Source organism: Homo sapiens, unplaced genomic scaffold (assembly GCF_000001405.40).
Source record: "Homo sapiens unplaced genomic scaffold, GRCh38.p14 Primary Assembly HSCHRUN_RANDOM_CTG11".
Taxonomy (NCBI): Eukaryota; Metazoa; Chordata; class Mammalia; order Primates; family Hominidae; genus Homo; species Homo sapiens.
Window position 1 is genome coordinate 16,235 of NT_167214.1, and position 72,089 is coordinate 88,323.

General features: G+C 40.2%; 1 pseudogene; it reads right to left on the reverse strand.

Annotated features, from left to right (window-relative positions):
- VN1R112P (vomeronasal 1 receptor 112 pseudogene) lies at positions 42,474-42,626 on the reverse strand (annotated as a pseudogene).

Here is a 72,089-nt window from a genome sequence, read left to right on the forward strand (position 1 = left end):
ACCTTTTTCACCATAAACACCCATGTCCTCCACATGCCCAAGTCTCTGAAGGATGGAGATTTCCTCATCCAAGCTCCACATTCCAAGCCTCTGGTGTTTCATGGTCTTGCCATGAAAAGTCTTGTCCCCTCCCCAAGAGGAAATGAGTCTATTCTTAACCTAGAGGTGTGAATGATGCCAATGCGCCAAACCAGGCACAACGGAGAAGCTGACGAAGTCCCTGACAGCAGCCTTCCAGGGTCAAACTCTCTTCTTTTTATCATTTTTCTCAAGTTTTACCAGGACTTCCTCACCACTCTGTAGTTCCTGGACCAGCTGTCTAGTAGTTGAGCATATGTCTTCTCCAAGGCACAGTGGTGACTCTGCCAGCTACTAACTGTGTCTTAGCATACCAGTGCATCTTTATCAGCCTCAATTTGCATCTTTATAGAGAATTGTAAAATGAACCTCTGTTCTGTACGAGAGACATGCAAGGGGAGAAGAAAACACACCCAAAAAAACCTTTAAGGGTAAACAAGCTTTATCTGACGTAAATGGCAGTGCAGCTATAATAAGCAAATTGCAATGGGAAGGGGAGAAGGGAAACATATATACATATTTACGCCCACCAGACAGCGGAGGATTCATTACCAGACCGGGAAGCAACAGCCTCGACTCCAGAGTAGGTCACCCATCCCTGCACAGACAAGAAGAGGTCTTAGGAAGTTTCAGCGTGGCCTAGAGCCCTAGTTCTTTTTGTAATGAGTTGTTTGGCATGAGGCCCAGTCACGAGGGCTCTTCACAACTGGGCTCAAGGAACTGGAAAAGGTTATCTTGTTTTTGCAATTGTCTGTGGTTTTTCAATAACTAACACATAGGAATAGATTGAAATAGATATTTCTTCAAAACAGTGCCAGATGAATGCTTCAAGCGGCTCATGCAACCTGTCTGAGACTTAATGACCATTGCTTTTGTCCATGTTCAATTGAATTCAAATTTAATATTTAACTTTCCCCCACAACCTTATATGTTTTTTGTGAGAAATGAATGGCATACAATATGAAAAGTGGTTTCCTAATGCTCGGCTTTGTGGAAAGCCTGCTGGGGCATGCTCTGATTGTTCGTATTTATTACTTTTTTCTCTTCTTTCACCCCAGAAGGTCTTTCATGTCACAGTGACTCATGTCCCTCTATAATTGGACAATCATATAGAAAACAAACATGTTCTTACATTTGTAAAGGGCACTTGAGCTTCCTGTTAGCTGGACTTTGTCCTTGAAACAGAGAGATCCTGTAGGAAAGAGTCCCCAGGCACACTCAGACATAGCTAAAAAGGTTGTAGTTAGGGCTTATTTATTCATCACATATATATAACGCAGTTTTCCAGACACTTGGCCTAATTCAGTGAAGACAACAGATGACAGTTCCTGGGCCACAATTTACTTCAGGGAGTCAGACACTCAGAGTGGACATTATAAGCAGGTCATGATCACAGAATGTGAGAACTGATGTTCTCATGCTCTCCTCTAGGAATGGATGCACCTGTCAGCTTCTGATCAGAACGACAGACCCAGGATCAAGCATAACATTTAAATAGACGAATAAAACTTTTTTCCAAAAAGGAACATCGCTTTATGATAAAAACTCTCAACAAATTAGGTGTAAAGTAAATTCACTTCAAAGCATTAAAGGCCATGTATTACAAATGAATAGCTGGGCGGGCAGATCTGCCATAAGGCAAGGGCATCCGCTTCCCTAGATACATATCCAGGGGCACAGAGAATGAGCAGTTCCAGGGTTGTGTCTCACATGGGGTCCTCTCCAGGTCGGTTTCAAGAGGACAGGACTGGGGTTCTGTATCCACTTCTGTGGAGAGCTGGAAGTAAAATGAGCTATGCTCCACCTCAGCCTAATGTAGACAATGGCTACAGAGAAGACTGTTTTCTTCCTCATAAATAGGGGTGCTCGAAGTGGGTAACCTTGATTGTTTCACATACTCATAAGTGTCTGCCAGCCTTGATTCTTCATTGGTGAACTAAGACTCTTTGCTCTGAAACTCTGCAGAAATGCTTCTACTCCCTGGAGGCCCTTCAAATCAGAGAGAGGCATGGCCACTCCAGAGGCATTTTGGGTAGATAAAGATGGGATAGAGCTAAACGTGTCAGAACACTGGACCCTGAGTCTGAAGTCATGGGAAAATGCCAGTTCCTGTTGGGTTTTTGAGCTCCTCATTTGAAAGTCGTATTAAATAATTTCCCTGGATAAGGGGAGGGTGCCTCATGAGTAAATGGCACACTCCAAATGGTGGAGGCAAAGAGAGGGCAATGGAGGATTCCAAGGTCACTCAGTGTACTTGGAGCCTTCAGATTCTGCTCCTTTGTCCTCTGGAACTCCAAAGAGTCAGTGTCTTGAGGACACAAAACAATGGTACCTGATTTGTTCCATAATGTTCCTGCATGGGGCTGCAGTGTTAGTGATGGCCTGGAGGTGGTTACAGCCTGCTGTGTTTCTGGTGCCTATTGAGCTTTGCTGGAGCAGCTGGAGCAAGTAAGAGTCACACACCTCATGTTATTATCAACAATTTCCACATTGCCCACTTAGCCAATCTTTTTTCCCTTGCACTCACCCTTTGCCAGCTACCCTGGTGGGTCCAACATGTGGCACAGAAAATGATTACATCATGCCTGCATACCCCTCCAAGGACAGAACAGTCTGAAGTCAGCTCGACAAAAGCACTAAAGCAAGTATATATAAAAGAAAAGAGCAAGGACTATTATATAAAGTAGAATGTTGAGAAGAAGAGCTGCAAAGTCATTGAATGGGGGGACCCAAAGTCCTCACTGAGGTGATCTTTAATCCATGATGAGAATGATAACAGGGAGGCATCTCTGCACAAGAATGTGTCAGTGAGAAGCCACCCTTGGTGAAGAGTCTTACAGGTGTGAGTTTGGCAGAGATTAGAAAGGGACCAATTTGGTACAGACAGCCTGAGGAAGAGATAAGCAGAGGCATGGAGAATCCTGGGGCTTGGGAGATGAGGCTAGATATCTGCTCCTTTCTGACAACATTGCCCTAAAACTTAGCACCTTTCAATAGTATATAGTATCTCACAATTTGTGTGGACCAGAATCTGGACACAGTTTAGTTAGCTGCCTCTGCCTTCCGGTCTCTTATGAGATTGGGGCTGTGGTCTCAACTGAATGTGGACCGGAAAAGCATCAACCTTTAAGCTCATGCTTGTGAAAATTGGCAGGGTTCAGAGTAGACTGAGAGCATGACTTTACTTCTGTCTACTGCCTGAGCACTCCCTCCGTTCTTTGTTATGTGCGTCTGTACATAGAGCATCTCATAGCATTGGAGCTTGCTTCCTCTGTTTGAGGAATACAATTGAGAGACAGAATTAGGCAAACAGTTTCACACAAAGAGACATAAAGAAATGGAAAGACTGAGGAAGCAAATAGGAAAAACCCAGTAGGAGGAATAATGACAGCTTTAAAAAAACTTGAGAGTTACAATAATTTGTATTAAAATTGTAACCCCCAGTGTAATGCTATAAGGAGATAGGTTGTAATTAACTCCTGAGGTTGAGGCCATCATGATTGAGATTACTGGCTTTATACAGGAAACCCCAGAGGGATGTCTGTCTCCTTCTACCAAATGAGAATAAAATTTGATGTGTGCAGTCTGAAATTCAGAAGAGTCATCACCAGAGCTCAACCATGCTGATACCCTGATCTCAAATTTCCAACCTCTAGGAGTGTGAGAAATTAAATCCTGTTGTCTATAAGCTGTCTAGTTCATGGTTCTTTGGTATAGCAGCCTGAACTAATACAAAAGTCATACACTATTCTGTATTCCATTTGACAGAAGCTGAATTTGTGCCTTCAAACTGTTAAAAAAAAAAGACTTAAAAATTGGATATTCAGAATGAAAGATAAGAAACAGCTTGTTGAAACACTTAAATCTCCTCTGCTTATAAGATTTTAAAAAATTGGCTGAAATATGTTGGAAGCAATATGGCCAACTGAAGTCCATGGAGAATGAGTTTGCTGATGTTAGAGCCCAAATTTCCGTTGCATGTTTCATATTAACTCTCCCTGAATATTCATGTGACCTGTGAGGAAACAAGAGGAGATGACTGTGCATGTCTCATGACTTTCCATATTACTACTTTCCTTCCAGCAATCCCCTCCTAATCCAGAGCCCACTTCTTAAGCATTTTTTAATCAACACCTTAAAGCCTATATAAGGAAACTGATTTCAGCTGGACTCCTGTCTCCTGTTGGCCAACCTACAACAAGATGCCATTTTTCTCAAAACCCAAGTGCCATACTACTGGCATCGAGCAGTAGGTCATTTTGTTCAATAACAAACTGAGTCACTAACCACCTAGTGCTGGGAGACTTTGTGAAGGCTTTCCCCAACTTAGGTGAGATAAGGCACATGGATATAATTCTATATATAATAAGAAGTCACTAGAAAGTTTAATAGTTGTATTAGTCCATTTTTATACCGCAATGATGGAATACCTGGGACTGGGTAATTTATAAAGAAAAGAGGTTTAATTGACTCACAGTTCCACAAGATTGGGTGGGGGAGGCTCAGAAACCTTCCAATTATGGTGGCCAACAAGTGAAGTGAGTGAGAGCAGGGGATACACCAGAAGCTTATGAAACCATCAGATCTCTTGAGAACTCACTCACTATCACAAGAACAGCATAAGAAAAACCCGTCCCCATAATCCAATCAACTCCCCTCAGGTTTCTCCCTTAACACCTGGAGGTTATAATACAAAATGAGGTTTGGGTGGGGACACACAGCTAAACCACATCAGTGCCAGAGGATGATATCTACATTTAATTTCAACCTCGTACTGCAGCAGAATGAAACTGAAGCCCAGTGGGGAAGTGACTTTCCCAAGATTACACTGCTGGACCCCAGGCCTACCTGAGTTGTGGCCCATGCTACCTCCCACCTATTCTCCTAATGCTTCCATCTCTAAGTGTGTGCATTATTTACATGTGAAACTACACCACGATTTTTACATTTTATCTTATATACATCTGATACATTCCCTAGGAAGTAGATAACATTATCCCCACTGTGCACGCTAGGAGGCTGGGGAAGCCTCAAATACACAGTGACTTTTATTAGGTCCCAGAGATGGTAAGAAAAACAAGGTTATTTTCCAGCTGTCTCTTATATCCTGGAACCCAGGATGCATTTAGGTCTTTCCAGGGAATTAAGGGGAAGTTGTGTTTGCATAATTGTGTACAAATAAAGAGTTGACATGGAAGAGGAGACTGAGCAATCAATAGCATAGTGGGGCCTTTGGGTAGGTCTTATAGAAATAAGGGGCCCAGTAGATGGAACCTTGAAGAGTTTAACACACTTTCCTGGTGACAGAACCCCACAGCAGTTAAGAAACCAGGAACCCACATTCTTGAGACAGCTCTGTATCCACCTCTGTTGGTGACAGATGCTCAAGAGAGTGAGATGTCCTTTCATTGTGCCTTGATATTTCTGAGTTCTAGCCTTACAAAGCCTCAATGTAAAAGCCTTCTCTGATAACACAGATATCAACTCAGCCCTCATTCCTGATACCCCTGGCCATTGGCCAAGTGCACCTACAGATAACACAGAGCAGCCCAGGACATGTCCATCGAGGCCAGGCCTCTCTCATCATCTCATCTGGGCAGCCCCACGCCACTTCTTTGTACCATGAGTTGCAGGATGGACAAAAGAGAGGGCACTCTTCTTGGGCAGAAGCCGATTGTCAGGTGTTGGAACTCTTGTGTGTCTGTTATGTTCATATTCAGGTCAGAGCTGGCAGAATAAAAATAAGAGAGTTGGGGACTGAGTCTGTATACTCAGATGTGAATAGCAAGACTCTAACCTGATCTCTGGTTTCCTTCCTTGCTGGAGATTTATTTATGTATTTATACTTTAAATTCTGGGATACATGTGCAGAATGTGCAGACTTGTTACATAGTTTTATATTTGCCATGGTGGTTTGCTGCATCTATCAAACTGTCAGCTAGGTTTTAAGCCCCACATATATTAGATATTTGTCCTAATGCTCTCCTTCACTTTGCCCCCTGACAAGCCCTGATGTGTGATGTTCCCCTCCCTGTGTCCATGTGTTTTCATTGTTCAAATTTCACTTATGAGTGAGAACATGTGGTGTTTGGTTTTCCGTTCCTGTTAGTTTGCTGAGAATGATGGCTTCCAGCTTCCTCCATATCCCTGCAATCTGAGGTCTCTGTTCTGTTCCATCGGTCTATATATCTGTTTTGGTACCAGTGTGACTTCCTCTCTTCCTATTTGCATACCCTTTATTTCTTTCACTTGCCTGATTACCCTGGCCAGAACTTCCAATACTATCTTGAATAGGAGTGCTGAGGGAGGACATCCTAGTCTTGTGCTGGTTTTCAAAGGGAATGCTTCCGGCACTTGCCTATTAAGTATGATATTGGCTAGGGGTTTGTCATAAACAGCTCTGATTATTTCGAGACTTTTTCCGTCAATACGTAGTTTATTTAGAGGTTTTAACATGAAGCGATATTAAATTTAATCAAAGGCCTTTTGTGCATCTATTGAGAAAATCCTGTGGTTTCTGTCATTGGTTCTGTTTATGTGATGGATTACATTTATTAATTTGCATACGTTGAACCAGCCTTGAATCCCAGGGATGAAGCTGATGTGATCATGGTGGATAACATTTTCGATGTGCTGCTGGTTTCAGTTTGCCAGTATTTTATTGAGGATTTTTACATCGATGTTCATCAGGGATATTGGCCTGAAATTTTTGTTGCGGTTGTGTCTTTGCGAGATTTTGGTATCAGAATGATGCTGACCTCATAAAATGAATTAGGGAGGAGTCCCTCCTTTTCAATTGTTTGGAATAGTTTAAGAAGAAATGTTACCAGCTGCTCTTTACGCTTCTGGTAAAATTCGGCTGTGAATCCATCTGGTTCTGAGCGTTTTTTTATTGGTAGGCTATTAATTACTGCCTCAATTTCAGAACTTGTTATTGGTCTACTCAGGGGTTCAACTTCTTCCTGGCTTAGTCTTGGGAAAGTGTATGTGTCCAGAAATGTATCCATTTCTTCTATATTTTCTAGTTTATTTGTGTGGAGATGTCTATAGTATTCTCTCATGGTAGTTTTTATTTCTGTGGAATCAGTGGTGATATCCTGTTTATCATTTTTTAATGTGTCTATTTGATTCTTCTCTCTTTTCTTCTTTATTAATCTAGCTAGTGGTCCATCTCTTTTGTTAATCTTTTCAAAAAACCAGCTAGTGGAGTCATTGATTTTGAACAGTTTTTCTTGTCTCTATCTCCTTCAGTTCTGCTCTGATCTTAGTTGTTTCTTTCCTTCAGCTAGTTTTTGAATTTGTTTCCTCTTGATTCTCTAGTTGTTTTAATTGTGATGTTAGGGTGTCGATTTCAGATCATTCCAGCTTTCTGTTGTGGGCATTTAGTGCTAGCATATCCCCTCTTAAAACTGCTTTAGCTGTGTCCAAGAGATTCTGGTACATTGTCTCTTTGTTCTCATTTGTTTCAAAAAAACTTAATTTCTCTCTTAATTTTGTCATTTACTCAGTAGTCGTTCAGGAGCAGGTTGCTCAATTTCCATGTATTTATGTGGTTTTTGGTGAGTTTCTTAATCCTGAGTTCTGATTTGGTTGCACTGTGGTCTGAGAGACAGTTTGTTATGGTTGCCATTCTTTTCCATTTGTTGAGGAGTGTTTTGCTTCCAATTATGTGGTCAATTTTAGAATATGTGCTACGTGGCATGGAGAAGAATGTATATTCTGTTCGTCTGGCATGGAGAGTTCTGTAGTTGTCTATTAGGTCCGCTTAGTCCAGAGCTGATTTCAAACCCTGAATATCCTTGTTAATTTTCTGTCTCATTGATCTGTCTAATATTGGCAGTGGGGTGTTAAAACTTCCCAGTGTTATTGTGTGGGAGTCTACGTCTCTTTATAGGTCTCTAAGAACTTGTTTTATGAATCTCAGTGCTCCTCTGTTGGGTAGGTATATATATAGGATAGTTAGCTCTTCTTGTTGCATTGATCCCTTAACCTTTATGTAGTGCCCTTCTTTGTCTTTTTTCATCTTGGTTTAAAGTCTGTTTTACAAGAAACTAGGATTGAAACCTTGCTTTTTTTGTTGTTGTTGTTGCTTTTTTTGCTTTCCATTTGCCATTTCTCCTTCCCTTTATTTTGAGCCTATGTGTGTCTTTGCATGTGAGATGTGTCTCCTGAATACAGCACACCAAAGAGTCTTGACTGTTTAACCAATTTGCCAGGCTCTGTCTCTTAATTGAGGTATTTAGCCCATTTATATTTATGGTTAATATTGTTGTGTGTGAATTTGATCCTGTTATCATGATGCTAGCTGGTTATTTTGCACATTCGTTGATGCAGTTTTTTCATAGTATCGATTGGTCTTTATATTTTGGTGTGGTTTTGCAGTGGTGAACCATATTTTCCTTTCCATATTTAGTGTTTCCTTCAGGAGCTTTTGTAAGGCATGCCTGGTGGTGACATAATCCCTCAGCATTTGCTTGTCTGTGAAGGACTTTATTTCCCCTTTGCTTTTGAAGATTAGTTTGGCTGGATATGAAATTCTGAGTTGAAAATTATTTTATTTAAAAATGTTGAATATTGGCCCCCACTCTCTTCTGGCTTGTAGAGTTTCTGCAAAGAGATCTGCTGTTAGTCTGATGGGCCTCCATTTGTAGGTAACCTGACTTCTCTCTCTGTCTGCCCTTAACATTATTTCCTTCATTTCAACCTTGGAGACTCTGGCGATTATGTGTCTTGGAGTTGCTCTTCTCGAGGAGCATCTTAGTGATGTTCTCTGTATTTTCTGAATTTGAATGTTGGCCTGTCTTGCTAGGTTGAGGAAGTTCTCCTGGATAATATCCTAAAGTTTGTTTTCTAGCTTGGATCCATTCTTCCTGTCACTTTGAGGTGTACCAATCAATCGTAGGTTTGGTCTTTTCAAATAGTCCCATATAACTTAAAGGCATTGTTTAGCTCCATCAGGCCATTTATGTTTCTCTCTAAGCTGGTTATTCTAGTTAGCAGTTCCCATAACCTTTTATCAAGATACTTAGCTTCTTCGCATTGGGTTAGAACATGCTTCTTTAGCTCAGAGGAGTTTATTATTACCCACCTTCTGAAGCCTACTTCTGTCAATTCTTCAATCTCATTCTCCATCCAGTTTTGTGTCATTACTGGAGAGGTGTTGTGATCATTGGAGGAGAAAAGGCATTCTTGTTTCTGGAATTTTTGGCATTTTTGTGCCGGTTTTTCCTCATCTTCATGGATTTATCTACTTTCAATCTTTGGGGCTGATGACATTTGGATGGGGTTTTTTTTGGGGGGGTCCTTTCTGTTGATGTTGATGTTGTTGCTTTCTGCTTGTTAGTTTTTCTTCTAACAGCAAGGTTCTTCTGCAGGTCCAGTGCAGTTTGCTGGAGTTCCAATCCAGACCCTGTTCACCTGGGTGTCACCAGTAAAGGCTGCAGAACAGCAAAGATTGCTGCCTTCTCCTTCTTCTGGAAACTTCATCCCAGGAGGATACCCGCCCAATGCCAAATGGAGCCCTTTTGTATGAGGTGTCTGTCAACCCCTGTTAGGAGGTTTCTCCCAGTCAGGAGTCACGGGGAACCCACTTGAGGAGACAGTCTCTTAGCAGAGCTGGTGCACTATGCTGGCAGAATCCCTCTAGTCAAAATCAGCTGCTCTCTTCAGAGCCGGCAGGTAGGAATGATGAAATCCACTGAAGCTGCACCCACAGCCTCCCCTTCCCCCATGTGCTCTGTCCCAGGGAGATGGAGGTTTTCTGTGTAAGCCTCTGACTAGGGCTGTTACCTTTCCTTCAAATATGCCCTGCCCAATGAGGAGGACTCTAAAGAAGCAGTCTGCCACAGCCACTTTGCTGCACCCAACCCGGACCTTCCAGCCTCCTTGGCACTGTCAGGGGAAAACTGTCTACTAAAGCCTCAGTAATGGTGGACTCCACTCCCCCCAACTGAGCTCAGTTGGCCCAGGTCAACTTCAGACTGCTGTGCTGGCAGCGAGAATTTCAGGATGAGGAACACATTAGCTGTTTGTGATTTTCATGTCTGTTGCAGGGATTTGACCCATTGTTAGTGCTAGATTTGGAGTCTTAAAAAACAGATTTATCTTACTGAACTCAAAGTACAACTTGAAGATGTACTCAGCTGTTTACTTAAATTGCAGCAGGAGAAAATGTATCTTTGCAGATCTATTTTTATGTCATTTGCTTTTAGAGACGAGATTGTCTCTGGCACAGTAATTCAACTTAGTCTATGTCAAAAACATAGCCTGAAAATGCTCAAAAAAAATTATGAATAGCGGATTGTATTCTATGTGTTTTCAAATTTCTTCTATGATGTAAAATATATAACATAATGTTTTACCTTGGATTTCTAACCTCAGCCCTCAGCCATTTTCCCAATTTTTTTTTTTTGTTGTTGTTTTGAGATGGAGTCTTGCTCTGTCTCTCAGGCTGGAGTGCAGTGGAGCTATCTCGGCTCACTGCAAGCTCCACCTCCCGTGTTCATGCCATTCTCTTGCCTCAGCCTCCCAAGTAGCTGGGACTACAGGCACCTGCCACCACGCCCGACTACTTTTTTGTATTTTTAGTAGAGACATGGTTTCACCGTATTATCCAGGATGGTCTGGATCTCCTGACCTCATGATTCACCCATCTCAGCCTCCCAAAGTGCTGGGATTACAGGCATGAGCCACCTTGCCATGCCCCACTTTCCCAAACTATTAAAAGACCTTCCAAGGTGGGTCAAAAGCATTTTTCAGAGGAGATTATTCCTAACAGTAAAGGATAATAACAGATGGATAAAAATCTCAAATAAATTATGCCTCTATTTGCAGAAGTGTCACTCTCCAGAGTCTCCAAGATCCAGAGAATTTCCATGAGGTAGAGTAGTTTGTGGACATTTAGCAAAGTTGGTCCTGACTGCTGTCTCAGCCTCTTAATAGATGTGCAGCTATAGACAATTTACTGGACTTACAACAGTTATATAAACCTGGGCTGCAAGAAAACGCATAACACTGATTGCAAGAATGGCAATCACTTCTCATTCCTCTCTGATCTGGGCCCTCTGCAATGTACACTTGAGGATGCTTCCATGGAGGGAAAGATTTTCTTTTCCCAAATCTTGGATCGGGCTGGCCTTATTTGCTCTGCCTCATTCATACTTTTTGTTCTAATAAAATAATTAAGATGTTTAGTGTCTCATCCCAGCCTTTATCTTGTTAAAACTATATCTTATAATATGTCATCTCTCTTTACTATATTTGGTTATATTCATTCTATTCAATACTCAGGTAATTTTTTATCTCTGTTTAATTTAGTGTTTCACCTATACCTTGTCCTAATTTTTTTATTCTTTACATTCTACCGAGCTGTGATTCAAATATGATATTTGAATATGGAAAATGATGGCCTAGTTTTTCTTCAGAAATTTATTTTTATTTACTTGTGTTCTTTAGTTTTTAACTTGGTTCCAATATTTGGGAAATATCACATTTGAGATGTCTGTAGTCATGTTATTTCTGTGCTTATTCCATTTTCCCTTGGAGGAAGGTGGACAGCATACAGACTTGACATCCTTGTGATCTATCAGTATCTGAAGGGACCACTTTTTTTCAGTTTGATTACTTCTCTGGCTTATTCTCTTGATTTACTTTAGCTTTCATCAAGTGCTTATATATTTTTAAACTGTATTCATTATTTTCATAGTTCTTGTAGCTTCTTGAGAACTTTTACTTGTCTACACTAAAATATTTAAAAATATGTAGCCTTTTCTTCTGAAAGCACAAATATGCAGTGTACACATGAGTAGAATATTTCATAGGCATTGGGCAGCATACAACCACATATTATGAGATATTCCGTTTCTTCATTCAAAACATCTCTCTCAAATATGTAGTAATAGTCACTTGTAAGGGGTAGTTCTTTTGATACTTAAAATTTTCTTTTATGTGCCTTTATGAAAATATATACTTAACTACAGAGAACAGAACTCTGTGCTTCCTTTTAGTATGTCCTTGGCCTCACAAAAATAATTCATGGAATCTTATATTTATTTTATAAATTAATTTAATGAAACAAAATTTGTGCATGGCTAAATATTACTTGTTGAGTACAATTTAGAATTTCTACTGTCATTTTAGTGTCCTAAAAGATATGACCTGTTGAATTTCTGCTCTCATGAAATGAATGATATTGTTAGGCCTAAACTCTTGCCATTTATTTTCCCCCTCTGTCATACAGTGTGTATCTTTGGTTCACTGCTGAAAAATTTTATTAATTTTTCTCTCTTGCTAGTAGTCATACTTTCTAATAAAGTTATTTATCATTACTTGTGTTTATTTAGTTACTGTATGTTAAACATTTGATTTCTGATGGTCTTAATGTCATTTAATATAATTGTAAATATTTCAATTTGTCATTATTAACAAATTTCTGTATTATATATTTTAGAGTCAGCTATTAAGTATATGTGGGTAAATGACTTAGAATAATTTCTAAAACATTGTAGGGGCTACTAAGTACTAATAACCCTGATTCATTAAATTTTTATTCCTTATAATATTCTTTATTTACTAAATTATTTTGTAATCTTATTTAAATTTATTCTTTTCTTTTCTAAATATTTGTGAAAAAGGGGTTAGGCTAATGTGTCATTTTGATAAAACTTCATGTCAAATGATATGTTTCACTGGTTTCTTTTAGATGTAATAGCTTTTTTGACTCAGGCAATACATGCAAGTATGAAGTATAAAAATTATAGTCTCAATCCTTAAGCTGAGGAAAAACTTGGCTATTTATTGATTTTAACAAAGCTACATTATCCCACGTAATACATAAAACTTTCACAAAGCTACATTATCCCACATAACAGGCATACCAGCTGCTTAGATCTGGAAACATGGATTGTTACAAATTAGAAGTAAATAACTTGATAGGCCCAATTTAACAAATGAAGCTCAAGAAGTGGAAGATATGAGACCTATAATGAAAGATTAAATTATTTTAAAAATCTTACCACAAAGAAAAATGAGAGTCAAATACTTTAACTGTTAAATTATACAAAATATTTCATAAAAATACCAATCCTTTACAAATACACACCATACATAGATAAGAGATAAACAACCCCTAACTACTTTATGAGGCCAATATTACTATACCAAAGCCAGACAAACCCATCATGTGTTAGGATTAATATGGGTACATACGGCTGATAAATAAAGACACATAATTCTCAAAAAGTACTAATAAGTTAAATACAGAAACACGTAAAAGTAATTATACACCATGGCCAAGTACAATCTTTTTACAAATGAAGTGGCTTAATATCTAAAAACCAATAATTTAATACACAACATTGATAAAGTGAAGAACATAAAATGATCCTTTTAATAGACACAGAAAAGCTTGTGATACAAACAACACTGATTCATTATAAAATCCTTAACATACTAGGAAGGAAAAACTTACTGGAACTACTAAAAAAGATTCATGAAAATTTCCCACTAATATTACACTTGCTGATGAAAGACTAGGCTCTTTGCCTCACAGTTGTGGGAAACAGATAAGCATGGCTACTTTCGCTACTCTACTAAATTGAACTAAAGGTGTTAGGCAGAGAAATTATATAATAAAAACAAATAAAACTTCTAAATTTATAAAATAAACTTTTATTGTAAATGGCATCAACTTATATTCAAGAATTTTTAAAGAGTTTACAAAAATCAACTGGAACTAATAAATGAGTTCAGCAGGTCACAAGATACAAGATAAATGCACAATATTAAATTGCACTTTTATACAGTAACTGGGGGCAATCAGTAAATAAAATTAGAAAAAATAATTCTACTCATTAGCTCAATGTGTAGTGGCTTAAAATTCCAAATATGCATTATGTCTTATTTTCTGTTGGCTACAAATACTGACACAGCTTAGTTGAATGGGTCTACCACAATGTCCTCATGTGTCCGGAATTGGTGGGTTCTTGGTCTCACTGACTTCAAGAATGAAGCCGCGGACCCTCACGGTGAGTGTTACAGTTCTTAAAGGCAGCGTGCCTGGAGTTTTTCCCTTCTAATGTCAGCATGTGTTTGGAGTTTCTTTCTTCTGGTGGGTTCGTGGTCTTTCTGGCTCAGGAGTGAAGCTGCAGACCTTTGTGGTGAGTGTTACAGCTCATAAAGGCAGTGTGGACCCAAAGAGTGAGCAGCAGCAGGATTTATTGCAAAGAGCAAAAGAACAAAGCTTCCACAGTGTGGATGGGGACCCGAGAGGGTTGCCACTGCTGGATCAGGCAGCTGCTTTTATTCTCTTATCTGGCCCCACCCACATCCTGCTGATTGGTCCATTTTACAGAGAGCCAATTGGTCTGTTTTACAGAGAGCTGATTGGTCCCTTTTCACAGGGTGCTGATTGATGCATTTACAATCCTTGAGCTAGACACAAAAGTTCACCACGTCTCTACTAGATTAGCTAGATACAGAGTGTTGATTGGTGTATGTACAAACCCTGAGCTAGACACAGGGTGCTGATTTGTGTGTTTATAAACCTTGAGCTAGATACAAAGTGTCGATTGGTGTATTTACAATCCCTTATCTAGACATAAATTTTCTCCAAGTCCCCACCAGACTCAGGAGCCCAGCTGGCTTCACCCAGTGGATCCCACACCAGGGCCGCAGGTGGAGCTGCCTGCCTGCCAGTCACACGCTGTGCTCCCGAACTCCTCAGCCCTTGGGTTGTTGATGGGACTGGGTGCCATGGAACAGGGGGTGGAGCTCGTTGGGGAGGCTCGGGCCGCACAGGAGCCCTTGGCCGGAGTGGGGGAGAGGCTCAGGCAAGGCGGGCTGCAGTTCCCGAGCCCTGCCCCGTGGGGAGGCAGCTAAGGCCTGGCGAGAAGTCGAGCACAGCAGCTGCTGGCCCAGGTGCTAAGCCCCTCACTGCCTGGGGCTGGCAGGGCCAGCTGGCCGCTCCAAGTGCGGGGCCACCAAGCCCACGCCCACCCGGAACTCGCGTTGGCCCGGAAGCACCGCGGGCAGCCTCGGTTCCTGCCCACTCCCCGCAAGATAAGGGAGCCGGCTCCGGCATTGGCCTGCTGAGAAAGGGGCTCCCACAGTGCAGCGGTGAGCTGAAGGGCTCCTCAAGCGCGGCCAGAGTGGGCCCCAAGGCTGAGGAGGCACCAAGAGTGAGCGAGGGCTGTGAGGGCTGCCAGCATGCTGTCACCTCTCACTCATGAGACTGAAGCTGTGTCTCAACTGAAGCTTGACTGGGAAGGATGCACTTCTGAGCTCAATCTGGTTAGTTGTGCATTATTGTTTTGACTCAGTTCTTAGTTTCTTTCTGTCTTTGGTCAGGGCACTCTCTCCATTCTCTGTCACACAAGCCTGTAAAAATGAAAGCTTAAAACACTGAAGCTCGCTTCTCCAGAGCAAAGTATGCGACAGACAGAGAGAAAGACAGGAAAAAAGGAAGTAAACAATATCACAAGAGAGAGAAAGTAAGAAGCAAGTGACAATCTTTTCATAATCAAATATTGGAAGTGACATTCCCTATTTTCCAATGTATTCTACTGCCATGAAGTGAGTCACTAACCACTTACTGTTTACATTTGGGTGTGTATAGTTGGAAATAAAAATTATTATGAGCCATCATGAAGGCTGTGCACTATGTATGCCAAGGTGAGACAAATGGGCCTGATTCTAAATATAACGAGAAGGTACTACAATGTGTGTTGTTGTTATTGTTGTTGTTCTGGCCAAAGAATAACAACATCTAAATTTTATTCAATTTCAATGTTTTCATGGTGGAGTTTGAAAAATAAATTCAAGAGGGGACATGACTTTCTCAAGATTCAAGTTATAAAACCCAGGCATGTTTGAGAGATATTCAAGCAATGTCCCATCCCTTGTAGTTTCTTTCTCTAAGTTTATGCAGTAGCTGTGTTTAATATCAAACCCAACAGTCATGCGTATCATTTTATACATATCTCATGAGATCCCTTGCAGCTGGATGCCACCATAATCCCCACTGTGCAGGCTGTGAGACTATGGAGCCCCTGAGAGGCACAATGACATACTTGGCATCACAGAATTAATACATTAAACATAAAGACTTTAACTCAGCTTGTATCCTCAAACTTGCGGCTCTGGCTGCATTCCATTTCCTCCGGGACTGGTGCAGGAGGTGCTGTATTTGCATAATTGTGCACAAGTAATCAGATGACTTGGGAGAGAATGGTGAGCAGTCAGCAGTGCAGAAAAGCCTTTGAGTAGGTCTTATTGAAGGAAGATAGGTCTTATTGAAAGAAGAATAATACCTTCAAGAAGTGACCTCATTTCTTTGGTGAAAGGCCCTAACAGTACTAAGTATTCTGGTAACCAAAAACTCACATTCTAAAGACAGTCGACCATACAGCACTGTTGGCCAGAATCTCTCAAGAGAGAAAGATGTTCTGCTGTATAACAACTTTCTGAGGCTCTTTCTTTGAGGTTCTGTTCCTCACAAGTAGCACCTTCTAGCTATGTCTTCACACGACAGAAGGGGCATGAATATTCCTTTCAACCTCCGTCACACGGGCACTATTATTTTCTCGTTAACATGCAGCCCTCCTGACTTAATAACTTTCTCAAAGTTCCAATAACTAATAGTATCACACTGAATCCACGTGTGGATTAAGTTTTTAAATATGAATGTGGAGAGTGAGGAACACAAATATCCAGACCATAGCAAAAAGTTAATAAGCAATAACAATTGCAGTGGACAGTATTATTAATGCTTGGGATATGGGAATTTGATGTTTCTATCACAAAGGTTAAACAATGGTTTATCCTTGGCCGGGCATGATGGCTCAAGCCTGTAATCCAAGCACTTTGGGATGTCAAGGCAGGCGGATCACAAGGTCAGGAGATCGAGACCATCCTGGCTAATACGGTGAAACCCCGTCTCTAGTAAAAGTCCAAAAACATTGCTGGGTGTGGTGGCGGGCGCCTGTAGTCCCCGCTACTAGGGAAGCTGAGGCAGGAAAAAGGTGTGAACCCAGGAGGTGGAGCTTTCAGTGAGCTGAGATCACACCAGTGCACTACAGCCTCGGAGACACAGCAAGACTCCATCAAAAAAATAAAATTAAATTAAAACATATAACAAAATTAAGGTCCAATTAAAGGTAAATATATATAGCAAAAAAAAAATTCAAGCTCTGATAAGGTTAATTGTAACAGATTGTGCCAGAATTTTGAGATTTCTGGGGATGGACAGAGCCCAAGAGTTTCCTTCTATAACAATTTCTGTGAAGTTTCTTACACTCTTATTCAATTTGAACGTGGATAAATGGGTTTTCTCTGTTTTGTTATTTAAGAGATTCATGATAAGGAAGGCCTATTTATGCATGATTCTTAAACAATTATTGAGTCAGTGGTGTCTGCTGAGGAAGGGCACAGAATCTCATGCCCACAGAAGCATGATGTTCTGTCAGATAGGAGACTTCTCCCAGAGCCAGAACTTCATCTTTCAAATGGAATTAGAGATTTTCACAGGCATACATTGCTCTGAAGCCCTATCAGAGGCTTAGCACTGAGAATATGACCAAAGAAGGTGACTAATAAACATATGACCTAGTACTCTGATCTACAGTGATTCTACCCTCTCAAATAGCTCTTCCCTGGCTCTGGAATCTTTTCTGGATTCATCTACCAGAAACAGATACACTGAAAGATTGAGAAGAAGCTTTTATTCTCACTGTGAGTCTTGCCCTGTCTCACCATCTTCTCTAGAAGTGCAATGTTCTAACTATTCCTGAGAGACTTCATCTCAGGTAGCTCTCTCTGACAACATAATTGAGAAGAGAAACGAGCAAGACTCAGATTATTTTGAAGGCTTGTCTAGGGTTCTTACATGATTTATGTCTCCAATTTATGTCAATATTGACAAATATAGATTCATCTCTAGATGGTAGAAAAACAGAAGGAGGAGCCTCTGCTCACAGAGAAAATAAAAGATGAATTCAATGTTTTGTAGAGCCAGCTTATTTTAAACCATGGGGCATTTAATCTTTTTAGAAAAAAACAAAAGCAATAGGGTTTTTTGTTTTTGTTTTTGCTTTTGCTTTTGTGTTTTCGTTTTGGTTTTTTTTTTTTGTTTGTTTTTTCCCTGAAGCAACTCAACTGTGGCCTCAGACAACTGGGCACTGAGAACGCATGCTCCTCACTAGAATTTCATTACTACATTGCAGAGAAATGGGATAATTACAAAGGATTTTTTTTTTTTTGAGATGGAGTCTTCCTCTGTCATCCAAGATGGAGTGCAGTGGCATCATCTCAGCTCACAGCAACCTTGGTCTCTCAGGTTGAAGCAATTCTCCTGCCTCAGCCTCCCAAATAGCTGGGACTACAGGCATGTGCCACCTTGCCTGGGTAATTTTTATATTTTTAGTACAGACTGGGTTCCACCATGTTGGCCAGATGGTCTCGATTTCCTGACCTCGTTATCCACCCTCCTTGGTCACCTAAAGTGCTGGGTGTGAGCTGCTGTGCCCAGCCCAAAGGATTCTTAAGGGTGATATGGGGGATGGAATGGAAAAAATAAACTTAGTCTTTGCACTTCCACCTGGTCTAACTAACCCTACTCTCATCCTATCCCAAAATTATTGCCAGACTTTTCTGGAGTGTGCCAGGGGCAATTCAGAAGGAAAAGAGGTTATTCATGCCTATCCATTTCCCATAGCTCCTGAGATCTAAGTCGTTCACTCCCCTGGTTTCAGGTTGTTGCTCCCCTTCTATATCCTCAGAATTAATGTGATCCATTCCAATACTTATAATTGTACCTTTATCTGATCCCCTCCTATTTTGCTGTAGACATTTTATGTAGTAGATCCAGTTGTAATAGAGACAAGAATGTTTATATACACCATAATCAGAACTAAATTGGAGTTCCATAACCCCTTTTTTGACTGGGCTGCTACTCAGAAATCATACAAACCAGGCTGCCTGGAGGTTGCAGTTAGGAGAAATCACATCTTGCCCAGGAATGTCAGTGTGGAAACTCAGATTTGGAAAATAGATTCCTATAGCCCCAATCATTTTGCAACACTTCTGCAGAGTTAAAAGAAAGCCAGTATCTAACAGAAAATCTTGAGCTTGCAGAATAACAGAAAAGAAAAAAAAAACAAAAACACAACTTGCCAAAACACTGAAACTCCCTCTACTTATGAAATAAACAAACTGGCTTAAATTGGTGGAATCATTATGGCCAAATGGTGTTTTGGCAGAATCACCTTGCTGAGGTCACCGTCTGAATTTTCACTGCCTGTTTCATCACAACTCCCCTTCAGTTTGCCTATGACATCCATGAGGAGGCAATGAGCTTGAGAGTAACGTTTCAGTATAAAATTGCTTTCTCTTAAAAACCTGATGTCATAGTATTGGCTTCTAGCACTTCAAGAAGTGAGCTCCTTTTACTCAATAACAATGTTATCTATATCTTAGAGACAGTCAACAGGAGATAATCTCTTCTGGGACCAAAGAAGGTGACTAATAAACCATTTAATCAACACATTACCTAACCAAAAGCTGTGGACCCTGATGAGGAAAATAAGTTAAAATGAGACTATTGGCTCATTTTAATAGATATGGTGATAAAAGCAAAAAAAAAAAAAAAGAGAGAGAATTTAAGCGGTCTCAAATACCTAAAAGATGACATGGATTAGCTTCAAGTAACACATAATGTGGCTGGAGTCAGCTGATCTTTATGCTGAAAGTGTCAACAGTAGTGACAAATACTTCAAGTAACGGGTCAAAAGTCTAAGACAGTCATTCTGCCAGAAATGGTCTGGGACTTCCCCATACATGGGACACGTAGATCAACTTTCTCCAAGAACCACCAACCTGGCATGCAGTGATGACCTCTGCAGTAGACAGGGATTTAGGCTTGATTGTTGTTCATCTCTTTGGAGACATAACCCTAATTGTGAACTTCTAAATTAATGGCCTGACAATTAGATCAGCAGCTAAGATAAATTTCAGTTTGCAGCCCCAAAGAAGATGTTCTTAATTAGACAGTTAATCATTTTCAATATGGAAGCCTAAACACGTAGAATGTGGCAATAACCCGGAACTCTCAGTTCTGACAATTGAGTGAAGTAATCACCCCAGATTCAGGTTCTTCATTGGCTGACAATGAGATCAAACACCCACACCAGCCCAGTGAACACCATGAGGTGTCATCTTCCCTGGCCCATTAGTGAACCAGGAACAGATATTTAGAAAATATTCAGTAAATTGGGGAGTCCCACAGAGTCAGAAAGTTTGCTTGAGATAGTGGAGGGTGGCATAAAATTTCTACCGAATATGAATTTTAATTTTTACTTTAGTGCCGTTTCTATTTTAGTCTAATTTCCTTCTAGAATATGTTATTTCTATTTACCAAGTGGCCTCCTGTGGTCTTTTTCATAGAGTTCAAATCGACCCATCTAAAAACAGAAAGATCAAGCTAACGACCTCCCTCAGGGGTCAGAATTCAGTTTCACAGCTCTGTAGCAAGCTCATTGTTGACTTACAAATTAGTGTAACCAATAGTAACGTCATGGTGACCATAACTCCAACATCCCAAAAAGTACCTCAAGTTAGAGGCTGACTTCATTTATCAGAGGATTCAAATGGCAAAATCAAGCTTTACTAGATCACTGGATTACTGGAAGAAGTGAGCAATGCGAATCTGCAATATAGTTTCACTAAACTTTAATAGGACAGCAAGACTGTAGATATTTTAGCCCTCTCAAAATATGAATCTTCTGATCCTTTCATCTAGAATCTCTATGTGTGCCATAAAGTCCTAACTCTGCTTGTGCCTATACTTTCTGTTCATGCAGAGATTAAAAGACAAACAGGTGGGAGCTTAGTGTTTTAGCGTTTTTCCTGAGAATCTGTCTAGCCTAGAGCATCCCCATTTTTTTCTAGATTCCAAGGAGTACTATCACTATCCTAATTCTCAGTGTCTTGTTTCCAAGTATTTCCTCCTACGATTGTCAGCGTGACTACCTTTTTACCCCACTGATAGTGTTTGCTCCAGGTGAACTGGGTAGTTCATTTTTATTTAAATGCTTCCATAAGCGTTAAGCTATTAATTTAAGATTTCTTTGTTTTTTATAAAGTAATTCTGCTGTTTCCCTCAGAGCTCAACTTTCACTAAGTCTCATAAATTTTATTATGTTTTGTCTAAATGTCTATTTATGTTAAAATATTCTCTGACACTATTTGTACATTTTTTATTCATTAATTATTTAAGATTGTGTCATTTAATGCACACATGTTTGCATTTCCCAAATTTCTTGCTTTTTTGGTCTCTAATTTTCTCTTTTGTGATTAGAAAACATTCATTTTATTATTTCAATCTTTCAATTTTATTGATTTTTTTTATGATGCAGCATATTCTCCATTCTAGAGAATGTTCTATGTGCATTTGGGAAGAATATATATTCTGATTTGGGGTGAAGAGTTCTCCATATATCTCTAGTTTTATTTGGTTTATGTTATTCATGTCTTCTATTTCCTTGTTTCTCTTATGTCTAGTTCTTCTACCCAATAGTGTAAGTGGGGAAGTGAAGCTTGCAATTTTTATTGTTGAAACTATCGTTGCAACTATTTCTGCCTTTATTTCTATCAGTTTTGCTTTATGTACTTCTGTGAACTTTTGTCACATTCATATATGTTAATTTATTTTCCTCATGAATTTATCCTTCTAATTATAATCTATCTTCATCTCTAGTAATAGTATTTGTTGTCTTAAAGTATATCCTAATTTTTTGATTTTTGGTTTTTCTGGGTGCATAGTAGGTGTATACCTTTATGAAGTATATAGAATATTTTGATACCGTCATACAATGTGTAATAATTACATCAGAGTCAATGGGGTATTCATCACATGCAGTATTACTATTGGATTTCAAATAACCAAATTATACAATTTCTGTTATTTTAAAATGTACACTTAAATTATTCTTAACTAGAGTCACCTTGTGCTGTCAAATGCTAGAACTGATTCATTCTTTCTAACTATATTTTTATACCCATTAACCATTCCCACCTCCCCGCCCTCAACCTTCTACTACTTCTCTCAGCCTCTGGAGACCATCATTCTACTCTTTATCTCCATTAATTCTTTGGTTTTAATTTTTAGCTTTAACAAATAAGTGAGAACGTGTGAAGTTTGTCTTTCTATACCTGGCTTATTTCACTTAATAAAATGACCTTCAGTTTAACCCATGTTTTTACAAATGACTGAATCTCATTCATTTTTATGTCTGAATAGTACTACATTGTGTATATGTACCACTTTTTTGTTTATTCATCTGTCGATAAACACCAATGTTACTTCCAAATCTTGGCTATTGTGAATAGTGTTGCAGTAAACACAGGAGTACAGCTATCACTTCAATACACAGATTTTTCTCTCTTTTGGATATATACCTAACAGTGAAATTGCTGGATTGTACAGAAGCTCTATTTTTAGTTTTCTGATGAATCTTCAAGCTGTTCTCCATAGTGGTTCCACCAACTTACATTCCCACCAACAGCATATGAGGGTTCCCTTTTCTCCGCATGCTTGTCAGCATTTGTTATTGCCTTTTAGCTAAAACCCACTTTAACTGGGGTGAGGTAATAGCTCATTGTAATTTTGATTTGCATTTCTCTGATGATTCATGATGTTGATCATCTTTTCATATACCTATTTGCCATTTGCGTGTCTTTATTGGAGTAATGTCTGTTTACATATTTTGCCTATTTTTTAAAATAGGATTATTAGATTTTATTTTCTATAGAGTTATTTGAGCGCCTTCTATGTTTTGGTTACAAATCCATTTTCAGATAGGTAGTTTGAAAATATTTTCTTTCATTCTGTGGGTTGTTTTCTCACTTTGTTGATTCTTTTCTGTGCCATGCAAAATTTTATAACTTGGTGTGATACCAATTTTCCATTTTGCTTTGGTTGCCTGTGCTTGTGAGGTGTTACTCAAGAAATCTTTGCTTAATCCAAGGTTTTTTAGAATTTCCCCAATGTTTTCTTTCAGAAGTTTCATAGTTTGCAGTTTTACATTTAAATATTTAATCCATTTTGATTTAGTTTTTGCACATGGCAAAAGATAGAGGTCTAGTTTTATTCCTCTGCATATGGATATCCAGATTTACCATCACTGTTTATTGAAGAGACTGAGTTTTTATTCTTAATATATTTTCTTGGTGCCTATGTAAAAAATGAGTTCACTGTAGATGGATGGTTTGGTTCTGGGTTCTCTATTCTGCTCCATTTTCCTGTGTGTCTGTTTTTATGCCAGTACTATGCTGTTTTGGTTACTACACATCGGTAGTATAATTTTGTGTAATGTAATAATGTATGCTATGTAATGGGATTCCTCCAGTTTTATTCTTTTTGCTCAGGATAGCTTTAGCTATTCTAGGTCTTTTGTGATTATATATAAATTTAAGATTTTTTAGAGCTGTTGTATTTATTTGTGTGAGGAATGTCAATGGTATTTTTACAGAAATTGCGTTGAATCTGTAGCTTGCTTTGTGTAGCATGGACATTTTAATATTGATTCTTCCAATCCATAAACACAGAACACTGACTAATACAATCTGCAAATGGGTAGTTTGACTTCCTCTCCTCTTATTTGAATGCCTTTATTTTTTTCTCTTGTCTGATTGCTCTGGCCAGGATTTTCAATACTATGTTGAACAGGGCTGGTAAGAGAGGGCATCTTTGTCTTGTGCCAGTTTCCAAGAAAAATGCTTCCAGTTTCACCCATTCAGTATAAAGTTGGCTGTGGGTTTGTCATAGATGACTTTTATTATTTCAAAGCATGTTTCCTCAATACCTAGTATATGGAGAGTTTTAACATAAAGTGGTTTTGAATTTTAATGAAAGCTCTTTCTGCATCTATTACAATAATCATGAGGTTTTTGTCTTTCGTTCTGTTTGTATTATGAATCACATTTATTGATTTGCATATGTTGAACCAACCTTGCATCCCAGGGAAAAAGCCTACTTGATTGTGGTGGATAGGCTTTTTGGTGTGCTGCTGGATTTGGTTTGCCAGTATTTTATGGAGAATTTTTGCATCAATATTCATCAAAGATATGAAATTTTTCTTTCTTTTGCTTTTCTTCCAGGTTTTGATATCAGAAGGGTGCTGGCCTCATAGGATGAGTGAGGAAGATGATCCTCCTCAAATTTTTGGGAGTTTCAGTAGGAATGATACCAAATTCTTCTTTGCATATCCAGTAGAATTTGGCTGGGAATTCGTCTTTTCCTGGGCTTTTTAAAATTGATAGTCTATTTATTACAGATTCAATTTTGGAGCATGTTATTGGTCTGTTCAGGGATTCAATTTCTTCCTGGTTCAGTCTTGGAAAGGTGTACATGTCCAGGAATTTATCTATTTGTTCTAGGTGTTGTAGTTTTTTTGCATAAAGGTGTTCATCATATTCTCCGATGTTTATTTCTATTTCTGAGGAGCCAGTGGTAATATCCCGTTTGTTGTTTCTGATTGTCTTTGTTTGGATCTTCTCTCTTTTCCTCTATATTAGTCTAGCTAGTAGTCCACATTTAAAACAAAACCTACTCCTGGATTCATTAATCTTTTAGTTTTTTTGTGTGTGTCCTAATCTCAGTTTATCTCTGATTTTGGTTATTTCTGTCTTCTTCCAGCTTTGGGGTTGGATAGCTCTTCATTCTCTAGATGTTTTAGTTGTGATATTGAGTGGTTAAATTGAGATCTTTGTTACTTTTTGTGGTGGGTGTTCAGCAACATCAGTTTTTTTCTCAACACTGATTTAGTTGCATCTCAGGGATTCTGGTAGGTTGTGTCTTTGTTCTCATTACTTTCAAATAACTTTTTGATTGATGCCTTAATTTCATTATTCACACAAAAGTCATTCAGGAGTGAGTTATTTAATTTTTATGTAATCATATGGTATTGAGTATTGGTTTTCTCAACTTTTACCTCCAATTTTACTGTACTCTGGTCTCGGAGAGTGGTTGTCATAATTTGAATTCTTTTATAATTTCTGAGAACAGTTTTATGTCGATTAAGTGGTTGATTTTAGAGTATGTGCCATGTGGCAATGAGAACGTATATGTTGTTGTTTTTGGTGGAGAGTTCTGAAAGTGTCTGTTACATCCATTTGATCCAGTGCTGCATTCAGATCTTGAATATCTTGTTAATTTTCTGCCTTAATAATCTAATATTGTCAATGGGTTGTTGAAGTTTTTCACTATAATTGTGTAGGAATCTAAGTCTTTTTAAAGACCTCTAAGAACTTGCTTTATGAATTTGGGTGTTCCTGTGTTGGGTGTGTATATATTTAAAATGTATATATTTAAATATGAATACATATATTCTTGTTGAATTTAACCCTTTAGCATTTTGTAATGCCTTTTTGCCTTTTTAAATCTTTGTTGTTTTAAAGTCTGTTTGTCTAAACTTAGGGTTGCAACCCATTCTTTCTGCTGTTTTCCATTTGCTTGGTAGATTTTTATCCCGTCATTTTCAGCCTATGAAACTGATTGCATGTGAAATGAGTCTTGATGACAGCATATCATTGGTTCTTTGTTCTTTATCCAGTTTCCCACTGTTTGCCTTTTAATTGGAACATTCAGCCCATTTACATTCATAGTTAGTGTTGATATGTGTGCATTTGATGCTGCCATTATAATGGTAGCTGCTTATTATGCAGACTTGTTTGTGCGCAACTGGTCTGTATACCTCAGTGTGTTTTTTTAGTGGCTAATAAAGGTTTTTTTCACCTATATTTAGTTCTTCCTTCAGGAGCTCTTGTAAGGCATGTCTTGTAGTAATGAATTTCCTCAGCATTTGCCTGTTTAAAAAGAACTTTATTTCTCCTTTACTTATGAAGCTTAGTTTGGCCAAATACGAGATTGTTGATTGGAATTTATTTTCTTCAAGGAGGTTAAATATTGGTATTGGTCTCTTCTGGCTTGTAGGATTTCTGCTAAAAGGTGTACTTTTACACTGATAATCTTTCCTTTGTGGTTGACCTCCCTTTCCTCTCTAGCTGCATTTGTCATTTTTTCTTTTATTTCATGCTTGAACAATCTGATAACTATGTGTTTTGGTGATTATTATATTGTGAAGTATCTTACTGGAGTTTTCTGCATTTCCTAAATTTGAATGCTGGCCTCTCTAGCCAGCATTCCCCAGGTTGGGGAAGTTCTCATGAATGATATCCTAAAATATGTTTTTCAAATGGCTTCCATTCTCCCCACCTGTTTCATGAACACCAGTGGGTCATACCTTTGGTCTCTTTACATAATCTTATATTTTTCAGAGGCTTGGGGGTTTTTATTACTCTTTTTTATTTCTGTCTGTATGTCTGACTTCACATAAACAGTCTTCAAACTTTGAGATTCTTTCTTAGCTTTGTCTATTCTACTATTAATAGTTGTGAATTTCTTATAAAAAAATTTAGTGTGATATTTTTAGCTCTCTCAGGTTAGTTATGCTCTTAATACTGGCTCTTTTGTCTCTCAGCTCCTGTATCATTTCATTATGATTCTTAACGTTTTTGAATTGAGTTTCAAGTTACTTCTGCATTTTAATGATCTTTATTTCTATTCATATTCTGAATTTGATTTCTGTAATTTTAGCTATCTTGGACTGATTTATAAACTTACTGGAGAGGTAGTGTGGCCATTTGAAGGAAAAGAGGAACTCAGGTTTTTTGAGTTGTCAGAGGTTTTGTGCTTGTTCTTTCTTATCTTTCTGGGGTGATATTTCTTTAATATTTGAAGTTGTCAACTTTTGGATTTTTCCTTTTATTCTGCTTGATGACCTTAAGGGTTTAATTGTGTTATAAGGTTGTCTCAGTCGAGTGGTTTTGTGTGTATTCATGTAGGCGAAGGTGGCTGCTCAGGGCTGAGGAGAGTATGCTGTTTTTTGTGCTTAGTTGTACTCAAATGACAGTGTTGACAAAGGAGGACGGTGCTGGTGTTGTGGGGCTGATGGTCTCTGTTTCCCCCAAGATTCTGTCTGCAGTGGTGGTATAGCAGGAGAGGGGGCCTGGAGTACACTCCTACCAACAGCAGTGCCAGGGCAGAATGCATATGCACATGTGCACTGACAGGGCAGGGAAAGCAAGATCCTTCCATGCACACACACACACACACACACACACCAGCATAGTGATGTGTGGGGTGGCAATGGGCCTTGGGGGGAAGCTGCAGTGAGGAGAGAGAGCAGGCAGGCTGATGCCTGGATGGGGTCACCCCACTGGAGCTGTCTACTAGTCAGACATGATCTGCCAGTTCAGGATCTATGATGCAGGCCCCCAGGGTACTCAAGGCTGCACTGCAAGCATGCAGGGCCGAATTGGGGTCGCAGGAGAGGCCAGCACACCAACGCAAGCTCAGGTCAAAACAGCCCCATCTGATGGGCCACCACCCTGCAGACTTTTTCTCCAAAATTTCCCCTAGGGCTAACGTCTCTTATGGGAGCAAGTTAAGCTTATTGGTGTGGGCATCCCTGGACATGCTTCACTACACATGTTCCCACAATAAACCCTCTTGGCTGTGCACTGGCTGGTGCGCTGCCCCTGTCACTTCTCTAAGCAGCTCTTCCTTTCAACTCATTTTCCATGATGGTCAGAGGGTCTCTGCCAGTGGGATTCCAGAGGCCAGTCAGGAAAGCAGGTAGCTCCTTGCCACTTAAACTCACCTGTTTTTCTCAGAGTCACTGGGGGCCAGAAATCAGTTCCACTGTGCTTTAGCCCTGTGCAGGGTTCCCAGCTTCTGAATCTTAAGTTCAGATGTTGTGTCTTTCCTCCTTCCACTATCAGTACCTGCCCTCGGTTAAGAGTGTGCCAGTCATCCTGGTCCCTTGGTGTCAGCTGTTCCACCTTGGCTTGTCTATTCAGCCATCTTGCTCAAATACACAAAGTCTTATAAATCAATAATAAATAGACAATTGACTACTTGAAAAATGTGCAAGGAATTTGAATTAAAAATTTCTACAGATAAGAAGCAAAATTTGTCATTAAATTTAAAATATGTGACATTATTAGTTTAGAGAAATGCAAATCAAAAGCTCAATGACATACTTAGTAGAAGACCTGTAAAAGGCAATAAAAAAGGTTGCCAAAGATATCAAAAATATGAAAGCCTCACACATTGTATGTGGGAGTGTAAAAAACAACCGATTTAAAGAACAATTTGGCAATTATTCAAAATGCTATAAATAGTATCACCATATGACTGAGACATTTTACTCTGTTACGTACTCAAAAGAAATGAAAACCTATGACTACACAAAGAATCAGATGTAAATGATCAAAGCAGCAGTATTTGTAATAGCCCAAAGGGGATAAAACCAAAATATCCATCAAATAATAACAGAAAAAATAACGTGTGGTGTGTCCATACAATAAAATACTATGTGCCAAACAAAGAAAATGAAGTAATAATACCTGCTATGTCAGGAAAAAACCTCAAAATCACTAAAGTAAGTAAAATAAACCAAATGCAAAAGGGCAGATAATTTATGATTTCACTTAAAATAACTTTTAATAAAAGGCTTATATATAAAAACAGGCTAATGATTGCCTATGACCAGGGTAATGAAATCAGTAAGTACAAAAGAGATTAATTTCTTTTTCCATAGTGATAAGGTTATTTCAAAATTAGATTGCGGTTATGGGTGTCTGTAAATACACTTTAAAAACTTGGAATTGTACACTTAAAACATGTGATGGTTTTGTTATAAAATTATATCCCTCTAAAATGTTTCCAAATGAAACTGTTGACTTTTGGAGAACTAAGTCACAGACTGTAAAACCAAACCCATTTATTGTTCATCTCAAGGCATGTTAAATAAAGAGGAAAAGACAAAGATATAGTTATAACATTAAAATCTTCATGGCAAATAGTTATAAGAAAAAAATTACAATTGTAAAATGTATTAATAGACATAAATTACCTGCTTAGATTTAGCAGGCCAGAAATGTAAATTAAATAATAGTACACTATTGAAGACCACTCTGAGTCACTGATTATTAGAAACTTGTTATGATGTCATCATAGGGTTAAAATATTCCTTATCAAAAATGACTCACAGCAAAAATGTTAAATAAAGTGTGTTAGTGGCACCCCTGTCCACAGTTGCTGGTACTTTTAGTGTATGGCCAATTAGAAAGCTGCTCTTTTGTCCCTCATTTGTAACCAATTTCAACACTCAAATTCAATATTGAACTCCTAAATATATTGATAAAACATGTGAGAAGATGTTTGACTTGTTTTATTGTAAAACAAGGCTAATATACAGTATGTGAAAGTTTCCATAAAATTCTTAAATTATATATTTAAAAGATATTATGAAAATAAAAAATCTTAGCAAACATAGGGAGAATTATAAACTAACATTTATCATACATACCCACCACAAGACTTCAGCAATTCTCACATTTTTTATCTTTCATTTTTAATTATCAACTTCAATTATTCTGGTAATATTTTCAAGTAAGCATATTATGTTGTCAGTTTGTAGAAATTTGAGTACCTATATCTAAGAAATAAAGAGAAAAATAAAAATAGTACTATAAAATCTAAGTAAATACAAGTATTTTCTAATATTGTACTAAAGAGTTTCTTGATTCTTTACGTGCAAAACAGTAGAACTTAGCAACCTCCAAGACTTTATGAGAAATAACAATTTAAGACTAATATTTATCCTGGAGACTCAAAGTGACTATAAATAAATATATCTTTAGTTAATAAAGCTTAAAAATAAAGTATTAGTAAAAACACATTTTGAAGATGGCTGACACCTTTGTTACTAGACATGGGGCTTGTGCTGTAAATAACTACTTTAAAAGTCCATGGAAAAGGGATTTTCAACCAAAAAGTCTATAGAAAACAAAAAATTTTGGTTTTTCTGAACTCAGGATGTGAGGCCAGCTTTTAAAGCACGGAATTTAAAAAACCCTCAAGACCCTAAGCTTGATAAGCACGTCACCAGCAGGTCTCATTTTTCAGCTCTGTGCACCAGGTGGCATGTCTAGCAAAATGTCCCCTCTCATGTCAGGTTTTTTCTATGAACTCAGAATGACCACTGTCCCTTAGTATGCAGCCCTGCAGTGGACCCAAAAATGACAATCAATCAGGTCCAGAGTTGCTCATTATGGCCTTTCCAGAATGTAATTATCTAAGGACAATTCTCCCCTTGTAAAATTAAGAAAGTATCAGAATATTTGCCTAATTTTTGATAACATCATACTGTGAGCCACAAAAAAAGCAAGAATTTAAAATGTAAGGGATTACCTGGATCCTAGGGCACAGAAATACACCTCAAATAGAATAGTTTCACACACGATTTTATATGTGGACTTCCTGTGTGGAAGAAAAGAATGTGGGGGTCAATAGTAGAGAAGTCTGTATGTAGTGGAATTTTAAGAAATCAGAGAGGCCGATGGGGTTCAGGAGGGTATTTATTAATTATTTAGGTGCACTGGTCCAGTCGGATTAACATCCAAAGAATGAGTCCTGAACAAAGAGTTAAGTTACCTTTTAAGCATTTCATGGGTGGGGAGAGATTTGTGCAGGGAGAATCATACTACAGAAGCAAGAAACAAAGACAGTTATTCAATTGAGACATGCATTACATTATTTCTTACTTTTCAAGGAAAAACCTGTTTTGTGACTTGAATTTATCTGTCTAGTGACCTTGCAGCTTCACAGCTTGGGAAACAGGGTCTTCACAATCCCTGGGAAAGGAGGAGAGATAAGGATCACTAGCCACAGAAAAACAGGCAGTTAGTTTTTAAAGGACTGCAGCTCTTACTCTTTCTCAACAGAAGTTGGGTTTTCTTACACACAAGTGAGTTTCTGCTTACACACTCTTTAATCTCTTATAATTCCTGTTCCATTCTCCCCATTGGTGCTTTTTATAACAGAGGTGTTAATAGAAAGCACCATTATTTGCCAAGTCTTCATGGAGCTGAGCTTTTTCTTCTTCTGGCGGTGGCTGATATCTGGTTAATGCATCAACTGTACAGTAGTGTTTTGGGCTACCATTGCCTCCATAGTTGACTGAATACTCCTAATAAACAGAGACAAAAGGCAAGGGAGGATAAGGCAGATGCAAAGAATAAGCAAGAACCTACTAATGAGGGTTTAGAATTTTTCAAATGCTGAGAACCATCCTCCAAACAAGGAATCCGGGGACTACCTGGATCAAGTCTGAAGTGGAACCTGGGCCAACTTGTGCATTCTAGCTGTAATTTTTATGACCACTAATATTGATTTCTTGGCTATTGATTTCTAGGCAACAGTTGGTTAAATTAAATTTTCTACATATTCCTCCTTCGGAGGATAAGAGATAATTTAAAGCCAGCCTATTTTGATATATAGCATTTCCTTTTTGTGTTGCTTGTATTGCCAATAAATCTAGTGCCCTCGATATTTCATTGGTTATGATTTGAAGGACTGCCTGCAACTTCATGATGCGGCTGAGGATACAGATTATGGTGCAGTACCCTCATGACCTGTCTTGCACCTAGGTAGCTGGCCCATAGCATGTCATGATTCTTTCAGGAGGTCATTTATTACCTTTTTAGTCTCCTGTGTCCACATCTTTTTTGATATTTTTGTTACTTTTGTGATTATGCTTTTTCTAGTTCTTCTTTTATTTTTATTATAAACTGGATATTCTAAGAATTTCCCTTGCTTTAGAGGAATTAGAAAGAAGGATGGCTTGATTGCTTTTAACAGACACGCCCCTGCCCATTTTGCTGGCAGTTGCCAATATGCCCATGCTCCACAGATCCAATATAGGCCAGAGGGTGCCTTTCAAGCATTTGAATCATCTACCTGATGCCAAGTGCAGCTTAGAGTAAGGAATCCAGAGAAAGTGTTTGGATCTGGTAAGTAGGAGTCATTCTGGGCATTTCTTCATAGAGTTTTGTTTTTAGTCTCGTAATAATACTGTTGCCCTAGGCAGGTTGTTTTTCCTACTGCCTCTGTGAAAGCCTTTCCCCATCGAGTGATACAGTACTTTCCAGTTATGGAGATTTCTAACAATCAAACACTGGCTGAGGCTGTTGGTTCACTGGCAGGGTTAAGCAGAGTGAAGTTATCTTGTGGCATTAATTCCTTTGCCTCCCATTGCCACTCATTCTCCATATTAGTTTCTCTACATACATAGCATGAAGAAATTTTTAAGCTGTCATCTGTGTCTTCAGCTAGTTGAGCAAATAAGTTTTTGGTTGATGGGGGAACCTCGGTCACTGGCTGATCAAAATGTTTACAGAATGACTTGGTATTGAGGGGTTGGATGCATTTGAGTCCTTATAGTATTTTTGACAATTAGTAGTGGAACTCCAAGACCTGCTCCTTGTCTATCAACTCGTAATAGTGCTGTCTGTCCTGTAGACCAAAAAGGTAGCTCTGGCTTTAAGATAGTAAAATTTAAAGGATCGCATGTCCTTGTCTTACAATCTGGTTTTTAGGATTATGAACATACGTGGCATGGCAGTCATCAAAGAAGAAATAGGCCCTTTTTAGAAGGGTGGGATTTCTTTGGTTTGAGCTATAAGCTTTCCTTCTGTTTCTCCCTCTGATTTAATATGTACCTCAAAATAGAATTAATAGGGTAAGAGCCCAGGCTCATAACATACATATAGCTGATTATTTCCTCAGTCACAGACTGAATAGGTGGTCTGGTTGTATGTGCATATTCCTAATTTGCTTCCTGTACATTCATAGTAGGTATGGTACAGTAGAGTTTTAACTGTGGTATTTTTTATCCAGGTAATGTGTACACAGCGTGGACATCCTTCAAGAGATTTGTCCCCTTTCAGTATAAGCATAAATGGTAACAACATTGTTGTATGTAATAGAAACATGCTTACACTACACATGGGCACAAAAACTTTCCTCTGGGCATAGACATTTGCAGCATTTGCAGTAATAACATAACAACGGAACAATCAGTATTGACAGAATTGTAACTATGGTTATAAATTGTATTCACATTTACTTATCTGGACATGGTCCTCTTAGCTTCGGCTGTGTGTACACTAGTCAGCTTCCGGGATGTGACTAGAGCAGAGTTTGAAGAATCCTTAAGCTTCAGCCATGCTTAGACTGACCAGCCTCCAGTGTGGTCAGAGCAGGGCGGTTGTCCTTTTTACCGGTGGCTGAGATTTGCCATAGGGCTATTCGAGTGGGGCAATCTGGGTCTTGTTGGCTAATCCACAGGTTGTCATCAGGACTCGCTACTGTCACTGGTTTTAGATGGCTATGGTGAATCCAAGGTGTGGCACCTGCAACTTTAACAGCAGTGGGAGTAGACATGATTACAATATGGCGCCTATCGTATACGGGTCCTAGAGTGGTTGAATTCCATTTTTTACCTAAACGAAGTCCCTAGGTTTGAAAGGGTGTACTGGGTCTGTTAGACTTATAGGCATTTTTTTACATACTTAACCATGCATTTTAGTATAGCCATACTTAAAGCCTGCATTTGCCTTCTTAAAGTTAGTTTTCCCAATTTACAGAGATTACCCTGAATCTGATTTTTCTGGGGGGTGGGCAGCTGAACAAAATCTCAGAGGGCGAATACTCAGTTTTTTGGTGGGGGTGCACCTGACTCATAAGAGGACCATGGGCAAGACCTGATATTACTTCAGATGAGTTTTTCGACAAAATTTCTTCAACAGCTGCTTGAGTGTCCAGTTTATGCTCTCCACTTTACCTGAGATCTGCTACCTGTAGGCTGTATGTTATTTCCATTTTATTTTTAATAGTCGAGTTAAGTCCTGAACTATTTTAGCCACAAATGTTGGTCCATTCTCTGATCTTAGAGTTAGAGGCAGCCGAAATCTGGAAACAATGTCTCTTAACGCCTTGGTCACGTCTAGTGCCCTCTCTGTCCTGGTGGTAAAGGCCTTGAGCTATCCTGAAAAGGTGCAAATGAACACCAATATGTACTGATAGCCCCCGTCTCAGGGTCATTCAGTGAAGTCCATAAGCAGATTTTCACAGGGCATGGCTCCTTTTTCCTGAACTCCCATGGGCCGAGTAGGATCTTGTCGTGGATTGTTCCGAGTGTAAGTTAAACACAGTTTACAAATGGCCCGAGTAATAGCAATGAGCCATGGCAGATAAAAATGATGCCTTAATAGTGTCTTTATTTTTTTTTTTAATCTGAGTTCGGTGGTGGAATTGTTTTACAAATCTGGGGGTCACCATTTCAGGTATGGCTAGCCTCCCATTGAAGAATTTGTATTATCCTCTTTCAATGTAGTTCTTATTTTCCTGGGGAAGCCAAGCTCTGTTATTTGGAGTGAAGATTGGGATCTCCAGGAGGGGAATCTCCGGGAGGAGAGGCATAGCTAAGGCGTCTTCTTTAGGTGGAGTTGTCATTGCAGCCTTCTTTGCCTCTTTGCCTTCGTATCTTTTTTAGCCCTTAGTGTTCTTGCTTTTTGCTGCCTCTTGCAGGACTTCACTACCGTCACTTTTGGGGCCCATACAGCGTTTAAGAGCTGTAGGATGTCTTCCTTGTACTTTATTTCTTTGTTTCCAGCAGTTAAAAGTCTTCTTTTTTTCTTTGTAAATAACCTTATGAACATGCAAAGTGGCAGAAGCATATTTGGAACCTGTATAAATATTGGTCTTTTGGTCTTTTGCTAGCCAGAGAACTCTTGTCAGAGCTCTTAGTTCTGCTTTCTAATCATGTTTCTGTAGATGAAGACTGCACCTCTACTGTTGAGTCTAAAGTCACCACTGCATACACAGCTTGGCGGGCTCCTTTTAGTATGAAACTGCTTCCATCAGTAGAATATTCAATGTTTGGGTCCCTGAGGGACTGATCTGTCAAATCTCTCTGGCTTGAGAACACTTCATCTACCACGTCCACACCACAATGAAACGGTCCTCCTGGCACTGACTCGATGAGAGTAAGGTAGCCGGATTTAGGGTATTCACAGTCTCTAAAGTTAGTTTACTAGCTTCCTGCACCAGTACGGCAGTGGCTGCTAGTGCTTTAAGACAAGGAGGCCATCCAAGTGCAAAAGAATCTAATTGCCTGGATAAATATGCCACCAGGCGATGCCATGACCTTATGGCTTGAGTCAGAACCCCTATGGCCTCCCTTTCACTTGTGCACATACAAGAAGAAAAGCTTGATTAGTTAGATCTGGCAGTCCTAAAGCTGGGGCCTGAGTCAAGGCTTCTTTGATTTCTTTAAAATCCTTCTCCTCTTTGGCCTCCTAGAGGAGGGGCTCCTTTTTTCCTCCTCTTAGTGGCTTGGTATGATGGCTTGACCATGAGCAAGAAATTTGGGTTGTAAACGCGGCAGAACCTTGCTGCTCTTAGAAACTCTCTTACTTGACACCGGGTGGTTGGAGTAGAAAGTGCACAAACAGCCTGCTTTTTTTCAGGACTAAGCCATCTTTCCTCTTGGCTTATATAAAAGCTTAAATATTAGACACTTTTAGAGGAGATTTGAGCTTTTTTCTGACACTTTTTATTCTGCCTTCTACAGCAGGTGCAGTGGTTCTTGCGTTTCTTCTGCGTGTAGTAGCCCTTGGCTGGTGTGTGTGTGTGATTTTTTGGTTCTGTTTTTTTGGGTTTTTTTGGTTTGTTTTTTGTTTCTTTTACTATTGCCCTGATCATTTTCATTATTTCTTTGACATTTATGCTTCCAGTGTCTTTCCTTTTGCACCATGCACATTAATCTCTCTCTAGCCTCGGCTGGCCTTCACACTCCTGTCCAGACTAGCCTTTTTCATGACTACGTTCACGCCCGCGTCCATGCCTCCTTGTAAAGCCAGCTCCTCTTCCCGGAAGGGCTGCTGCTAGTAAGTTAGCCTTTCTTAAGCCTGTGATCAGCCTTTTCCTTTGCCTCCTCATCTCGGTTAATTAACACCTTGGTTGTCACTTTAATAAGCTGAGTAGCATTCACGCCTACGGAGCTTGTAACTTCTGCAATTTATGCCTGATATCTCCTTGGGTCTGCCTTACAAGTGCTGGATTCACCCTGCACTTATTTTTGAGTAGCCTCAGGGTTAAACGGAGTGTACAATAAAAATGCCTCACAAAGTCTTTCATAGAACTTGCTGTGCTTTTATCTGCACCCTGAAGCATGTCTGAGATTTTTTAAAATATTGATTGCCTTTTTCTTTTACCATCCTTTAGCCTTTGCAGATGGGCTTCTCGGCACCTTTGCAGGTGCTGAATCTGGACTGCATCATCTGGGTCTTAGTGGGGGTCCTCCTGTCCTCTTAAGAGGCATGAGCATATCTTATGCACGACCAGACCTGAGACGGCCTGCCTGATTTTCGCTCTCATTTCACCTTCTCGGGTGAGACTGGCAGCATGTATCCATTTGAACTTAACTCCTTAGGGACAGTTACCTTGGTAAAGGGGGTAGATTGGAATGTAAGGAGGAGCGGTCTCTATTCTTTTCTGTGGTTGTGACAAAACCGGTTTTTCTGCCTTTTCTGAGATTTTTTCATTTGTCTTCAGCTGCTGGGGCAGCTGATTTTACTTTCACTTTTGGCTGGGAGGTGCTACAAGCCTCTGTGTCTCCTTTTAACTCTGTAGCTGCCAGAGCAGCTGATTTTCTCTTGCCGTGAGCTGCGAGCATTCTACAGTAAACTGCTAGGCAGGGCTGCATTCATTTAGCCATGAGTCAATATAAAGACTAGGTCTGAATGTCCTGGCTGTTCTCTGACCCTAGTCACCACCTTAAAACACACGGCCAATTTTTCTATAGTGCCTTTGGCAAGCCATCTGACACTAAAACAGGGCTATTCTAATTCACAGTATGTCCTTAACTTTTGAACACTCAGTTTCATCCTATAATCACCTCTAACTCTTTTTTTAAAATTCTTTATTATGCTTTTCAAAGGAGCCACTTTTGATGTTTTCACTCTCATTTCCTCTCTTGCAGTTCACTTTCACTCTGACTTTCACTCTTGAGTCCACCAGACCTGGTCCTATTGCGGGAGTTTCAGATGCTGCTTAGCCAGGACCATGCCTTCCCCTGTCGCAGACTGCTGCAGCTGTAAAGCTGGTACTATCAGCCATATGAAGCATCTTAGGTCTGATTTTCCCCACATTCGCCTCAGAGCACACAGCCACCACTAAGGGATCTGTGCCTCCCCATGTCGCTGCCCACATTGGCCTCTCCCAATGTAACAGGAAGAGCGGCAGACAAAACCCCTTGGACACTGAGTTAAAGAAAGAAGGTGTTTATTCACCTGGGAGCTTCAGCAAGACTTCTTTCCCAAGAGCTGAACCCTCCGAGTGAGCAATTCCTGTCCCTTTTAAGGGCTCACAACTCTAAGGGGGTCCGCATGAGAGGGTCACGATCTATTGAGCAAGCAGTGGGTATGTGACTGGGGGCTGCATACACTGGTAATTAGAAAGGTACTGAACAGGACAGGGATCTTCACAGTGCATTTTTTATACAAATAACCGATTAGGTCAGGGGTTGACCTTTAACTACCAGGCCCAGGGTGTGGCGCTGGGCTGTCTGCTTGTGGATTTCATTTCTGCCTTCTAGTTTTTACTTCTTCTTTCTTTGGAGGCAGAAATTGGGTATAAGACAATATGAGGGTTGGTCTCCTCCCTTATTTTCCCCCTTTGAGACTCTCACTCATTTTATTAGTGGGAGTTCTCACCTTCTTCCTCACTACCTATGTCTTCCTCTATCACAGATTGATAGTGATTCATGTAGTACACTCGTGCTGAAGCGTTCTGGTGAACTAGAGTTGCCATGAAAACTTTTACCACTTGAATGAGTACAGCTAGTAAGCAAGAGATCAGTAAGCAGGTTCCTATTACTACTATAGTTTCCATTATAAGAGTTTTAAATCCTTCTAGTGCCGGGAACCATTTTCAAACATGGCCTCAGTGTCAAATCGGTGCCACACCTGTACTGGCACATGTGCCAGTTTCATCATGTCTTTAACTATATCTTCGACTACTTGCCCCTGATCATCTATGTGCAGACAGCAAGTGGGCCTAATTACAGTCACTAAATTGGGCCTAATTACAGTCATAATCAATTTACTAAAATAACCAGACAGCAAGACAGGTTTCCAAACATTGGCAAATGTTTCAGGGAGAAAAAAATGCCCCACTAGAGAAGCATGGTTGTATCTCTGTGTGTACATACACACGGGGCCAGGCAGTTCTATGCATGATAGTCTGGGACTGTAAAAGTGACTATGCAAACCTTTACATTCTGTCACAGAACTTACAATTTAAAGTGAGCATCTTTTTCTGTGACTTAGAAATTGACTTTTTTTTTTTAGTTGGGAGCCACTTTTAGCAATTTTCCCTTTGTTGATACATAATAATAGTATATATTTGTGGTGCATGAGTGATATTTTGATACATGCATGCAATGTACAGTGATCAAATCAGGGTAATTAGAATATCCATCACCTCAAACATGGATATTATTTTCTTTGTGTTTGAAAAATTTCCTTTGTGTTGGGAGAATTTAAAGCCATCTCTTCTATCTATTTTAAAATATATTAAAAATTAGTGCTAACTGTAGTTATCCTACTGTGCTGTCAGACACTAGAAATTATTCCTCCTATGATAAAAAGTTTAGGCTGTATCCCATGGGTAGTAGGACACCACATGACTGAGTGGTCATCTGGGAAATTATCTGGATGACTTTGGAACATTCCTGGTTGAGCCAGGTGGCTGTTGCAACAAACTGTGGGGAAGCCCCTCCCCTAATGCCCCCTAAGCCAGCTGTCACTACATGACAGGAAACCTCTAAACCTGAGGGCCCCAGGAAACAATGACAGTCCCCACTCACATGCAACTTGTGCTGTGCTCAGTGCCCTCCACATTGAGCCTGATCTAGCTTTACCCGAGGGCTGTGAGGTGGGACAATCAGTATCCCTTTATTTTAAAAGGCTCAGTGAAGTTTTGGGCTTAATATGAGTGAAGTGATCCTAAAAGCTGACTCTGGGATCCCGGCTCCACCACTGACCAGTCCTGCAGGTGGCGAGAGTTGCCTCTCCTCCCCTCGATTTCATTTTGTCCTCTGTGAAGTGCAGCCGTGCTGATGACTCACATATCAGGGATACATGGGAACTGTCAATGAACGGAGTGCTCTACACAGTGCCTGGAGCTCAGAATGCAGATGAGGGAGGAGGGTGAGCCATAATTCTGAGGGAAGTCCCAACATAATTTAGCCCTTCCATCTAGTAGCCGGGCCCCAGTACAGAGTCCTATGTCAGTGACAGGGCAAACTGAGACCAGCTCAAACACAGCCTCTTCCTCAGCAGCAGGGCCCAACTAAGGCACTTGGTGTTTTGGTTCATTTCCTGCAGCTTCAATGTAAAGAATATTGTGAGACATTTGCTGGAACAACTGAAAATCAGAAGAAGAAGAGACAGCTCTTCTCCATCTCCCTGAGAGCTCTTCCCCAGAATGTGTTTATCCAGAGAGGAGGGGAAATATTTATTTTTCGTAAATAGTAAATGCTAGAGTCGAATATTATATGAAAATCTCATTCTACTACAAAATCGGAGTTGTGGTTGTGGTTCTTTTTATTTCACTTGTGTAAGCTTAAATGAGATACAGACTCTAACATTTCTCCTTGAATTATGAAATCCTAAAGAGTCGGCAGCATAATGTATGAGGAAGAAGAGAAAAGCAGTCATAGTTTCTGGCTGCCGGATAAGACACCCAGGTCCATTTTTCTCAGAGCATATGTTCATTTTAATATTAACCCAAGGAAAGAGTGAAGATAGATCATTCGAACTTGCAGAATTAATAATTTGAAGGTATTTTCACAAAGCATAGCGACAGTCTTGGAAATATAGATTTCTTTAAAAAGCAGTTGCAGAGATCAGGAGGATGAATACCTTTCTATGATTTTACAAAAAATAAATCAACTTCTGCTTCACTTGCTGAGGTTTCCTCTAAGCAACTATTAGAACATTGTTGTTTTTTCTTCCAACTCTGGAGTTGCATCAGGTCTATGTGGAAAAAAACATTATAAAATAAAATGACCAAAGTCAAAAGGAGAAGGCCAGGGAAAGTCTATTGACAATGGATGCAGGGCAGAAAGGAAGCTGCATTCTCAATCTTCTTCTGGTGTCCTGTGATTGAGCCTTTACCTTAGATGTAAATCCTCCCAGAGTTTTGTCTCTTACCTTAGAATTTCTATTCTTTTTTTAAGTTAGTTTCTTATCTAGAATGAAAGAATTGTAATGCCACTTTATGGCTACACCTGGGCCTTATTCTGTAAATATTTTTACTACCTATGAGGTAAAATTCCCAGCATTAGGGCAATTCTTTATCCAATTTTTTCTTTCTGAGACAGAGTCTTGCTGTGTCACCCAGGCTGGAGTACATTGGTACAATCTTGGCTCACTGCGATCTCCACCTCCTGGGTTCAAGAGATTCTGCTGCCTCAGGCTTCTGTGTAGCTGAGATTACAGGCACCCAGCTTCATGTCCAGCTAATTTTTGTACGTTTAGTATGTTTAGTAAATTTTGTATTTTTAGTTTCACTATGTTTGTCAGGCTGGTCTTGAACTCCTGACCTCCAATAATCTGCCCGCCTTGGCCTTCCAAAGTGCTGGAATTACAGGTGTGAACCAATTCTTTTTGAGGAATAAATTACCTAAAGGTCCTCAAGCCTTTCTGTCAGGCATATCTTGGCCTTTTCTCTCTGACTGGGGTCCGATGAATCACAGGTGGGCACTATTTTTCTATATTCCCAACCAGTGATAATCCTTGCTCTCTTTATTTCTAATTAAAAGAAATCCAAAATGGAGATAGTTATTTGAGAGGTCTCTAAAGACAACTAGGAGGACATGAGGAGTTGAATTAATACTCATACACACCCAGGTGGAATTTTACCTGTTCGAACTGGGAAAATTACAGATGTCCTAAAAAGGCAACTGCATTTGACTTGGATTGTTTATACCGAGCCTGATCACAAACCTCCTGAAGAGAAAGCTGTGCTGAATTAAGCTGATGATTGCCTAGATACAGTCTAAGCTGGCAATCAAACATTGTCCATCATAGACTGTGCTAAAATCTTTCACTTGTGTAAACTTGCAGTAAAACTTTATAAGTCCCTCCCTAACCTCATCTGAATGGAACATGATATAGCTTCTTGCTAAATTTGTGTCTCCCAAATAGCAATTTATAAAAAATCATGATTAAAATGCCTTTTATTTTATTTTCCACAGGGTCTGTTTTACTCCCATGTTATAAAATGCTTTTCTCAAGAAAGCATAGAGCCCATTCTCTTCTCTAGAGAGAATCGCAGCCTTGCAAAAGAGACAACTAAAAATACATACATATAAGTAGCAAGAATTTAAAACTCAAAATATTAAATATGTTACAAAAGTATACAAGCAATAGAATAAATAGGATGAATAGCAAAATGGATAAAATCAACTGTGAGTTGAAAGCCTGAAAGTTCAGGTGAAGGTGTTGAAAATGCTTCAGAAAAAACTAAGGAGATAAATATTTATAAAAATAAAGAGCTGGGCTCAGTGGCTCACACTTGAAATTTCAGCTGCTAGGGATGCTGAGGCCAGAGGATCAATTAAGGCCAGAAGTTTGAGACAAGCCTAAGCAAGACCTTGTCACTGAAAATGTTTTAAAAATTATTTTGACATTATAGCATGTAACTGTGGTCTCAACTACTTAGAAGGCTGAGGCAGGAGGATTACTTGAACTCAGGAAGTTGAGGTTACAGTGAACTATAATCATGCTACCGTACTCCAGCCTGGAGTGAGGCAAAATCTAGTCACATTAAAATAAAATAAAACAAAATAAAATAAAATAAAATAAAATAAAATATAATCTAGTCACGTTAAAATAAAGTACAATTATCAAGGACAAAAATAAAATTGTACAACTTGGCAATAGAAAAAAAATAGAGCATAGAGCAACTGGGGGAAAGGGGGTTGAAAGTATAATTTCCTTTTTATTTCCTTAGTTGGTCATTACTTAGACTTTTTCACTTAATTAAAATTTTCTTATACTTTGGTGCCCAGTTAACCCCAGAGCATTTTTAATTAATTGGTTTAGAGTTAGATACTCATATAAGCTTTCCACTGCAAATTACAAGAGCCAAATTTTAAATAAATGTTGGACCTCTAAATTTTCTATTTGCAATATTTAAGGAAATAAAAATTATAAAAAACACTTTGTAAAACATTTAGTATGTAACTGCTGTTTCTAACGTATAATAAATCCAATTATGGCAGAGACTCACTCTGTTGTTGAGAATCTCTCCATTATATGACTGCTGCTTGTGGTGCTTAAACCTCAGGAAGAAAGAATATATGAATGTCTGAACATTGCTTTAAAAAGACAATGTACATTTAATGTAGAGATATGTGACCAGCTTAGAAAGCTGCACTTTTTCCACAGCAGGCAAACCAGAGCCTGGATACCCCAGGGTCACAGCTCATGAGAACATAGGGCTGGACTGTGAGAAAACAAGAAGCAATTCGTGCAGAGGAGTTGACAAGACACCAACTGGGCTGAGAAAAAAGAGCTGATAGATTAATTTCCAAATTATACTACAAAACATACAATAAGCAGACCCCATAGCTTTATACATTAAAACCAAATGATGACAAAGAGTGAGGATTGCATTAAATTAAATTAGGAGCAACTAAAGACTGGTTTATGATCTTGAAACTTTAGTCACTCTCCATAGTTCCATCCCATGACCCGGTAATTATTTCCTGCTTTCTGCATGCCTTGGACACTGGTCCATTTCTGGCCCCAAAGTGTTCCTTTTTCTAATAAGAGTACTTACTTCATCTCTTAATACAATTCCTTTCCTTGCATACTGTGCCCCAAAGAAGAAATATTAAAAACTTTCCTGATGTTTTTCTGCTGCGGGGTTAATGGGCTCAGAGTGATGATAAGAACGGCCAATGAGTGTGTGGAGCCAGATAGTGCTTAAAATATGGACTTCAGTCCAGTGAAGTCTAACAAGATTGGCACCTGAGCACTCTTCTCTGAGACCTGAGGATGGACTCACTGAACCTGGAGCTACTAACGCAGCTGATACCCACATATATACACCACCTGTGTTCCTAGAAACTGGCCTTCCCAGCCCATCACAGCAAACACCAACACCAGCATGGAACGCTTGGGAGTCAGAGGTTTTTCTTGTCGTTGCTACTGCCATCATCCATGCCATAACCACTGTCCAGGGGCTCAAGAAGCTGCCCACCCACCTTGCTCACTGCTGACACCTGAGCAAATCACATGAAGGCCAAATAATTAGTCTTCCTGGACCTGTTAACACTGCTGCCAGCATAACTGCCTTGAGGCCCAAAAGCAGGCATGGTAAGCTCACCACTGCCATCACTGGGATCCAATGACTAAACCTCTGGTGCCCCTATTCCCAGCAAAACTTTACCACAGCCTCTGCTAAAAACGATACCCTAAGCCGCTGAGAAAGGTACAGACACCACTGATACTCTTTACAGCCAAAGAAATCATATAAAGACAGGCCGGGTATTGTGGCTCATGCCTGTAATTCCAGCACTTTGGGAGGCCAAGGCCAGTGGCTCGCTTGAGGCTAAGAGTATGATACCAACCTGGGGAACATGGCAAAACCCTGACTCTACTAAAAACACACAAATTTGCTGGGCATAGTGGTAGGCACCTGTAATCCCAGCTACTTGGGAGACTGAGGCACGAGAATCGCCTGAACTCAGAGGTGGAGCCTACAGTGAGCCGAGATAGTGCCACTACACTCCATCCTGGGCAACAGAGCAAGGTTCTATCTTAAAATATATACACATACAGAGTTTAAAGTCTGTGCTCTCCTCTCCTCAGCTGCCTTGTGACTGTGTAAGTGTATGTTTGGGAAGGGAGGGATAGGATGAGGACAGGCCAGCAGAGAGTCACCAGCACTGGCTAAAGGTCTCAGACCAAATTTTATACTCTTGACCAGGAGAAACTTCTCTGTTATTCTAATCACATTAAACTCAAGCATTTTCTTTTTTTCTTTCTTTTTTTTGAGAAATCACATCGAACTTCCAAAATTATAAAGTTGAAAATATGTAATAATTGACAATTGGAAACAAGAAAGAGGATTAGCTATAAAAATAACTCAGGACAATGTATTTATCATGAAAAGATGGTCTTGGTGGAAGAAAGTTTCATGCCCAGCCAGCCCATTCTTCAATATCTGCTAAAAAAAAAAAGAGCAAAGGGAACTTAAAGACATCATAGACTTGGAAATTTCGTCTCACAGTGCATTAATTTCCCAAATCACATGTGGAAGAGAAGAAGCTGCTGCATATTAGACTAACTAGTTTTACTGAATGTTGTCTGTTGATTTAAAAATTAATACTCTTATCAAGAGCAAATTGAAATACTGAAAGTTATTTACTAAACAGCAAAGAATATTTTCAGTATATAAAAAGATTTAAAAAAACGTTGACACCTTAACTAAATCTGACACAAATTTAAAAGGAAAAGTAACTAGAAAATGAAAGAAGCGTCGTACAAGTATGCGATGCACCCTCTGTTGCACCAACTGCTCCTGTTTGTTGAGTCCCCTCTTCTATTCTGCCTCCTCCATCTCCTTGCTGATTCCCCTTTTTGTCTATTTTAATTTCTCTCTCTATTCCTTTCTCAGGTCACCATGTCACATTCCTTTTGTGTCTTTTGATGTCCAATCTCACCGACACCACCTTCATTCTCTATTTTATCTTTACAAATGGTTAATTAGGCATAAAGAGGGAAAACACTCCTGGGAAGATACCTGAATCCTGGTGCACACTATCATTATCACTGTTTTTCATGTTGATGCTCATGTGTCTCTGCTTTCTCGACAGACTATTTAATCAGCAGACAGATCAACAGGCCAAAATTTCCACCATAGTTGCAAATTTGAATGCGGATGAATGGATTAAAACACATTCAAGTCTTGCAATGAACGGCATAATGTATGGTGGTATAATTCAGAGTGGTTACAGGGGAGAGTTAAAGATCATTTTATACAATATCACTCGAGAATCTTTTGCTGTAAAACTGCAGATGTGGGTTCCTCAATTTTTAGTGGTACCTTGTCAACAATTAACCCCTGAGGATGTCTCTGCCCCAACAGAGGCTACATACAGAACTGGGAGATTCAGACGCACTGGTACACGTAGCTTAAATCCTGGAGCCAAAATATGAGTACAGCGTCCATCACATCCTACTCCTATGGCTGGTGAACTTGTAGCTATGGGAGAAGAAACTGAAGGCATAGTACAGTTTCCTAAAGATGAAAAACAATATTATGTTCCCCTCTGTTTTGGTTATTACAGAGAATAACCTGTTTACTAATGGTCAGTACCTGTGTCTCTGTGTCTGATGCCAAGAATAAATTCATCATCTGCATAGCCACCACTGCAACAGAAGCCAACTGCAGTCAATGTTGGCTATGCGTGGAATTGCCAGAGGCCACCAAAAATGGACTACGTTGGAGAATCGTCCCTGTACCTTACTGCATACCGAATGTTGTGTGTATATCCCTGACAATTCTCACACTACGACTCTCCTTGCACAGCCATGGTGGGTGTGGTTTTCATTAACTGTGCTTTTAATTCTCCTGTGCTTACCCTGAGTCTGTAATCTGTATCAACTATGCTTTCCCCAAGTATCTGTAAGGGTATTTTCCTACAATTGAGTATCAAATTGAAGCCAAATTTGGAAGAAAAGTTAAATATTCAATTTTATCTCAATTGAACATGGACACAAACAATGGTCACCAAGTCCCGGAACAGGTTCTGTGAGTTTCTTCAGGCGTTCATCCACCAGTGTCTCAGAGAAATTTCTATTTTAATCTGTTCCTGTATGTTAGTTATTGAAAAACAACAGTCAATCGCCAAAAATTTGACATTTTTGTGGTTTTTGAGCCCAGTAGTGAAGAGTCCTCGTTACCCGGCCTTATGCCAAAGAACTCCTTACAAAAAGAGCTAGGGTCCCAGATGGCACTAGAGCTTCCTGAGACCTCTCCCCATCTCTGCAGGGATGAGGGGCCAACTCTGTAGCCCAGGCTGTTGCTTCCCGGTCTGTTGATGAATCCTCCATAGTCTGGTGAGTGTAGTGTCTGACTCTGGAGCCCAGGCTATTGCTTCTCTGTCTGGTGATGCTTCCTCCATACTCTGTAGTCTGCTGTGTGTAAACATATGTGTATATATATATATACATATATATGTATATAATTTATACATATAACTGTAAATAAAAATAATTATATAATTATGTACATAATTATTTAAATAAATAAATGTAAATAAATACATATATAATTTTATATATATAATATATATATTTATATATATAAAAATATATATATTTTTTCCCTTCTCATATCAATTTGCTTATCATATCATTTACTTATTATATCTGTATTGCCATATAATTGAGACAAAAGATGTTTACCCTTAAAAGTATTGTGTGTGCCTTTTCTTCTTCCTCATGCATCTCCCATGCAGAACACATGCCTGACAAATTTTTATATTTTTAGTGGAGACTGGGTTTAGCCATGTTGGCCAGGCTGATCTCAAACTCCTGACCTCAGGTGATCCTTCCATCTCGGCATCCCAAAGTGCTGAGATTATAGGCATGAAACACCCAGCCAGGAGGAGGCATTTCTACAAAGAAAACATACAAATGGCAAACAGACATATAAATGTTGCTAAACATCATTAAACCTCAGAGAAATGAAAATCAGAACTACAATAAGATATTATCTCACTCCAGTTAAAATGTCTTATATCCCAAAGACAGACAATAACAAGTGCTGACGAGGATGTGGAGAAAACTTTAGTGCACTCTTGGTGGGAATGTAAATTAGTATAACCACTATAAAAAAGTGTGGAGGTTCCTCAAAAAGCTAAAAATTGAGCTGCCACAGCTACAATGCAACCCAACAATCCCAGTGATGGGCATTGACACAAAAGAAAGAAAATCGGCTTGTTGCTGCACTGTTTACAATAGCTAAGATTTGAAAGCAAACTGTCTACAAATGAATGAATGTATAAAAAAAGTAGTACATATATACATTGGAGTAGTATTCAGCCATAAAAATGAGATTTTGTCTTTTACGACAACATGGATAAAAGAGAAGAGTATGTTAAGTGAAATAAGCCAGGCACAGAAAGATAAACACTGTGCGTTCTCACTTATTCGTGGGATGGAAGAATTAATACAACTGAATTCACGGACATAGAGAGCAGAAGGATGGTTTTCAGAGGCTAAGAAAGACAGTGGAGGCTGGGGGAAAGGTGGGGACTGTTAATGTGTACAAAAAAATAGAATAAATAAGACATATTATTTGATAGCACAACGAGATGACTCTGGTCAATAATAATGTAATTGTACATTTTAAACTAGCTAAGAAGGAATAATCAGATTTTAACCCAAAGAATAAATGCTTGAGTGGGTGGGTATCCCATTCTCTATGATGTGATTATTATGCATTGCGAGACCGCATCAAAACATCTCATGAACCCCATAAGTATATACACCTACAATGCATCCTCAAAAATTACAAATTAACTGAAGTAAATAAAATAAAACTATTTAAAAATAAAATATCATAACATTAACTAACCCCAGAAATATAAGATTTTAATGAAATAAAAATGCCTCTATAATAATCAAACAGTGAGAAGAAAGTCACACTTTACTCCTATTTTTGTTTCTGATCTATCTTCTATCTAGTTTCAAGTTGTAGAATTTTCTTTTTTCATTTCTAATTAAATTTTATTTTATTTTATTTTTTTATTATACTTTAACTTTTACGGTACATGCGCACAACATGCAGGTTTGTTACATATGTATACATGTGCCATGTTGGTGTGCTGCACCCAGTAACTCGCCATTTAACATTAGGTATATCTCCAAATGCTATCCGTCCCCCCTCACCCTACCCCACAACAGGCCCCGGAGTGTGATGTTCCCCTTCTTCTGCCCATATGTTCTCTTTGGTCAATTCCCACCTATGAGCGAGAACATGCGGTGTTTGGTGTTTTGTGCTTGGATAGTTTGCTCAGAATGATGGTTCCAGCTTCATCCATGTCCCTATAAAGGACATGAACTCTTCATTTTTTATGGCTGCATTTTGTTCCATGGTGTATATGTGCCACATTTTCTTAATCCAGTCTATCATTGTTGGACATTTGGGTTGGTTCCAAGTCTTCGCTATTGTGAACAGTGCCGCAATAAACATACTTGTGCTTGTGCCTTTATAGCAGCATGATTTATACTCCCTTGGGTGTATACCCAGTAATGGGATGGCTGGGTCAAATAGTATTTCTAGTTCTAGAGCCCTGAGGAATCGCCACACTGACTTCCACAATGGTTGAACTAGTTTACAGTCCCACCAACCGTGTAAAAGTGTTTCTATTTCTCCACATCCTCTCCAGCACCTGTTGTTTCCTGATTTTTTAATGATCGCCATTCTAAGTGGTGTGAGATGGTATCTCATTGTGGTTTTGATTTGCATTTCTCTGATGGCCAGTGATGATGAGCATTTTTCCATGTGTCTTTTTGCTGCATAAATGTCTTCTTTTGAGAAGGGTCTTCATATCCTTCACCCACTTTTTGATGGGGTTGTTTTTTTCTTGTAAATTTGTTTGAGTTCATTGTAGATTCTGGATATTAGCCCTTCGTCAGATGAGTAGATGGCACAAACTTTCTCCCATTCTGTAGGTTGCCTGTTCAGTCTGATGGTAGTTTCTTTTGCTGTGCAGAAGCTCCTTAGTTTAATTAGATCCCATTTGTCAATTTTGGCTTCTGTTGCCATTGCTTTTGGTGTTCTAGACATGAAGTCCTTCCCCATGCCTATGTCCTGAATGGTATTGCCTAGGTTTTCTTCTAGGGTTTTTACGGTTTTAGGTCTAACATTTAAGTCTTGAATCCATCTTGAATTAATTTTTGTATAAGGTGCAAGGAAGGGATCCAGTTTCAGCTTTCTACATACGGCTAGCCAGTTTTCCCAGCACCATTTATTAACTAGGGAATCATTTCCCCATTTCTTGTGTTTGTCAGGTTTGTCAAAGATCAGATGGTTGTAGATATGTGGCATTATTTCTCAGGGCTCTGTTCTGTTCCATTGGTCTATATCTCTGTTTTGGTACAAGTACAATGCTGTTTTGGTCACTGTAGCCTTGTAGTATAGTTTGATGTCATGTAGCGTGATGGCTCCAGCTTTGTTCTTTTGGTTTAGGATTGACTTGGCAATGAGGGCTCTTTTTTAGTTCCTTATGAACTTTAAAGTAGTTTTTTTCTAATTCTGTGAAGAAAGTCTTTGGTAGCTTGATGGGGATGGCATTGAATCTATAAATTACCTTGGGCAGTATGGCCATTTTCACGATATTGATTATTCCTACCCATGAGCATGGAATGTTCTTCCATTTGTTTGTATCCTCTTTTATTTCATTGAGCAGTGGTTTGTAGTTCTCCTTGAAGAGGTCCTTCACGTCCTTGTAAGTTGGGTTCCTAGGTATTTTATTCTCTTTGAAGCAATTGTGAATGGGAGTTCACTCACGATTTGGCTCTCTGTTTGTCTGTTATTGGTGTATAAGAATGCTAACTATTTTTGCACACTGATTTTGTATCCTGAGACTTTGCTGAAGTTGCCTATCAGCTTAAGGAGATTTTGGGCTGAGATGATGGGGTTTTCTAGATATACAATCATGTCATCTGCAAACAGGGACAATTTGACTTCCTCTTTTCCTAATTGAATACCCTTTATTTCCTTCTCCTTCCTGATTGCCCTGGCCAGAATTTCCAACATTATGTTGAATAGGAGTGGTGAGAGAGGGCATCCCTGTCTTGTGCCTGTTTTCAAAGGGAATGCTTCCAGCTTTTGCCCATTTAGTATGATATTGGCTATGGCTTTGTCAGAGATAGCTCCTATTACTTTGAGATACGTCTCATCAATTCCTAATTTATTGAGAGTTTTTTGCAGGAAGAGTTGTTGAATTTTGTCAAAGGCCTTTTCTGCATCTCTTGATATCTCAAGATAATCACATGGTTTTTTTGTCATTGGTTCTGTTTATAAGGTGGATTACGTTTGTTGATTTGTGTATGTTGAACCAGCCTTGCATCCCAGAGATGAAGCCCACTTGATCATGGTGGATAAGCTTTTTGATATGCTGCTGGATTCGGTTTGCCAGTATTTTATTGAGGATTTTTGCATAGATCTTCATCGGAGATATTGGTCTAAAATTCTCTTTTTTTGTTGTGTCTCTGCCAGGCTTTGGTATCAGGATGATGCTGTCCTCATAAAATGAGTTAGGGAGGTTCCCTCTTTTTCTATTGATTGGAATAGTTTCAGAAGGAATGGTACCAGCTCCTCCTTGTACCTCTGGTAGATTTTGGCTGTGAATCCATCTGGTCCTGGACTTTTTCTGGTTGGAAAGCTAATTATTAATTATTGCCTCAATTTCAGAGCCTGTTATTGGTCTATTCAGAGATTCAAATTCTTCCTGGTTTAGTCTTGGGTGGGTGTATGTGTCGAGGAATTTATCCATTTCTTCTAGATTTTCTAGTTTATTTGCATAGAGGTGTTTATAGTATTCTCTGATGGTAGTTTGTATTTCTGTGGGATCGGTGGTGATATCCCCTTGGGTTTAATAAACAGATAACATCAAACATTCAACTAATCCAATAAAAAGAAATTTTATTCATTTGAGAATGTGTTTTCCAGAGCATACTTATATATTACGTTTTAACTTCATAATTTATATTTTATAAAAACATAACTAATTCAAGTTAATCTTCTCTAATTTTTAATTCAATTGAATTTTTATCAGGATCACTATATTTAAACAAAAATTACCTGAATTTTTCACATCATAATTTATAGATTCTGCTTCTACAAATTGTCTGTAGGGACCATTATTTCTACACGGTCTACTTTCCTGGGTTAAGTGGTGGATACCTAAATGTTTTTTGGAATAATGTTTTCTTATATCAGTTTTTAGTCAGTGATACGTTGCACCATGTTTAATTTTAAGCATTATCAGTTTTCTTTTTTTTTTTAATTGATCATTCTTGGGTGTTTCTCGCAGAGGGGGATTTGGCAGGGTCACAGGACAATAGTGGAGGGAAGGTCAGCAGATAAACAAGTGAACAAAGGTCTCTGGTTTTCCTAGGCAGAGGACCCTGTGGCCTTCCGCAGTGTTTGTGTCCCTGGGTACTTGAGATTAGGGAGTGGTGATGACTCTTAAGGAGCATGCTGCCTTCAAGCATCTGTTTAACAAAGCACATCTTGCACCGCCCTTAATCCATTCAACCCTGAGTGGATACAGCCCATGTTTCAGAGAGCACAGGGTTGGGGGTAAGGTCACAGATCAACAGGATCCCAAGGCAGAAGAATTTTTCTTAGTACAGAACAAAATGAAAAGTCTCCCATGTCTACCTCTTTCTACACAGACACGGCAACCATCCGATTTCTCAATCTTTTCCCCACCTTTCCCCCCTTTCTATTCCACAAAACCGCCATTGTCATCATGGCCCATTCTCAATGAGCTGTTGGGTACACCTCCCAGACGGGGTGGTGGCAGGGCAGAGGGGCTCCTCACTTCCCAGTAGGGGCGGCTGGGCAGAGGCGCCCTTCACCTCCCGGACGGGGCGGCTGGCCAGGCGGGGGGCTGACCCCCCCACCTCCCTCCTGGACAGGGCGGCTGGCCGGGCGAGGGGCTGACCCCCTCACCTCCCTCCCGGACGGGGCGGCTGGCCGGGCGGGGGGCTGACCCCCCACCTCCCTCCCGGACGGGGCGGCTGACCGGGCGGGGGGCTGACCCCCCCACTTCCCTCCCGGATGGGGTGGCTGGCCGGGCAGAGGGGCTCCTCAGTTCCCAGTAGGGGCGGCCGGGCAGAGGCGCCCCTCACCTCCCGGACGGGGCGGCTGGCCGGGCGGGGGGCTGACCCGCCCACCTCCCTCCCCCCCAGAAGGGGTGGCTGGTCGGGCGGGGAGCTGATCCCCCACCTCCCTCCCAGACGGGGCGGCTGGCCGGGCAGAGGGGCTCCTCACTTCCCATCAGGGGCTGCCGGGCAGAGGCGCCCCTCACTTCCCGGATGGGGCGGCTGGCCAGGCGGGGGGCTAACCCACCCACCTCCCTCCCGGAGGAGGCGGCTGGCCGGGCGGGCGGCTGACCCCCCACCTCCCTCCCGCATGGGGTGGCTGGCCAGGCGGGGGGCTGACACCCCCACCTCACTCCCGAACGAGGTGGCTGCCAGGCGGAGATGCTCCTCACTTCCGAGACGGGGTGACTGCCGGGCGGAGGGGCTCCTCACTTCTCAGACAGGGTGTTTGCCAGGCAGAGGGTCTCCTCACTTCTCAGACGGGGCGGCCGGGCAGAGACATTCCTCACATCCCGGATGGGGCGGCAGGGCAGAGGTGCTCCCCACATCTCAGATGATGGGCGGCCGGGCAGAGACGCTCCTCACTTCCCAGATGTGATGGCGGCCGGGAAGAGGCGCTCCTCACTTCCTAGATGGGATGGCGGCCGGGCAGAGACGCTCCTCACTTTCCAGACTGGGCAGCCAGGCAGAGGGGCTCCTCACATCCCAGACGATGGGCGGCCAGGTGGAGACGCTCCTCACTTCCCAGACGGGGTGGCGGCCGGGCAGAGGCTGCAATCTCGGCACTTTGGGAGGCCAAGGCAGGCTGCTGGGAGGTGGAGGTTGTAGCGAGCCGAGATCACGCCACTGCACTCCAGCCTGGGCACCATTGAGCACTGAGTGAACGAGTCTCCGTCTGCAATCCCGGCACCTCGGGAGGCCGAGGCTGGCGGATCACTCGCGGTTAGGAGCTCAGCCCGGCCAACACAGCGAAACCCCGTCTCCACCAAAAAAATACGAAAACCAGTCAGGCGTGGCGGCGCGCGCCTGCAATCGCAGGCACTCGGCAGGCTGAGGCAGGAGAATCAGGCAGGGAGGTTGCAGTGAGCCGAGATGGCAGCAGTACCATCCAGCTTCGGCTCGGCATCAGAGGGAGACCGTGGAAAGAGAGGGAGAGAGAGAGCGTGGGGAGACGGAGAGGGTGAGGGAGAGGGAGAGGGAGAGGGAGAGGGAGAGCTATCAGTTTTCTTTCTTGTGCATTATTTTCACAGTAATATAAATTATGGACATCAAAATATCCTCAGGGTTAAAAATGTTGGAGTCCAAGCATTCTATATTCTTGATTTGTATGGTTTCAATTATGACTCAGCATTTTAGGAAAACATTGGCTCTATAATCTGTCACCCTCACCCCATTTAAATAAAAACATACTTTTTTGGACACAAGGATCAGGCATACACATCTACACAGTGGATCACATCATTTTTGGGGGCAAACTGAAAACTGTTTTTATACTCAAACATACTGTTAGGAAACTGTGAAATAAAAATTTCTGATGTTTGTTAAAAATTGGGAAGAAAGACATTAATACTATTGTAGTAGATTTTATGGCCATCGTAATAGGGTTCAGTTCAGAAATTGATCATAACTCTGAACACAGACAACGAAGAATTTATAGTCAATAAGCAGAATAAATCAGTGGATAAGAATTATTGAAAAACATTTGATAAAATACCAAAGGAGGAAGAGGAACTTTTTATAGCAGAAGCCTGGTTACAGGTTGGCTAAGGACTTAAATATCAAAGAAAGGGAATCACGATATTAGTAGACATAAGGGATATGTGGATTTTTACTAAACAGTATTAGCAGGATTTATGAAAGTGAGCCTCTCAAACCAGGAGCAGGGCAAGAAGTCAAGGTTGGCTTAGTCAAAAAGAGGGTTCAGTTAAGCTTGACTAACATTTGGTCATAAAGGTAGTGCTTACAAGAACCCAGATTTTTTTCCCATCTGATCTGAAAATAAATAATCACCAAAAAAGGCTTTGTTTGAAAAATGAGTGCCCACTTCACCTGAGAAAACCTCCATCTTCTTCTGTTTACCTTTGAATTTAGTGTAGAAAAAGAGCACTTGTCATTGCCACAGTTTTAATTTTGCTTTCACTCTTAAAAACAGAGAGTCAGGGCTGGGTGTGGTGGTTCATGCCTGTAATCCCAGCATTTTGGGCATGGTGATGCAAGCACACCTGTAATCCCAGCTACTTGAAAGGCTGAGGCAGGAGAATCACTTGAACCCAAGAGTCAGAGGTTGCAGTGAGCCAAAATCACACCACTGCACTCCAGCCTGGTGACAGAGTGAGACTCCATCAAACAAAACAAAACAAAACAAAACACAAAATTAGAAATTTAGTTTTATTCAAACAGCAACTTACAAACACAAAGGTTATAGTTTCTGACCCCTATTCAAGACAATTGGTTGTAACCATAAGTATTGATGGGACTTCAGGGAGATTCCTCAGATGGAGCTGATGCAGCTGTGCAAGCCACTTTGACCTTGCATCTTTCCTACTTCTTAGCCTTTGAAATGGACATGGTTGCTGGTGCAGGCTTGTGCTCCTACAGCCAGCCATATGGGACCATGAGACAGCCTACAGGATAAAAACCATCTACTGAAATATTGTAGCAAAGTGTGCCAAGAGGGCTGACTAGAAGTAGCTATGGTGTGTGGCTTTCATGAAAAGAAACAAAGAGGGAAAATAAATACAGCACCATCAACTGAAACACCCAGATATTTGCAGTGGGACTAATGAAGGAAACAGCTCAACCCATGGGAAAAAGAAGGGCATGGCAAACGCCCACCCGGGAGTAACACAGACCAAAGGGAACCTACCCTGCCCAAGGAAGTGGTGAGCAAATACGTGACCCTGAGAAACCACACTTCTCCCATGGATCTTTGCAACTCTCGGGTCAGGAGATTTTCTCGTAAACTTATTCCACCAGGGCCTTTGGTCTGATACACAGAGCTGCGTGTTCCCGGCAGAACAACTGCTCAGACACAAACAGAATCGCAGGAGCTTTACATACTTTGGCTCTGAGATCTCTGGCAAAGGTGACTGCAACTCAGACAAGGTGGGAGGTTGGATCTCCGTAAATGCCCCTAGAAAGGAAGCTGAATCCATGGGCCTGAGCAGCATCAGTGGGCCCCACTTCCATGACGCCTCACAGGATAAGACCTACTGGCTTGGAATTCCATCCAGCCCCCAGCAACAGCATTGCAATTACCTGGGATGGAACAACGTTCCTGGAGGCAGGGGCTGGCTGCTATATTTGCTGTTTGGATGACTCAGCCATTCCAGCCTGGAGGTTTAGGAGAGTTAAAAAAAAAAAAAAACTCATGGCAGATGGAAGAAATCCCTTAGCACGGCACATTGGCCCTCCCAAAGTTTGGCCGGACTACTTCTTGAAGTGGGACCCAGATACCTTTTTCATCTCAGAGTGGGGCCTCCTACCAGAGCCTCCAGACAGCCCCTTCCATATTCTCCGGCAGGCAGAGTTTTGATTTATTCCTGGATGCAGTGCACATTGGGAGCAGTGGGTCTTCATATTTGTTGTTTGGAGAACTCAGCCATAACAATCAGTGGGCTTAGGAGAGTCCAAACCATCCCTGGGAAGAAGGAATCCCCCAGCATAGCACAGTGGATCTGCCATAATGTGATCAGATTGCTTCTTTAAGTGGGACCTAATATGCTCTGCATCTCTGGGTGGAACTTCCCAACCAGGGCCTCCAGCAACTCCCACTGATGTTGTCTGGCTGGCAGAGGTTTAAAAACTTCCTGGGCCAGAGTTCCTAGAGAGAGGGGTTGGCCACCATCTTTGCTGTTTCAGCCACTTTGCTGTTTCAGCCTCCAGGCTTTGGAGAGCCCAATCTGCTGAAGGGCAGAAATGGTACCCCGCACAGCATGGCTGATCTATGAAAGTGGGGCTAGATGGCTTAAGTGGGTCCCCAATCCTATTCCTCCTAGCTGGGTGAGACCTACCAACTGGGGTTTCCAGTCACCTCCTACAGGTGTGTTCGAGCCCTCAACATGTCTGCACCCGCCCTGGGATGGAGCTCCCAGGGAAGGGAGTGGGCTGCTATCTTTCTTGTTTCACAGCCTTCACTGGTGATACCCCCAGATACTGGAAAATCCGAGGTGACAAGAGAGTGGAGCAGATGCCCAACAAACTACAGCAGCCCCACACAAAATGGCCAAACAGTTAAAAGGAAGAGAAACAAACAAAAATCTCATTCAAAGGCCAGCAACCTCAAAGATTAAAGATAGATAGGCACACAAAGGTGAGAATCACAACAAGAATACTAAAAACTCAAAAATCAGGGTGCTCTCCCTCTCCCAAATGACCACACTACTTCTCCAGCAAGAGTTCAGAATAAGGGTGAGGCTGTGATCCCTGAAATAACAGAAGTAGACCCCAGAATGTGGATAAAAATGAACTTCACTGATCTAAAGGAGCATGCTCTAACTCAATACAAGAAAGCTAAAAATTACAATATAATATTGCAGGAGCTGACAAACAAATTAGCCAGGATAGAGAGGAGCCTAACCAACCCGATAGCACTGTAAAACACAATACAAAAATTTCATAATGCAATCACAAGTATTAATGAGGAAAGAAACTCAGAGCTTGAAGTTTGTATTTCTGAAAGAAGACATGCAGAGAAGAATAGAAAAAAAGAATGAAAGGAATAAACAAAACCTTTGAGAAATATGGGATTATGTAAAGAGACCAAATCTACAACTGATTGGTGTACTTGAAAGAGCTGGGGAGAATGGAACCAATCAGGAAAACATATTTCAGGATATCATCAATGAGAACTTCCCCAACCTTGCTACACTGGCCAACAATTCAGAAAATGGAGAGAAGTTCAGTAAGATACTCCAAGAAAAAATCATACCCAAGACACATAAACGTCAGATTCCCCAAACTTGAAATGGAAGAAAAAAAAAGAAAAAAAAGCTCAGCCGCAGAGAAAAGCCAAGTCACCTACAAAAAGAAGTTGATCAGACTAAGAGCAGAGCTGTCAGTGAGAACCCTACAAGCCAAAAGAGATTGGGGGCCAATATTTAACGTTCTTAAAGAAAATAAACTTTAAGCCAGAATTTTATATCTGGCCAAACTAAGCTTAATCTGGGGAGAAATAACATCCCTTTCAGACAAGCAAATTCCGAGTTAATTCATGAACACCAGACATGCTTTTCAAGAGCTCCTGAAGGAAGCACCAATTTGGAAAGGGAAAATTATTACCAGCCACCACAAAAACACACTCAAGTACACAGACCATTGACACTATAAATCAACCACATAAACAAGTCTGAAAAATAAAAATAACCAGCTAGCATCAAGATAACAAGATAAAATCTACGCATAACAATACTTACCTTAAATGTAAATGGGATAAATGCCCCAGTTGAAACACACAGGGTGGCAATTGTATAAAAACCAAGACCCATTGGTATGCTCTTCAAGACACCCATCTCACATGCGGGGACACACATAGGCTAAAAATAAAGGGATGGAGGAAATTTCACCAAGCAAGTGGAAAACCTAAAAAAGCAAGGGTTGCAGTCTTACTTTCCAACAAAACAGACTTTAAACCAACACAGATTAAAAACAACAACAACAACAACAACAAAGAGGGTCATTACATAATGGCAAAGAATTCAATTCAACAAGAATTAACTATTCTAAATATATATACACCCAACACAAGAGTACCCAGATTCATATAACAAGTTTCTAGATATCTTGAAAGAGACTTAGAACACCACACAATAATAATGACCGACTTTAACATCCCACTGACAGTATTAGAAAGATTATTGAGACAGAAAATTAACAAAGGTGTTCAGGACCTGAACTTAGCTCTGGATCAAATGGACATGATATATATTTACAGAACTCTCCACATGAAAACAGCAGAATATACATTCTTCTCATCACTACATGACACTTTCTCTGAAATTGGTCACTTAGCCAGAAGTAAAACACTCTTCAGCAAATGCAAAAGAACTGAAATCATAATAAACAGTGGCTCAGATCACAGCACAATCAAATTAAAACTCACGATGAAATAATTTACTGAAAACCATAAAATTAAATGGAAATTGAATCACCTGCTCCTGAATAACTTTTGGGTAAATAATGAAATTAAGGCAGATATCAAGGAGTTCTTTGAAACCAATGAGAACAAAGACAAAACATACCAGAATCTCTGGGACACAGCTAAGGCAGTATTAAGATGAAAATTTATGGCATTAAATGCCCACATTAAAATGCCAGAAATGTCTCAAGTTACAACTTCACATCAAAAATAACTACAGGAACAAGAGCAAAGAAGTTCTAGAGCTAGCAGAACACAAGAAATAACCAAAATCAGACCTGAAATGATGGAGATAGGGACAAGAGAAACCATTCAACAGATCAACAAATTCAGGAGCTGTTTCTTTTTCTTTGAAAAAACCAATAATATAAATACACCAGTAGTAGACTAATAAGGAAGAAAATATCAAAAATTAAAATGAACACAATCAGAAATAATAAGGGTTACCACTGACTCCACAGAAATAAAAATAACCATCAGAAAATATCATAAACACCTCTATGCCTGTAAGATAACAAATTCAGTAGAAATGGATAAATTTCTGGACACATACACCCTTCAAGAATAAACCAGGAAGAAATTGAATCCCTGAAAAGACAAACAACAGGCTCTGAAATTCAGGCAGTAATAAATAGCCTACAAACCACAAAAAGATCAGAAACACAAAGATTAAAAGCTGAAGGTTATGACATTTATGAAGAAGAACTGGTACAATTCCCACTAAAATTATTTCAAAAAACTGAAACAGAGGGCTTTCTTCCCGACTCTTTCTATGAGACCACATCATCCTGGTACCAAAACCTGGCAGACACTCAAGAAAAAAAACAAAACTTCAAAAAATTTGCAAGAAGAAAACAACCCCATCAAAAAGTGGGCGAAGGACATGAACAGACGCTTCTCAAAAGAAGACATTTATGCACCCAAAAAACACATGAAAAAATGCTCACCATCACTGGCCATCAGAGAAATGCAAATCAAAACCACAATGAGATACCATCTCACACCAGTTAGAATGGCAATCATTAAAAAGTCAGGAAACAACAGGTGCTGGAGGAGATGTGGAGAAATAGGAACACTTTTACACTGTTGGTGGGACTGTAAACTAGTTCAACCATTGTGGAAGTCAGTGTGGCAATTCGTCAGGGATCTAGAACTAGAAATACCATTTGACCCAGCCATCCCATTTCTGGGTATATACACAAAGGACTATAAATCATGCTGCTTTAAAGACACATGCACACGTTTGTTTATTGCGGCACTATTCACAATAGCAAAGACTTGGAACCAACCCAAATGTCCAACAATGATAGACTGGATTAAGAAAATGTGGCCCATATACACCATGGAATACTATGCAGCCATAAAAAATGATGAGTTCATGTCCTTTGTAGGGACACGGATTAAATTGGAAATCATCATTCTCAGTAAACTATCACAAGAACAAAAAAACCAAACACCGCATGTTCTCACTCATATGTGGGAATTGAACAATGAGATCACATGGACACAGGAAGGGGAACATCACACTCTGGGGACTGTTGTGATGAGGGGGGAGGGGAGAAGGATAGCATTGGGAGATATACCTAATGCTAAATGACGAGTTAATGGGTGCAGCACACAAGCATGGTGCATGCGTACATATGTAACTAACCTGCACATTGTGCACATGTACCCTAAAACTTAAAGTATAATAATAATAAAATAAAAAAAGAAAAAAAAAAACTTCATGCCAATATTTTTGATGAACATTTATGCAAACATTCTTAACAAAATAGGGGCAAACCAAATCCAGCAGCGCATCAGAAAGCTTATCCACCACAATCAAGTAGGCTCCATCTGTGGGATGCAACTTTAATTCAACGTACACAAATCAATACGTGATTTATCACATAAACAGAACTAAAGACAAAAGCCACATGATTGTCTGAATAGATGCAGATAAATCTTTGCATCCATAAAATTCAACATCCATTCTTGTAAAAACTCTCAATAAACTAGTTATTGAAAAAAACATACTTCAATATAATAAGAACCATGTATGACAAACCCACAGCCAATATCATACTGAAAGGGCAAAAGCTGAAAGCATTCCCTTTTAAAACGGGCACAAGACAAGGATGCCCTCTCTCATGACTCCTATTTCAGATAGTATTGGAAGTACTGGGCAGAGCAATCAGGTAAGAGAAAAAGGCATTCAAATTGAAAGAAAAGAAATTAAACAGCACCTGATGTCAGACGACATGATTCTATATCTTGAAAACCCCTATTGTCTCAACCCCAAAGCTTCTTAAGCTGATAAATATCTTTAACAAAGTCCCAAGATACAAAATAAATGGGCAAAAATCACTAGCACTAAATCCTTATATACCAACAACAGTCAAGCCAAGAGCAAAATCGTGAATGAACACTCATTCACAGTTACCACAAAAAGAATAAAATACCAAGGAATGTATCTAACAAGAGAAGTGAAAGGCCATTACAAGGAGAACTATAAACCACTTCTCAAAGAAATCAGACATGACATAAACAAATAGAAAAACATTTCATGCTTAGGGATAGAAAGAGTTAATATTGTTAAAGTAGACACACTCCACAAAGAAATTTATAGAGTTAATAGTATTTCCGTTAAACTACCAATGACATTTTTCACAAAACTAGAAAAGCTATTTTAAAATTTATATGGAACCAACAAAGGCCTGAATAGTCAAGACAACCCCAAACAAAAAGAACAAAGCTGGAGGCATCACACTACCCAACTTCAAACTGTGCTACAGGGCTACAGCAACCAAAACAGCATGGTACTGGTACAAGAACAGACACACAGACCAATGAAACAGAATAGAGGACCCAGAAATAAGACTGCACACCTACAACTAACTGATCTTCGACAAACCTGACAAAAACAAGCAATGAAAAAACGACTCTGTACTCAATAAATGGTGCTGGGATAACTGCCTAGCCATGTGCAAAAAATTGAAACTGAACCCCTTCCTCCATCATCCTCTGCAACTAACACAGGAACAGAAAACTAACCACCGCATATTCTCACTCATAAGTGGGAGTTGAACAATAAGATCACATGGACACTGGAAGGGAAACAACACAACTGGGGCTAGTCAGGGAATGGGAGTCGAAGGGAGGGAGAGCATTAGGATAACTAGCTAATGCATGTGGGACTTGAAGCCTGGATAACGGGCTGATAGGTGCAGTAAACCACCATGGCACACATATACCAATGTAACAAACCTACACATTCTGCACTTGTACTTCAGAACCCAATTTAAATTTAAAAAATAAAGAAAGATTCCTTACATCATATACAACAATAAACTCAACATGGTTTAAATGTAAAACCCAAGACTATAAAAACTTTGGAAGACAACCTAGGCAATACCATTCAGGACATAGGCATGGGCAAATATTTTATGATGAAGGCGCAAAAGCAATTAGAACAAAGAGAACATTGACAAATGGGATCTAACTAAACTAAAGAGCTTTTGCACAGCAAAAGAAACTATCAACAGAGTAAACAGACAATGTATAGAATGGGAGAAAATTTTTGCAAACTGTGCATCTGACAATAATCTAATTTCTAGCATCCATAAGGAACATAAATTTACACGAGAAAAACAAACAACCTTATTAAAAATTGGCCAAAGGACACACAGAAACACTTCTTGAAAGAAGACATACATGCAGCCAATAAGCGTATGAAACAGAAGTTCAACATCACTGACCATTAGAGAAATGTAAATCCAAACCACAATGAGATATCATTTTATACCAGGTATAATGGTTACCATGAAAAAATCAAAAAATCACAGATGCTGACAAAGTTGTGGAGAAAAAGCAACATTTTTACCCTGTTGGTCGAGTTCAAACGTTGTGGAAGACAGTGTGGTGATTCTTCAAAGACCTAAAGAAAAGAATACCATTTGACCTAGCAATCTCATTACTGGGTATATACCCAAACAAATATAAGTCATTCTATTATAAAGATACATGCACGCACAAGTTCATCACAGCCCTATTCACAATAGCAAAGACATCAAATCAGCCTACATGTTCATCAATAATAGACTGGTTGAAGAAAACGTAGTTCATATACAACATGGAGTACTATGCAGCCATAAAAAAGCACAAGATTATGTCCTTTGTAGGGACATGGATGGAGCTGGAGGCCATTATCCTTAAAAAACTAACAGAAACAGAAAACCAAATACCACATTTTCTCACTTATAAGTGGAGGGTAGATGATGAGAACACACAGAAACATGGAGGGGAGCAACACGCACCAGGGCCTATCAGGAGGTAGGGGGTGAGAGGAGGGAGAGAATCAGAAAAAATAACTAATAGTTAGTAGACTTAATACCTGGGTGATAAAACAATCTGCACAACCAAACTTCGGGACGTATGTTTCCATATTTAAAGAACCTGCACATCCTGCCCACATACCCCTGAACTTAAAACAAAGTTCAAAAAAGAAAAACATTTTAGCAAAATGACAGACTATTTTTGACTACCTTCGTGTACAGTTCAGAGTCAGACTGCCCAGCTCTAACATCCTTATTTATGAGAAAGAAAGCATTCTCTCTCTTATCTGCACTATTATATTGGGTTTTCTTTTTTAATTTTTTTGAGACGGAGTTTCACTCTTATTGCCCAGACTGGAGTGCAATGCCGCGATCTCGGTTCACCATAATCTCTACCTCCCGGGTTCAAGCGATTCTCCTGCCTCAGCCTCTCAAGAAGCAGGGATTACAGGCATGCACCACTACGCCTGGAAAATTTTGTATTTTTGGTAGAGACTGGGTTTCTCTATGTTGGTCAGGCTGGTCTTAAACTCCAGACCTCTGGTGATCCGTCTGCCTCAACCTCCCAATGTGTTGGGATAACAGGCGTGAACTACAGCACCCGGTCTGGGTTTTCTTCTATATGTAGGAAAATGTAATCCTAACTAAAGTGCTAGCTTTGCCATGGAATCTCTGTGTAATTCTGGATGTTATGTCACTTTCCTAAGACTTTTTTCTATCTGCGTAGTGGTGGAGGCAGTAGTGGGGAAGATTTAATTATACAAAGGGTCCATCAATCCATGTGTTAAGTGAGGATGTCACTACTTTCCAGACTCAGAGGACAGGGGACATATTGTTATGCTCCATGGGAAGCTGTTGGGGGGTGGAGGTGGGGCTCACTTGCACACATTGTCTGTGGGCCTTGAAAGATCAAGTGTGTATGACCCTTCTTGAACAGAAGGTCCATGTGCCCAGTGCAGAACCCATCTATTTCTTCCCAAGTGAGGAAGATCTGGGAACACCCTGATCACAGCCTTGCTACACCAATCCTAGTTGGTAGGGACGTTAGACCATATGCATGTTGAGCTGTGGCTTAAGCATTTTGACATCTCACATCTCATTGGATATCTGAAAAACTGAGGTCTGGAGAGAAGCAGGGACTGGCCCAGAGATGATGAAGTGGGCAGAGTCCAAGGGAAAAAAGAGCATTCTGACCTCCTAGGCCAGGGCTCAACACTCTCATGGGGTTTGTTTTGGGAATGAGTCCCTGAGATCCTGGGGATTTTTGCCAATTTTCTCGTCATATGAAGCAAACTCATGTCTGCATCATTAGACTTCCACAGGTTTGTGCATACACACACAGACTTCTCAGGCTAAAGGTCATAAGAGGAGTTAACGCTGATGGAGTGATGAGAAGAAAAAAGATAGAGGATAGGGGCAGCTTTGTCATGGGGTAGAAGCACCCCATCTTCTGGTAACATGCCCAGGACCCATAACATGGGCAGGGGAAGACAATAGGCTGATGGCTTGAGAGGCTCAAGGCTTCCATGGATCTGACTGGGCTGCAGCCAACACCAGGATAGCTTTCCAAGGACAAAACCTTACTTTCTCCATTCATTAATCTGCATAATTAAAATGGTAAGGAATCCCCCTACACCCAATATGGAGAGGAATACAGTAGTGAAAACCTTCAATTTTTCTCTGTACAAATTGACATAATTGAACTGTGTGACCCCTAAATTTGAAAGGCTTAAAGAAGTGAGTTGACCTTGCTGTCTATCAATTACCACTGTACTCTCAGAACTTTGAAAATTGCTCTGTGTCCTCCGAAGGTCTTTCAGAGCAGAAAGTGGCCTAGGGGTGTGCGGGACTGAGCACTCAGGCTGGTGTAGAATGTGACAGATCCTCAGACCACTGCTCTGGGATCCAAGGAGAAGACCTTCTCCGTCAGAGCTTTGGGGATCTTTTTTTTGGAGGGGGCGATCTTTTTTGAAAGTGGAGACAGAATCGTTTTCCAGGGCTCCCTCATTTGCCCTCCTGTTTCATAGTATTTCTTTTTTCTTTCTTTCTTTCTTTCTTTCTTTCTTTCTTTCTTTCTTTCTTCTTTCTTTCTTCTTTCTTTTTCTTTCTTTCTTCTTTCTTTCTTTCCTTCTTTTTCTTTCTCTTTCTTTCTTTCTCCTTCCTTTCTTTTCTTTCTTCCTTTCTTTCTTCTTTCTCTTTCTTTTGTTCTTCTTCCTTCATTCCTTCCTTCCGTTTCTTTCTTTCTTCTTTCTTTCTTTCCTCTTCCTTCATTCCTTCCTTCCTTTTCTTTCTTTCTTTCTTTCTTTCTTTCTTTCTTTCTCTTTCTTTCTCCTTCCTTCCTCCCTCCCTTTCTTTTCTTTCTTTCCTTATTTTCTTTTTTCTTTCTTCTTTCTTTCTTTCTTTCTTTCTTCTTTCTTTCTTTCTTTCTTTCTTTCTTTCTTTCTTTCTTTATCAGAGTCTCTCTCTTCTCGCTCTTTCACGGGACTGGAGTGGAGTGGCATGATCTCGGCTCACTGCAACCTCCACCTCCCGGGTTCAAGTGATTCACTGCAACCTCCACCTCCCAGGTTCAAGTGATTCTCCTGCCTCAGCCTCCTGAGTAGCTGGGACTATAAGGGCGTGCCACCAAGCCTGGCTAATTTTTGTATTATTAGTAGAGATGGGGTTTCGCCATGTTGTCCAGGATGGTCTCGATCTCTTCACCTCGTGATCTGCTTGCATCAGCCTCTGAAAAAAACTGAGATTATAGGTGTGAGCCACCACACAAAGCCTACAGTTTATTTTTCCTTGCTTGTTAAAATGTTTTAGTCAGCTAAAATTTACACAATATAGAGTTCTACATACTAACTAATATAAAGTGTAAAATTCAGTGCTTTTCAGTTTATTTACAATGCTATGCAACTGTCACCCCTATCAAATTCCAAAATAGTTTCATCACCCTTTCACCAAAAAAACTCCATATCCATTAAGCAGTAATTTATCATTCATCCACCGAATTTCCTTGGTAACCACTGATTGACTTTCTATCTCTAGTACTCTCTTTCTTTCTTTCCTTTTTTTTTTTTTTTTTTTTGGTGTCTCACTCTGTCACCCATGCTAGAGTGCAGTGGCACGATCTCGGCTCGCTGCAAGCTCCACCTCCCTGGTTCACGCCATTCTCCTGCCTCAGCCTCCAGGGTAGCTGGGACTACAGATGCCTGTCAGCACGCCCAGCTATTTTTCTTTGTATTTTTAGTAGAGACGGGGTTTCACCATGTTAGCCAGCATGGTCTCGATCTCATGACGTCGTGATCTGCCTGCTTCGGCCACCCAAAGTGCTGGTATTACAGGCGTGAGCCATCACACCCGGCTTCTATTTCTAGTTTTCTATTCTAGTCACTTTATAGAAATATAATAATATAATATGTGACCTTTTTTCTTTGGCTTTTCTCTTTGAGCGTGTTTTCATTATTTATCCATGTTGTGGCACATATCAGTTCTGTATTTATTTTTATGGCTAGCTAATACTCCATTGTATAAATAATATTCTATTGGCCGGGGACAATGGCTCACACCTATAAACTCAGTATTTTGGGAGGCTGAGGCTGGTGGATCACCTGAGGTCAGGAGTTCTAGACCAGCCTGGCTGACATGGTGAAACACTGTGTCTACTAAAAATACAAAAATTAGCCGGGCGTGGTTCCTGAAAACCCAATTGCTCAGGAGGCTGAGGCCAGGGAATCTCTTGAACCCAGGAGGTGGAGGTTACAGTGAGCTGAGATCATGCCACTGCACTCCAGCATGGGTGACAGAGCAAGACTGTCTCAAAAAAAAAGAAAGAAAATGAGAGGAAATATGTGCAAACTACACAGCTGACAAGCGATTGATAAGCAGAATACAGAATAAACAGAAAAGTAAATAAAAAATTAGTTTAACTTTAAAATGGGCAATAATCTTCAGAGACATTTCTGGAAAATATAAGGGGCATAAACATAGAACCTAAAAGTTAGAGAAAAATTATGAAAAAACTGAAGGATATAGAAAAAATAATTTCAGACTATTCACATTAAAATTTAATTAGAGAGGGGGTGGAGCCAAGATGGGCGAATAGGAAAAGCCTTAGTCTAGAACTCCCAGCATTGGCAATGCAGAACACAGGTGATTTCTGCATTTCCAACTGAGCTACCGGGCTCATCTCACTGGGGAGTGTCAGAAAGTGGGTGCAGGACAGTGGGTGCAGCGCACCCCATGTGAGCCAAAGCATGGTGAGGCATCGCCTCACCCAGGAAGTGCAAGGGGTCAGGGAATACCCTTTCCTAGTCAAAGAAAGGGGTGACAGATTGCACCTGGAAAATCGGGTGACTCCCACCCTAACACTGTACTGTTCCAAAGGTCTTAGCAAACGGCACACCAGGAGATTATATCCTGCACATGGCTCAGAGGGTCCTACGCCCACAGAGCCTCAATCATTGCTAGCACAGCAGTCTGAGATCAAACTGCAAGGCAACAACAAGCCTGGGGGAGGGGCGCCCACCATTGCCGTGGCTTGAGTAGGTAAACAAAGCAGCCAGGAAGCTCCAACTGGGTGGAGCCAACTGCATCTCAAGGAGGCCTGCCTGACTCTGTAGACTCCACCTCTGGGGGCAGGGAATAGCCAAACAAATGGCAGCAGAATCCTCTGCAGACTTAAATGTCCCTGTCTGACAGCTTTGAAGAGTAGTGGTTATCCCAGCATGCAGCTGGAGATCTGAGAACAGACAGACTGCCTCCTCAAGTGGGTCCCTGACCCCCGAGTAGCCTATCTGGGAAGCATCCCCAGTAGGGGCAGACTGACACCTCACACGGCCGGGTACTCCTCTGAGACAAAATTTCCAGAGGAACAATCAGGCAGCAATATTTGCTTTTCACCAATATCCGCTGTTCTGCAGCCTCCACTGCTGATACCCAGGCAAACAGGGTCTGGAGTGGACCTCCAGCAAACTCCAACAGACCTGCAGCTGAGGGTTCTGACTGTTAGAAGGAAAACTAACAAACAGAAAGTACATCCACAACAAAATCCCATCTGTACATCACAATCATCAAAGACCAAAGGAGAGAAAACTACAAAGATGGGGAAAAAACAGAGCAGAAAAACGGAAAATTCTAAAAATCAGAGTATCTCTCCACCTCCAAAGGAGCACAGCTCCTCACCAGCAATGGAACAAAGCTGGACAGAGAATGACTTTGACGAGTTGAGAGAAGAAGGCTTCAGACGATCAAACTACTCCGAGCTAAAGGAGGAAGTTCGAACCCATGGCAAAGAAGTGAAAAACCTTTAAAAAAATTAGATGAATAGCTAACTAGAATAACCAATGCAGAGAAGTTCGTAAAGGACCTCATGGAGCTGAAAACCAATGTACGAGAAGTACGTGATGAATGCACAAGCCTCAGTAGCCAATTCGATGAACTGGAAGAAAGGGTGTCAGTGATGGAAGATCAAATGAATGAAATGAAGTGAGAAAAGAAGTTTAGAGAGAAAAGAATAAAAAGAAATGAACAAAACCTCCAAGAAATATGGGACTGTGTGAAAAGACCAAATCTACATCTGATTGGTGTACCTGAAAGTTATGAGGAGAATGGAAGCAAGTTGGAAAACACTCTGAAGGATATTATCCATGAGAACTTCCCCAATCTAGCAAGGGAGGGTGACATTCAAATTCAGGAAATACAGAGAACACCAAAAAGATAATCCTCAAGAAGAGCAACTCCAAGACACATAATTGTCAGATTCACCAAAGTTGAAATGAAGGAAAAAATGTTAAGGGCAGCCAGAGAGAAAGGTCGGGTTACCCACAAAGGGAAGCCCATCAGACTAACAGCTGATCTCTCGGCAGAAACTCTACAAGCCAGAAGAGTGGGGGACAATATTCAACATTCTTAAAGAAAAGAATTTTCAATCCAGAATTTCATATTCATTCAAACTAAGCTTCATAAGTGAAGGAGAAATAAAATCCTTTACATACAGGCAAACGATGAGAGATTTTGTCACCACCAGGCCTGCCCTAAAAGAGCTCCTGAAGGAAGCACTAAACATGTAAAGGAACAACCGGTACCAGCCACTGCAAAAACATGCCAAGTTGTAAAGACCATCGAGGCTAGGAAGAAACTGCATCAACTAACGAGCAAAATAACCAGCTAACATCATAATGACAGGATCAAATGCACACAAAACAATATTAACCTTAAAAGTAAATGGACTAAATTCTCCAATTAAAAGACACAGACTGGCAAATTGGATAAAGAGTCAAGACCCATCAGTGTTCTGTATTCAGGAAACGCATCTCACGTGCAGAGACACACATAGGCTCAAAATAAAGGGATGGAGGAAGATCTACCAAGCAAATGGAAAACAGAAAAAGGCAGGGGCTACAATCCTAGTGTCTGATAAAACAGACTTTAAAACAATAAAGATCAAAAGAGACAAAGAAGTCCATTACGTAATGATAAAGGGATCAATGCAATAAGAAGAGCTAATTATCCTGAATATATATGCACCCAATATAGGAGCACACAGATTCATAAAGCAAGTCCTTAGAGACCTAGAAAGAGACTTAGACTCCCACACAATAGTAATGGGAGATTTTAACACCTCACTGTCAACATTAGACATATCAATGAGACAGATAGTTAACAAGGATATCCAGGAATTGAACTCAGCTCTGCACCAAGCAGACCTAATAGACATCTACAGAACTCTCCACCCCAAATCAACAGAATATACATTCTTCTCAGCACCACACTGCACTTATTCCAAAATTGACCACATAGTTGGAAGTAAAGCACTCCTCAGCAAATTGTAAAAGAACAGAAATTATAAAAACCTCTCTCTCAGACCACACTGCAATAAAACTAGAACTCAGGATTAAGAAACTCACTCAAAACCGCTCAACTACATGGAAACCAAACAACCTGCTCCTGAATGACTACTGGGTACATAACGAAACGAAGGCAGAAATAAAGATGTTCTTTGAAAGCAACGAGAACAAAGACACAACATACCAGAATCTATGGGACACATTCAAAGCAGCGTGTAGAGGGAAATTTATAGCACTAAAGGCCCACAAGAGAAAGCAGAGAAGATCTAAAATTGACACCCTAACATCACAATTAAAAGAACTAGAGAAGCAAGAGCAAACACATTCAAAAGCTAGCAGAAGGCAAGAAATAACTAAGATCAGAGCAGAATTGAAAGAAATAGACACATAAAAAACCCTTCAAAAAATCAATGAATTCAGGAGCTGGTTTTTGAAACGATCAACAAAATTGATAGACTGCTAGCAAGACTAGTAAAGAAGAAAAGAGAGAAGAATCAAATAGACGCAATAAAAACTGATCATTTATGTGGCTCAAGTTCTCTAATATAACATAGTACGGTCAAAATGGAAGGGTAAAAATTGCAAGACCACCTTAACGTTTGTCATCTTAAGTGTACTATAAAAATGCCTTTTAAATTAATTCAGTGAATAGGTTTTTAAGTGCATGTTTTAGATTATGCTGAATTGTCAAATACCAGCACATCCCTAATTTGCAGTAGATTAACAGCACTTTTTAGCACACATCACAGAGTTGTTCGGTGGCCAAATTGAAAAGGCGCCTCCTCTCCATGTGGTCATTCAGAAACTCAAAGTTCTTTCATTATTTGTCTTCATCATCCATGAGTCGTGGTTGCCGTTTGTGTTCAGTCCCCTGAAAATAAAGTACTTTAAGAAATGCATGCGAGAAGACTTGATGGACTCATCTTAATGTGACTCACATCCATCTCACTCTACAACCATTAACAATAACTGGTCACGTTTCCACATCTAATGCAAATGAGGCTAAGAAATGTAATTCTGCTGTGTCCCTAATAAATGGGAGAATAGAATTTGTTGAATGACCAGAGTTTTCCGTAACATTGTGTCACTCATATGGATTTACTGTGTTTCTCAAATATTTATTAAACATCTGTCATAGCCAAGCACTGTGATAAGGAGTACAGGGAGGACAGAGAGCTGACTCAGCAGAGTCCTAGTCTGAAAGAAACTCACAATCTAAGAAAATAAGAAAAGACATGTTAGGTGCTGCTATAAAGGCACATGCACACGTATGTTTATTGTGGCACTACTCACAATGCAAATACTTGGAACCAACCGAAATGTCCAACAATGATAGACTGTATCAAGCAAATGTGGCCCATATACACCATGGAATACTATGCAGCCATAAAAAATGATGAGTTCATGTCCTTTGTGTGGACATGGATGAAGCTGGAAAAGATAATTCTCAGCAAACTATCACAAGGACAAAAAAAAACAAACACCACATGTTCTCGCTTATAGGTGGGAATTGAACAATGAGAACACTTGGACACAGGAAGGGTAACATTACCCACTGGGGAATGTTGTTGGGGGGGGAGGGGGGAGGGATAGCATTTGGAGATATACCTAATGTAAATGACGAGTTAATGGGTACAGCTCACCAACATGGCACATGTATACATAAGTAACAAACCTGCACGTTGTGCACATGTACCCTAGAACTTAAAGTATAATAAATATATGTATAACATACGTATATATTATATACATGTTCAAGGGATTCTCCTGCCTCAGCCTCCCAAGTAGCTGGGATTACAAGCGCTGCCATTACTCCCAGCTATTTTTTGTATTTTTAGTAGAGAAGGAGTTTTGCCATGTTGGCCAGGACGGTCTGGATCTCCTGACCTCATGATCCACACCCCTTGGCCTCCCAGAGTGCTGGGATTACAGGTGTGAGCCACAGCCCCCGGCCTATATGAGTTTTCAAATAGTTTTTTCTAGCTCCGTAAAAAATTTCATTGGCAGTTTGATGGAAATAGTATTAAATCTGTAAATTTCTTTGTGAAGTATAGCCATTTTAGTGATATTGGATCTTCCTATCCGTGAGCATGGGATGGTTTTCCATTTGTTTGTATCTTCTCTGATTTCTTTGAGCAGTGTTTTGTAAATCTCATTGTAGAGCTCTTTCACCTCCCTGGTGAGCTGCATTTCCAGATATTTTATTATTTTAGTGGCAATTGTGAATGGGATGGCCTTTCTGATTTTGCTGTCAGTGTGGCTATCGTTGGTGTAGAAAAATGTTAGTGATCTTTGCACATTGATTTAGTATCTTGAAACTTTGCTGAAGCTGTTTGTTAACTAAAGAAGCTTTGTAGATGAAACTACAGGGTTTTCTAGATAGAGAATTATGTTATCTGCAAACAGAAATAGTTTGGCTTTCTCTCTTCCTATTTGGATGTTCTTCGGATTTCTTTCTCTACCCTGATTGCTCTGGTCAGTACTGTCAATACTAAGTTGAATAGAAATGGCGAGAGAGGGCATTCTTGCCTTCTACTGGTTTTAAAAAATAATGTTCCCGGCTTTTGCCCATTCAACACATTGTTGGCTGTGGGTTTCTTATAGACGGCTTTTATTATTTTCTGCGTCTATTGAGATAATCATCTTTTTTTTGTTTTTAGTTCTGTTTATGTAATGTATTACATTTATTGATTTGCACATGATGGACCAACCTTGCGTCCTAAGGAGGAAGCCTACTTGATCATGACGGATTACCTGTTTGATGTGCTGCTGGATTTGCCTCCCAAATATTTTGTTGAGAACTTTTGTATTGATGTTCGTCAAGAATATTGGCCTGAAGTTTTC